The sequence below is a fragment of the Emys orbicularis genome, chromosome 4 (assembly GCF_028017835.1).
Source record: "Emys orbicularis isolate rEmyOrb1 chromosome 4, rEmyOrb1.hap1, whole genome shotgun sequence".
NCBI classification, from domain to species: domain Eukaryota; kingdom Metazoa; phylum Chordata; order Testudines; family Emydidae; genus Emys; species Emys orbicularis.
The window spans coordinates 18,835,403-18,896,689 of record NC_088686.1 but is presented as its reverse complement, the minus strand read 5'-3'; the positions used below and the strand labels follow the sequence as shown (position 1 = coordinate 18,896,689).

Here is a 61,287-nt window from a genome sequence, read left to right as displayed (position 1 = left end):
CACAGACAAGGTACTGCCTGGGCAGAGACAATGAGAGCTTCCCCAAAAAGCCCTGGAGAGGTGAGGTAGTTCATTTTCCATTGCTATTCAGGCCTTGGCCTCTGCCGAGAATGCCAACAAAGGGACCACTTATGATCAGGGGCGGCTCTAGGCACCAGCAAAGCAAGCAGGTGCTTGGGGCAGCCCATTTGCAGGGGCAGCAGCCGGCAGAGATCCAGCCTGGGAGCTGAGAACCAACAGGGGGCTTTGGTTAGCTCCCTGCCTATAGAGCCAGCCCTGGAGCAGGGAAAGAACTACATTTCCCAGCATTCTCTTGGCCACTATCAACAGGAAAGGGAGGGGGAGGGAGTATGGTACCTGAAACCTCATGCTGCAGCTTGCTGTGAATGGAGAGCTCACTGCTAGAGCCCGGTGGCACTGTGAATGGGGAACAAGTATACCCAAGGAGTAGAAGGCTTTGGTCCAGATATCCCCTTCAGAAGACATCCCCAGACTGGATTAGGGATACTGGTGTGACCTCACCTTGCAGCCCCCAAAGAAAGAATTGGGTGGACTAAATGGACAGTGCCCCTCTCTATCTGAAGCCTAGCAAGGGAGGTATGTGGATCCCACTAGAATTTAAAATGAAAAGTAAGGGAGGGGAGGCTCTACTGGACCTGGGCAGCTTTAGATACAGCACGTAGGAGGATTTCCATTCTGAGCCATGCAAGCAGAAATTGACTTTTCCTTTCCAGATTTAGCTAATATTCAGAATGGAAGGCAGATGCTAGATTCCCTGATTTGAACACCTCAAAATTCAGGAGTGCTCAAGCTCAATTTGAGCAGCTGTTACTTCATTTCTCCCAAATCAAATATACTGATCCACTGTAACTTGCTGTAGAAAAAGTAGGATAAAATTGAGCAAGAAATGCTTCCCAGTGGTTTTTAGGACTGGAATTGCCATTTTCAACAGCCATTGCCTTTTTTTTTTTTAAGTTTTATTTGTTTAAAAGGAAGACAGTGATATTGCATTGGCAAATTCCCCATAGAAACAAAGAGTGGAACAAAAGAATAATAAAGGCGCCTCAACTTTTCCTCATTTATGGAGGACAGCCTTATAATATGCATCCAGATATCCTCCAATCACACAAGCTGAAAATTGTTCCACTTTACTGCAGTTCTGTAACCATATGGGAACCAATCCTGTCTGTGTTCTGTGCACATCCAAAATTCCTGCTGAATGACCCGCCCTGGGAGCAAGTTACCAGTGACCCAGGGCTGGGGCGGAAGGAGGGTGCAGGTGGGGGGGGGAGGGAGAGCCCAGGGCTGGGGCGGCAGGGTGTGTGTGGGGGGGCACTGATGGGGGGAAAAGGGGGAGCCCAGAGCTGGGGCAGCATGGGGTGCGGGTGGGGGGAGGCCCAGAGCTGGGGCGGCAGGGGGTGCAGGTGGGGTGGAGGAGAACCCAGGGCTGAGGTGGGGGCAGCCAAAATTTTTTTTGCTTGGGTTGGCAAAAAACCTAGAGCCGGCCCTGCTTATGATGGTGGTTTTTGTGTAAACACTCTTCCACTTGCACAAGAATGAGACCCCTAACTCATTTCAGATAAGCTACCCAATAGCATTGTATGGTGCATTTTTCAGTCACTTCCAACCAGATGCTTAAAGGTGAAGCTCTGCCATAACCCATTACCTAACCCTCTGAGCCATCGAGTAACCTTGAAGGCACTCATTTTTCTGTACAACTTTATTTTAAAATACAAGTTGTGTTTAATAAATGTGAGGAAGCTTTAGTGTCATGTAAAAGTTTATGTAGATTCCTTAGAAAATAAGAGACAAACAGATAAACTACTTCAACCAGGTTCCACTCCAACTTTTGCTGCTGTTACTGCTGCAGTTATATATGAGCATATTTAGAACAGTCACCTTAACAATTATGGGGAAATCTTCACTATAGTGAAAAAATGCTTTTCTTTGTCTCTTGCTGGAATGGTCACTATTGAAATTGACATATACATCACCTCTAACTGCTGTTTCTTACTCTATTTTAAAATATTTCCAAGGCATTGTCTGTGTAATTGGAATACACCAATTTTAACATGTGGAAGGGAAGGGATGCAGTTTCTTCTGGATTTAACATTTGGGGGAGTGCAGAGTGGCTGTTGAAGATGCATCTGCTCTATTTTTTATGTAGTATATTTCATATTTGGGCTTGCATTCCTCCATTTTCTTTTATTTTTTGCTGAATCACGCACTCTTATTTTCTCTTTGTTTGTTTTAACCCTTGAAACTGCCTTTCATTTATCACCGGGTCATAAGTTTCTCACAAAGCAGACACCAGACTTCACTGGCTTCCCCGAGCTCTAACTCTCAAATGCTCTCACATTGTAGATGTGTTTTGTTTTCCCTAGCCAACCACTGCATTTGACCATGGGGCAGACTCAGGTCTGGTGCATGTAGGAGCAACTATGCTGAATTCTCTATTGGCCAGGTTTTCAAAAGTGCTCAGCACCAGCTTTCTGAATGGGAGCTTCCGGGCACTGTTTTTTTTTTTTTTACTGAACTTGCCTAAATAGGAGAAGTACTCCTCTGAAGAGCTGAGTCCATAGCAGGGGTGGGCAAACTACGGCCCGTGGGCTGGATCCGGCCTGCGAGCTGTTTTAAGCCGGCCTGCGAGCCGCACCATGCGGCTCGGCCCCACTCTGTTGCTCCAGCTAGGGCGCTGGGGCGGGGCCACAACAGACAGCACGGCCCCGCTCCGGCCAGGGCGCTGGGTTGGGGCCACACCAGCGGCTTGGCCCTGCTCCGGTGCTCCGGAAAGAGCCTTGTCAAACCTTCTCGAGGGACAATCTCTTGTGCCTCTTTATTGTTTAGACAGTATCTTTGTGTTCTCTACGTTTGTGCCCCTCTTCTGTACACCCCTTAATGAACTTTTATGCTGGCCATTCCCATTTTCAGTCTCCTTTAGACTGTCACATTAATCTAACTGCTTTCTCTCAAATCCTCCATTTTCCCAGTATTGACAGTAGACTTTTTGGAGAGACTCTCTGTGGGTTTTTCTTTTCTTTACGCTTCACAACTGTTCTTCTCCAATCCACTATATTCATTTTTGCTATGCAGCCAGTACTGCCTCATGCCGCATTTTCAAGGATTTCCCTCTCTCTGCTTTCTAACAGTCTCACATGTGTAGTGGTATCCAATTCCCATGGGGGCTGCTTAGAGCGTTTCATTTTGTGGGGCTAAGAGAGTGCATACAACACTGGGAGTATTTTTAATGTATTTATTGTTAACTTTAATGCTCTGTGAGCTTGAAATAAGCCTTGAGATCATTGTCTGCTTCTATTTGAATTGCTGTAAAGCAGGATGTCCTTTTTTCCCAGCATCACAGTGGTCATCATTATTGATTCTCTGGTCTGTCCATGCTACTCTGCCTTAGCTCTGTTCTAAGCTGTGCGCCCCTGCCTACGGCCATTCCATCAGCCAGGGACCACTAAAGAAAGCAGCTTGAATGGCCCCTTGGGGCTGTGTGAGCAGCCAGACACAACTTAGAGCAGCCCCAAGGGGGTCCAGCTTGGCCTGAAATAATATGGGTTGTCCAGTACCTGTGTGTGGAAACTGTTGAGAAATAATGGACTTTGTATTGGTGACTGCAGTTTGCGTGGAATTCTCCTTTGGGACAGTTGAGAGCTTGAATATGTTAATTTAGCAAGATATGATTTGGGACTCATGAAATAAACTCTAGTAACATTCCAGTTTTTTCTTCTGCTGCATTTGCTTAGCCCCAACTAAATTGAATAGGTGGGAACAAAAATATAATATAAAGAAACTGGGATAAAGAAGTGTGAGTGAATATGTGAAAATACAATATGCAGAATTACAATGGTGATTAGTCATTTGCCAGTACCAATGTCTCTTAAAAAAAGTTCTCCCCCCTCTAACTGAAGTTGCAGCTACATCAACCTTTCAAGCAATGTCCATGCTACTTTGTATTGTAGTTTTCATAATCAAAAAATTATCACAATAATAATGTTACTGCATTTATTATCAATACAGTGACTGTACTGTGAATTGAGAATACATTCAACATTCTAGTAATACATGTACAGTGATGGCTAACATATATGGTACTACCATTTTGGTCGTGTACTTAAGAGAAGCATTGATATAAACAAAAGGTAAATAACTATTTACATCTTATTTCTCTGGAAAACCTTTCCAGTGATTCCTCTCACATATGCCCCATTCTATGCATTAACTATTCTGATAAATATTTACATAATGAACTTTCTTACCCCAATTTTTTTTTATTCTTCTTCTCAGTTGCCATATTTTATTTCTGTATTTTGAATATGTGAATCAGCAGTATATATTTTTCAGGAGCTTTTGCTGAAGTTTTTATTTTTTTTAAGGCTAACTATTATCCACCCTACTAACTGGGGGGGGGGAAGGATTGTCATATCTACAGTATTATTTCTGTTTGTTCTACATTTTAAAATGATCATGGAATACAAATATTGCTCTAAGATAAAGAAAATATATTTTTCATAAGAAAGCAACATCAAGGCAGAAATATATTTAATAAAATAAAATCTAAACAGTTATGTATATTTCTAGTCCTCATAGCACTAGCTTTATACTCCTTTCTGCAAATAATCTATAACTAAACACAATTGGCATGTTTTAGAGAATTATATTTAATAAAATCTTTTCACTGTCTTTGCTCCATTCAACACTTTATTTTGCATGGTTAGGAGAATTTTATCAGACTTTGTTAAAAGTATGAATGCCTCCTTTTCATCAGTAGTTGTGTGTTTCTTCTTGGGTACATCTCATGAAACAAGTGTTTCATTAGGACCTACAGTATGTTCACGTGCTTGCAAATGCCAGTGTAGTGAAGAATGATCCATAGACTGTTTTCATAAATATCAGTTTTAAGTTCTGTTCCACTTTCATTTCTTCTGGAAAACTCTTTGGAAAGACAGCATTTTTCTGCATATGTTTTTCTCTTAGTTTGTTCTACCTTCAGATTTTCCATATACATTTAGATCAGAAAAAAAACTCATTTGGTGGTCTTTTCAAGAATACTTTGCTGACTAGCTCTTTCCCTCTCCAACAAAATTAATTCAGTTCTTGCTGATGATGTAACTATAGCACCAGAAACTTGGACATTAGATGAGGTCCCTGTAGTTTCATTTTCTTCACCCTTAATTGTTTCTTCTTTAGGTGATAAGCTTTCTTCTGCATCAAAAAATGTTTCAGGTCTCTCTGATGGACTTTCATCATCTGAAGTTTTCATTTCTTTTAGATTTGTTTCTTCTTCTTTGTCAACGTTCTTAGCCTTTTTTGATGAGGATGAGAAGCCTAATTTGGGAAATCTAAACCATCCAGTTTTTTCAGTTTGTTTAGAAGAGTCAGTATCTGACACAGAAGAGTCAACAGGTTGGGTTTCTTCTGGAATTGATTTTTGGACTTCAGGTTTGGAATCTGAGCCTGTGTCATCAACAGAGGAAGAAAACCCAATACTTGGAAGCCAAAATTTGAATCTGCCAGAAGATCTTTTACTGTCAGTTTTTTCTTTTTGATCCTTCATATCTTTTTCTTCATCTTCTGGTATTTTAGCTATTTCATCATCTTTAGAAAGAGGAGATACAGCTATTTCCTCTGGTTGCTTATCAGATTGAGTGTCTCCAAGTTTACTGGAAGGCTGTACTTCAACTGTAAATGTTTTCAATTTTGGCAAACTAACACTGGAAGATACGACATCATTAGATTCATCAGTTTCACTTTGTGGTTTGCCAGATAATTTAAACTCAGCAGTGCCAGTCTTTTGTATTGCTACCCCTAAATTTTCATCAGAAAGTTTAGGTTGGTGAACTTCACTCTCAGACACCTCATGTTTATATTCTGTATAAGACTGCAGTTTGACTGGCATGTCTAGTTTAACATGTGACTCAGGTATCTTCACTTTGAGAAGTGAAAATCCAAAACTAGCAGTTTTAATTTCTGATGAAGGAATCTCAGATTCTTTCACTATCTGAGAGGAATAAGTCTCATGCGTTTCGATATCAACATGTCCAGATTCAACTTCACCTTGTGTTTTTATTTCTTTACTCTCTGCAACTGGTCCCTGAATCTGTAGTGCTGCTTTTGAAACTGAAGAGTCTGGGACCTTAACGTATACCTGTGGGGTTTTAATGTCACGTTCAGCCAATGTTGGAATTTTGACTGATGGCGTTTGGATATTACCACCCGCAAACTCTGGTCTTTCTTTAGTGCTTACTTCCAGTTTTGGTGTTTCAATGTCAGTACCAGCACCTTTCAAGTCTGTTGCCACTTTTGATGTTGAAACGTCAGTTTCAACTGTGGGTGCATTGTAAGTGAACGCTGGTATTTTTAACTTGGGAATTTTAATATTTACCTCTACACTTTCACTTTGTTTGTCTGGCTTGTCCTTTGAAATACTGGTTGATGATTCCATAAGGTCTGAACTTGGACTTTGCAGGTCAATGGAGCCATCTGCTTTTTTAAACTGGATTTCTACTATGCCTAGTTCAGTTTTAGGCAGTGAAACATCAGCCTCTAACTTTGGGAGAAAGACATCAACTTCAGAACCCTTTGCTTTTGAATGTAACACTCCAAACTTTGGCATCTTAAATTTAGATGTTTTCATTTTGCTTGCTTCATCTCCAACTTCCACTTTCACTCTGACTCCTGCAGAAATATCCTTTTCAACACTTTCAGCTGGAAACTCTATTTCATGGTCTACAACACTTATTTCAGTATCCATTTTAATTCCCGGAGCACCTATCTTGGTCTCTTCAAGGTTGGTTTTAACATCAGCAACATCTCCTGTTCCCTTTGTGGCAGGCCATCCAAATGAGGGTACACTGAATTTTGGCATTTTTAATTTACTTTCTCTTCCTTGAACATCCTTTCCTGTAGATTTTATTACACTCCCTAGCTTTTCAGTTTTAACTCCTGCACCTGCATGTAGAATGTCCAGCTCTACTTTTGGGAGGGCATCTAACTTCTTCTGTGTTCCATCCAAAGCAATTTCAACAGATGGTGCTTTGGCTCCTATTTCTGGACTTTTCAGCTCAATGGAATGTTCTGCTGTTGGAATCTCTGCACACTCTGATTTGGCTTTTTGTTCTTGAAGAGTCAGATCAAATTTAGGGAGTGTAATGTCAGCTTTTGGTAAGCTGATGTCCACCCCAGTTTTTGAAGCACTAATTTCTGATGTAGAGAGTTCTGCCTTAGGTATCATGACTTTTGGAGTATGTGTTTTCAATTGTTGTCCTTCAGCACCGCATTTAACTACATCAGCATAAGTTTTGGTTTCAGGAATGCTTACTTTAATAACTGCTTTTTCTGGAGGTAGTGAAACTTCTGCTTCAAACTTTGATGAGGTAACATCAGAACTTTTATCTTTGTGGAGAGAAACTCCCACTTTTGGAATCTCTGCTTTAGCAGATTTGATTTTACCTTCCAAAACATCCTTTCCAGCAGCAGATTCAGTGTCCACATGTGGCAATGATGTTGCATATTCAGGAGCTTCTATTTCAGTTTGCATTTCAGCAGAAGGAGCACTTACTTGAGGCTTTTCCAGGCTCCCTTCACTATCAATGTCACCTCTTTTTTCCTTAGAAGATGACCGAGCAAATGTTGGCATTCTGAATTTTGGCATTTTAAACCAGCCCTGATGTTCTTCAGTCTGAATTTCTCCAGACTTCGTTTCATGTTTTCCTTGCATTTTCATATCCTCCACCTCAGGGCTTTGAATGGCCACCTCTGTGGTTGAAACAGAAACTGATGGGAGACTAACATCCATCTCTGGAGCTTTAATGTCAGTGATAGAAACTTGAGGCATTTTCATTTTCCCAGCTGAAACCTCTATTTCTGCATCAGAGACATCAGATTTAATTTCTAGTATTGGAGCTTCCACAGCAATGTCAGCAATATCTGTTGTCATTGAAAGCTGGGGAACTCCAGCTTCCATTTTGGGTAAGCTGATCTCACTTTCTGGTCTTTTTCCTTTTGGAAGTGAAATTTCAAACTTTGGCTTTTGGAATTTAGGCATTTTCATCTTCCCTTCAAGACCTTCAACTTTCACTTCCGCTCCATCCACCGTCAATGGTCCTTCAATTCCTGTTTCTGGACCCTTCAGCTCAATGGAAGCTTCTGCTGTGGGAAATTTAATACCCGGGGACAAGCTGACATCATCACCAGCAGACCCTAATTTGAGGTCAGCTTGTTGAAGACTCACATCATATGTAGGAAAGGTGGCATCAGCCTTAGGTAGGCTAATGTCCATGTCTGATTTGGGAACTTTGATTTCTGGTTTGGAAAATTCCAGAGTAGGAATCTGAACTTTTGGCATTTTTATGCTTATTTGTGCTCCCTCTTCTATGCTTTTGGTATGACTGCTTTCTATATCAGGTATCTGCACTAAGTCTTCTCCATCTCTTTCTGGTTTAGGAACAGTAACATCAGCTTCCACTTTTGGCAGATTCACCTGAGATTTAGGAACCTTAATTTTGGAGAATGAAATTCTAGGCATGATAAATTGAGGCTTTTTAATTTGGCTTTTTTGTTCTTCTTTTCCTGTAGATATTTCAATATCAAGAGCCATGCTTGGACCCTGTTCCTCATTTACAGTTTCTGCTAGTTTTGTGTCTGTTTTGCCTGATGATACAGTAATTTTAGGCTCTTCCAGAGGTGCTTCAAAATCAGCTTTAATGCTTTCTTCTTTTTTTGGTGACCAACTAAATGATGGCAATTTGAATTTTGGCAACTTGAAATGTCCTTCTTTCCCTTCCATATCTGTATCTCCAGGTTTTATTTCTCCCTCAAACATTGTTGCTTTAGATGCCATATTTGAATCTTGAATGCCAATCTCTGTCACTGGAACAGAAACGTTGGATTGGAGGTTAATGTCAACTTTGGGTGTCTTAATATCAGCTTCAGGTATTTTGGGCATTTTGATTTTCCAGCCTGAAGATTCTCTTTCTGCATTAGGGATGACAGATTCAACTTCTACTGTTGGTGCTTCCACAGCAATGTCAACAATATCTGTCATCGCTTTTAGCTGGGGAACATCAGCTTCCATTTTGGGTAAGCTGATCTCGCTCTCTGGCACTTTCCCTTTAGGACGTGAAATTCCAAACTTTGGCTTTTGGAATTTGGGCATTTTAATCTTCCCTTCAAGACCTTTAACTTTCATCTCTGCTCCATCCACAGCAATTCCAGCTGATATTCCTTCAACTCCTGTTTCTGGACTTTGCAACTCTATGGACCCTTCTGATGTTGGAATCTTAATAGCTGGGGCTGACAGGCTGACATCAGCACCAGCAGACCTCAATTTCAAGTCAGCTTGTTGAATAGTCACATCATATGTAGGAAGTGTGACATCAACCGTAGGTAAGCTAACATCCATATCCATTTTGGGAGCTTTGATTTCTGGTTTTGAAAATTCTGAAGTAGAGATCTTAACCTTTGGCATTTTTATGGCTATTCCTTCTCCATCTCCACTGCTTCCTTTCTCTGATCTCTGCACTGAAACATCTCCTTCATTTTCTGGTTTAGGACCACTAATATCACTTTCCAATTTTGGCAGAGAGACCTGTGCTTTGTGACCCTTCATTTTAGGAAGTGATATCTTTGGCATGCTGAACTGAGGCTTTTTAGTTTTGCCCTTCTCACCATCTTTTCCTATAGGCATATCACTTTCGAGATCCACACTTGGGCACTGAACCTCAGCTACAGTTAATGTTAGTTCAGCTTCTGTTTCTCCTAAAGAAGAGGCCAAAGTAGGCTCCTCAAGGGTTGCTTCAGTATCACATGTAACAACTGCTTCTTTCTTTGGTGACCAACTAAATGATGGCAGTTTGAATTTTGGCATTTTGAACTTGCTTTCTTTCCCTTCAATGTCTTTTTCTCCAGATTTTATTTCACTCTCAGTCTTTACCACTTTACTTTCTAAATCTGGGCCTCGAATGTCTACCTTTGTTGTTGGCATGGTAACATCAACTGATGGGAGGCTGATGTCCACCTTTGGTGCTCCGTCAGCTTTAGGTATTTGAGGCATTTTGAGTGATGGCAGTTGCATTTTTAAGCCTGACACGTCTGTTCCTGCATCAGAATCTTCAGATTTAATATATAAAGATGAAGTTTCAAAAGCAATCTCAGTAACTTCAGCTATCGCTTTTGGCTTGGGAATGTCAGCTTCCATTTGGGGTAAGCTGATCTCACTCTCTGGAATTTCTCCCTTAGGCAGTGAAATTCCAAACTTCATTTTTTGGAATTTAGGCATTTTAGTCTTCCCTTCGAAACCTTCAAGCTTCATTTCTCCTCTATCTATAGCAATGTCAGCTGATGGTATTTTAGCAACTATTTCTGGACTCTTCAGCTCAGTGGAACTTTCTGTCATTGCAACTTTAATATCTGTATCTGGAATGCTTACATCACTAACAGCAGACCCAGATATCACTTTGGGTTCTTGAATACTCATGTGATACTTAGTAAGAGTGACGTCATCTTTCAGTAAGTTTGCATCCTGGTAAACTTTAGGGGTACTGATATCAACTTTGGAAAAACCCAAATCAGGAATCCAAAATTTTGGTAAATTAACACTTTTGGCCCTTGAAACTCCTCCACACTCAGGAAGGTCCACGCTGCTCTCAGGGCCTGAAAACCTCAATGGTATTCCTTCAGCTATTACATTAGATTCAGTTATAGGGTGCAAAACATCAGCCTGCAAGTTGGGATCACTAATTTCAGATTTAGGAATCTTAGAAATTGACACCTTTGGAATTTTAAAATGAGGCATTTTAGATATCCCCTTAATGCTATCTTTTCCAGAACTACTTGGGATTTCAAGTCCAACACTTGGAGCCTGGATTGCAGGTCCTGACACTGTTATCTCTCCTTCAGCCCTAGCTGGCGGAATAGTCACCTGGGGCTCTTTCAGGCTTGTTTCAACATCTGCTACTCCATAACTGGTTCTTTTTGAGGTGGACCAGCCAAATGAAGGCATGCCAAATGTTGGCATTTTGAATTTACTTTCTTTTCCTTTAGCATCTTTATCTGTGGCTTTTATTTCACCTTCTATCTTTACTGCTTTAGCTGTTGCTTCTGGGCCCTTAATGTCCACCTCGGCCTTTGGTAGAGAAACGTCTACTGATGGAAGGGTGATGTCCACCTTTGGTGCTTGAATGTCTGCTTTAGGCATTTTGGGCATTTTGAGTGATGGCATTTGTATTTTCCAGCCGGAAGCTTCAGTCTCTACGTTGGGAACATCAGCTTCCACTGCTAGCGTCGGGGTTTCCACGCCGATTGTACCCACTTGGCCTTTGACTTTTGGCTTGGAAATGTCAGCTTCCATTTTGGGTAAGCTGATCTCGCCTTCTGGCACTTTGCCTTTTGGAAGTGAAACTCCAAACTTTGGCTTTTCAAATTTAGGCATTTGAATTTTCCCTTCCAAACCGGCAGCTTTCCCCTCTGGTCCCTCCACCGCAAGTTCAGCTGATGGCTCTTTCGCTTCAATCCCTGGACCCTTCAATTGAATGGAACCTTCTATTTTGGGAATCTTGACTCCAGGGGCTGAGATTTTGACATCTCCGGGAAGAGAGGCTGCCTTGAGGTCAGCTTCCTGAAGACTGACATCACACGTGGGAAGTGTGACATCGACTTTGGGTAAAGTAACATCCACGTCTACTTTGGGAGCTTTGATTTCTGGTTTAGAAAATCCCATAGAAGGCATCTGGACTTTTGGCATGTGTATTTTCATCCCTGTTGCCTCTGCTTTCCCTGTCTCAACTTCAATACTGCTTTCCATGTCGGGAACTTTCACTTCAAATCCCCCCTCTTTAATTCCGGCTTGTGATTTGGGAAGGGAAATATCTGCCTCCACCTTTGGCAGACTGACCTGTACCTGGGGAGCCTTGACTTTGGGAAGCTTCACACTCGGCAGCTTAGCATCAGGCATTTTAATTTTCCCCTTCTCACCATCTTTTCCTGCAGAAGTCCCGATTTCCAGTTCAACACTTGGAGCCTGGATTACAGGTCCTGACACTGTTATCTCTCCTTCAGCCCTAGGTGGCGGAATAGTCACCTGGGGCTCTTTGAGGCTTGCTTCAACATCTGCTACTCCACCACTGGTCTCTTTTGAGGTGGACCAGCCAAATGAAGGCATGCCAAATGTTGGCATTTTGAATTTACTTTCTTTTCCTTTACCATCTTTATCTGTGGCTTTTATTTCACCTTCTATCTTTACCGCTTTAGCTGTTGCTTCTGGGCCCTTAATGTCCACCTCGGCCTTTGGTAGAGAAACGTCTACTGATGGGAGGGTGATGTCCACCTTTGGTGCTTGAATGTCTGCTTTAGGCATTTTGGGCATTTTGAGTGATGGCATTTGTATTTTCCAGCCGGAAGCTTCAGTCTCTACGTCGGGAACATCAGCTTCCACTGCTAGCGTCGGGGTTTCCACGCCGATTGCACCCACTTGGCCTTTGACTTTTGGCTTGGGAATGTCAGCTTCCATTTTGGGTGAGCTGATCTTGCCTTCTGGCACTTTGCCTTTTGGAAGTGAAACTCCAAACTTTGGCTTTTCAAATTTAGGCATTTGAATTTTCCCTTCCAAACCGGCAGCTTTCCCCTCTGGTCCCTCCACCGCAAGTTCAGCTGATGGCTCTTTCGCTTCAATCCCTGGACCCTTCAATTGAATGGAACCTTCTATTTTGGGAATCTTGACTCCAGGGGCTGAGATTTTGACATCTCCGGGAACAGAGGCTGCCTTGAGGTCAGCTTCCTGAAGACTGACATCACACGTGGGAAGTGTGACATCGACTTTGGGTAAAGTAACATCCACGTCTACTTTGGGAGCTTTGATTTCTGGTTTAGAAAATCCCATAGAAGGCATCTGGACTTTTGGCATGTGTATTTTCATCCCTGTTGCCTCTGCTTTTCCTGTCTCAACTTCAATACTGCTTTCCATGTCAGGAACTTTCACTTCAAATCCCCCCTCTTTAATTCCGGCTTGTGATTTGGGAAGGGAAATATCTGCGTCCACCTTTGGCAGACTGACCTGTACCTGGGGAGCCTTGACTTTGGGAAGCTTCACACTCGGCAGCTTAGCATCAGGCATTTTAATTTTCCCCTTCTCACCATCTTTTCCTGCAGAAGTCCCGATTTCCAGTTCAACACTTGGAGCCTGGATTGCAGGTCCTGACACTGTTATCTCTCCTTCGGCCCTAGCTGACGGCATTGTCACCTGGGGCTCTTTGAGGCTTGCTTCAACATCTGCTACTCCACCACTGGTCTCTTTTGAGGTGGACCAGCCAAATGAAGGCATGCCAAATGTTGGCATTTTGAATTTACTTTCTTTTCCTTTAGCATCTTTATCTGTGGCTTTTATTTCACCTTCTATCTTTACCGCTAGGGCTGTTGCTTCTGGGCCCTTAATGTCCATCTCGGCCTTTGGTAGAGAAACATCTACTGATGGGAAGGTGATGTCCACCTTTGGTGCTTGAATGTCTGCTTTAGGCATTTTGGGCATTTTGAGTGATGGCATTTGTATTTTCCAGCCGGAAGCTTCAGTCTCTACGTCGGGAACATCAGCTTCCACTGCTAGCGTCGCGGTTTCCACGCTGATTGCACCCACTTGGCCTTTGACTTTTGTCTTGGGAATGTCAGCTTCCATTTTGGGTAAGCTGATCTCGCCTTCTGGCACTTTGCCTTTTGGAAGTGAAACTCCAAACTTTGGCTTTTCAAATTTAGGCATTTGAATTTTCCCTTCCAAACCGGCAGCTTTCCCCTCTGGTCCCTCCACCGCAAGTTCAGCTGACGGCTCTTTCGCTTCAATCCCTGGACCCTTCAATTGAATGGAACCTTCTATTTTGGGAATCTTGACTCCAGGGGCTGAGATTTTGACATCTCCGGGAAGAGAGGCTGCCTTGAGATCAGCTTCCTGAAGACTGACATCACACGTGGGAAGTGTGACATCGACTTTGGGTAAAGTAACATCCACGTCTACTTTGGGAGCTTTGATTTCTGGTTTAGAAAATCCCATAGAAGGCATCTGGACTTTCGGCATGTGTATTTTCATCCCTGTTGCCTCTGCTTTCCCTGTCTCAACTTCAATACTGCTTTCCATGTCAGGAACTTTCACTTCAAATCCCCCCTCTTTAATTCCAGCTTGTGATTTGGGAAGGGAAATATCTGCCTCCACCTTTGGCAGACTGACCTGTACCTGGGGACCCTTGACTTTGGGAAGCTTCACACTCGGCAGCTTAGCATCAGGCATTTTAATTTTCCCCTTCTCACCATCTTTTCCTGCAGAAGTCCCGATTTCCAGTTCAACACTTGGAGCCTGGATTACAGGTCCTGACACTGTTATCTCTCCTTCGGCCCTAGCTGACGACATTGTCACCCGGGGCTCTTTGAGGCTTGCTTCAACATCTGCTACTCCACCACTGGTCTCTTTTGAGGTGGACCAGCCAAATGAAGGCATGCCAAATGTTGGCATTTTGAATTTACTTTCTTTTCCTTTACCATCTTTATCTGTGGCTTTTATTTCACCTTCTATCTTTACCGCTTTAGCTGTTGCTTCTGGGCCCTTAATGTCCACCTCGGCCTTTGGTAGAGAAACGTCTACTGATGGGAGGGTGATGTCCACCTTTGGTGCTTGAATGTCTGCTTTAGGCATTTTGGGCATTTTGAGTGATGGCATTTGTATTTTCCAGCCGGAAGCTTCAGTCTCTACGTCGGGAACATCAGCTTCCACTGCTAGCGTCGGGGTTTCCACGCCGATTGCACCCACTTGGCCTTTGACTTTTGGCTTGGGAATGTCAGCTTCCATTTTGGGTGAGCTGATCTTGCCTTCTGGCACTTTGCCTTTTGGAAGTGAAACTCCAAACTTTGGCTTTTCAAATTTAGGCATTTGAATTTTCCCTTCCAAACCGGCAGCTTTCCCCTCTGGTCCCTCCACCGCAAGTTCAGCTGATGGCTCTTTCGCTTCAATCCCTGGACCCTTCAATTGAATGGAACCTTCTATTTTGGGAATCTTGACTCCAGGGGCTGAGATTTTGACATCTCCGGGAAGAGAGGCTGCCTTGAGGTCAGCTTCCTGAAGACTGACATCACACGTGGGAAGTGTGACATCGACTTTGGGTAAAGTAACATCCACGTCTACTTTGGGAGCTTTGATTTCTGGTTTAGAAAATCCCATAGAAGGCATCTGGACTTTTGGCATGTGTATTTTCATCCCTGTTGCCTCTGCTTTTCCTGTCTCAACTTCAATACTGCTTTCCATGTCAGGAACTTTCACTTCAAATCCCCCCTCTTTAATTCCGGCTTGTGATTTGGGAAGGGAAATATCTGCGTCCACCTTTGGCAGACTGACCTGTACCTGGGGAGCCTTGACTTTGGGAAGCTTCACACTCGGCAGCTTAGCATCAGGCATTTTAATTTTCCCCTTCTCACCATCTTTTCCTGCAGAAGTCCCGATTTCCAGTTCAACACTTGGAGCCTGGATTGCAGGTCCTGACACTGTTATCTCTCCTTCGGCCCTAGCTGACGGCATTGTCACCTGGGGCTCTTTGAGGCTTGCTTCAACATCTGCTACTCCACCACTGGTCTCTTTTGAGGTGGACCAGCCAAATGAAGGCATGCCAAATGTTGGCATTTTGAATTTACTTTCTTTTCCTTTAGCATCTTTATCTGTGGCTTTTATTTCACCTTCTATCTTTACCGCTAGGGCTGTTGCTTCTGGGCCCTTAATGTCCATCTCGGCCTTTGGTAGAGAAACATCTACTGATGGGAAGGTGATGTCCACCTTTGGTGCTTGAATGTCTGCTTTAGGCATTTTGGGCATTTTGAGTGATGGCATTTGTATTTTCCAGCCGGAAGCTTCAGTCTCTACGTCGGGAACATCAGCTTCCACTGCTAGCGTCGCGGTTTCCACGCTGATTGCACCCACTTGGCCTTTGACTTTTGTCTTGGGAATGTCAGCTTCCATTTTGGGTAAGCTGATCTCGCCTTCTGGCACTTTGCCTTTTGGAAGTGAAACTCCAAACTTTGGCTTTTCAAATTTAGGCATTTGAATTTTCCCTTCCAAACCGGCAGCTTTCCCCTCTGGTCCCTCCACCGCAAGTTCAGCTGACGGCTCTTTCGCTTCAATCCCTGGACCCTTCAATTGAATGGAACCTTCTATTTTGGGAATCTTGACTCCAGGGGCTGAGATTTTGACATCTCCGGGAAGAGAGGCTGCCTTGAGATCAGCTTCCTGAAGACTGACATCACACGTGGGAAGTGTGACATCGACTTTGGGTAAAGTAACATCCACGTCTACTTTGGGAGCTTTGATTTCTGGTTTAGAAAATCCCATAGAAGGCATCTGGACTTTCGGCATGTGTATTTTCATCCCTGTTGCCTCTGCTTTCCCTGTCTCAACTTCAATACTGCTTTCCATGTCAGGAACTTTCACTTCAAATCCCCCCTCTTTAATTCCAGCTTGTGATTTGGGAAGGGAAATATCTGCCTCCACCTTTGGCAGACTGACCTGTACCTGGGGACCCTTGACTTTGGGAAGCTTCACACTCGGCAGCTTAGCATCAGGCATTTTAATTTTCCCCTTCTCACCATCTTTTCCTGCAGAAGTCCCGATTTCCAGTTCAACACTTGGAGCCTGGATTACAGGTCCTGACACTGTTATCTCTCCTTCGGCCCTAGCTGACGACATTGTCACCCGGGGCTCTTTGAGGCTTGCTTCAACATCTGCTACTCCACCACTGGTCTCTTTTGAGGTGGACCAGCCAAATGAAGGCATGCCAAATGTTGGCATTTTGAATTTACTTTCTTTTCCTTTAGCATCTTTATCTGTGGCTTTTATTTCACCTTCTATCTTTACCGCTTTAGCTGTTGCTTCTGGGCCCTTAATGTCCATCTCGGCCTTTGGTAGAGAAACGTCTACTGATGGGAGGGTGATGTCCACCTTTGGTGCTTGAATGTCTGCTTTAGGCATTTTGGGCATTTTGAGTGATGGCATTTGTATTTTCCAGCCGGAAGCTTCAGTCTCTACGTCGGGAACATCAGCTTCCACTGCTAGCGTCGGGGTTTCCACGCCGATTGCACCCACTTGGCCTTTGACTTTTGGCTTGGGAATGTCAGCTTCCATTTTGAGTAAGCTGATCTCGCCTTCTGGCACTTTGCCTTTTGGAAGTGAAACTCCAAACTTTGGCTTTTCAAATTTAGGCATTTGAATTTTCCCTTCCAAACCGGCAGCTTTCCCCTCTGGTCCCTCCACCGCAAGTTCAGCTGATGGCTCTTTCGCTTCAATCCCTGGACCTTTCAATTGAATGGAACCTTCTATTTTGGGAATCTTGACTCCAGGGGCTGAGATTTTGACACCTCCGGGAAGAGAGGCTGCCTTGAGGTCAGCTTCCTGAAGACTGACATCACACGTCGGAAGTGTGACATCGACTTTGGGTAAAGTAACATCCACGTCTACTTTGGGAGCTTTGATTTCTGGTTTAGAAAATCCCATAGAAGGCATCTGGACTTTTGGCATGTGTATTTTCATCCCTGTTGCCCCTGCTTTCCCTGTCTCAACTTCAATACTGCTTTCCATGTCAGGAACTTTCACTTCAAATCCCCCCTCTTTAATTCCGGCTTGTGATTTGGGAAGGGAAATATCTGCCTCCACCTTTGGCAGACTGACCTGTACCTGGGGAGCCTTGACTTTGGGAAGCTTCACACTCGGCAGCTTAGCATCAGGCATTTTAATTTTCCCCTTCTCACCATCTTTTCCTGCAGAAGTCCCGATTTCCAGTTCAACACTTGGAGCCTGGATTACAGGTCCTGACACTGTTATCTCTCCTTCGGCCCTAGCTGACGGCATTGTCACCCGGGGCTCTTTGAGGCTTGCTTCAACATCTGCTACTCCACCACTGGTCTCTTTTGAGGTGGACCAGCCAAATGAAGGCATGCCAAATGTTGGTATTTTGAATTTACTTTCTTTTCCTTTAGCATCTTTATCTGTGGCTTTTATTTCACCTTCTATCTTTACCGCTTTAGCTGTTGCTTCTGGGCCCTTAATGTCCATCTCGGCCTTTGGTAGAGAAATGTCTACTGATGGGAGGGTGATGTCCACCTTTGGTGCTTGAATGTCTGCTTTAGGCATTTTGGGCATTTTGAGTGATGGCATTTGTATTTTCCAGCCGGAAGCTTCAGTCTCTACGTCGGGAACATCAGCTTCCACTGCTAGCGTCGGGGTTTCCACGCTGATTGCACCCACTTGGCCTTTGACTTTTGTCTTGGGAATGTCAGCTTCCATTTTGGGTAAGCTGATCTCGCCTTCTGGCACTTTGCCTTTTGGAAGTGAAACTCCAAACTTTGGCTTTTCAAATTTAGGCATTTGAATTTTCCCTTCCAAACCGGCAGCTTTCCCCTCTGGTCCCTCCACCGCAAGTTCAGCTGACGGCTCTTTCGCTTCAATCCCTGGACCCTTCAATTGAATGGAACCTTCTATTTTGGGAATCTTGACTCCAGGGGCTGAGATTTTGACATCTCCGGGAAGAGAGGCTGCCTTGAGATCAGCTTCCTGAAGACTGACATCACACGTGGGAAGTGTGACATCGACTTTGGGTAAAGTAACATCCACGTCTACTTTGGGAGCTTTGATTTCTGGTTTAGAAAATCCCATAGAAGGCATCTGGACTTTCGGCATGTGTATTTTCATCCCTGTTGCCTCTGCTTTCCCTGTCTCAACTTCAATACTGCTTTCCATGTCAGGAACTTTCACTTCAAATCCCCCCTCTTTAATTCCAGCTTGTGATTTGGGAAGGGAAATATCTGCCTCCACCTTTGGCAGACTGACCTGTACCTGGGGAGCCTTGACTTTGGAAAGCTTCACACTCGGCAGCTTAGCATCAGGCATTTTAATTTTCCCCTTCTCACCATCTTTTCCTGCAGAAGTCCCGATTTCCAGTTCAACACTTGGAGCCTGGATTACAGGTCCTGACACTGTTATCTCTCCTTCGGCCCTAGCTGACGGCATTGTCACCCGGGGCTCTTTGAGGCTTGCTTCAACATCTGCTACTCCACCACTGGTCTCTTTTGAGGTGGACCAGCCAAATGAAGGCATGCCAAATGTTGGCATTTTGAATTTACTTTCTTTTCCTTTAGCATCTTTATCTGTGGCTTTTATTTCACCTTCTATCTTTACCGCTTTAGCTGTTGCTTCTGGGCCCTTAATGTCCATCTCGGCCTTTGGTAGAGAAACGTCTACTGATGGGAGGGTGATGTCCACCTTTGGTGCTTGAATGTCTGCTTTAGGCATTTTGGGCATTTTGAGTGATGGCATTTGTATTTTCCAGCCGGAAGCTTCAGTCTCTACGTCGGGAACATCAGATTCCACTGCTAGCGTCGGGGTTTCCACGCCGATTGCACCCACTTGGCCTTTGACTTTTGGCTTGGGAATGTCAGCTTCCATTTTGGGTAAGCTGCTCTCGCCTTCTGGCACTTTGCCTTTTGGAAGTGAAACTCCAAACTTTGGCTTTTCAAATTTAGGCATTTGAATTTTCCCTTCCAAACCGGCAGCTTTCCCCTCTGGTCCCTCCACCGCAAGTTCAGCTGACGGCTCTTTCGCTTCAATCCCTGGACCCTTCAATTGAATGGAACCTTCTATTTTGGGAATCTTGACTCCAGGGGCTGAGATTTTGACATCTCCGGGAACAGAGGCTGCTTTCAGGTCAGCTTCTTGAAGACTGACATCACACCTGGGAAGTGTGACATCAACTTTGGGTAAAGTAACATCCACATCTACTTTGGGAGCTTTAGTTTTTGGTTTAGAAAATCCTATAGAAGGCATCTGGACTTTTGGCATGTGTATTTTCATCCCTGTTGCCTCTGCTTTCCCTGTCTCAACTTCAATACTGCTTTCCATGTCGGGAACTTTCACTTCAAATCCCCCCTCTTTAATTTCAGCTTGTGATTTGGGAAGGGAAATATCTGCGTCCACCTTTGGCAGACTGACCTGTACCTGGGGAGCCTTGACTTTGGGAAGCTTCACACTCGGCAGCTTAGCATCAGGCATTTTAATTTTCCCCTTCTCACCATCTTTTCCTGCAGAAGTCCCGATTTCCAGTTCAACACTTGGAGCCTGGATTACAGGTCCTGACACTGTTATCTCTCCTTCGGCCCTAGCTGACGGTATTGTCACCCGGGGCTCTTTGAGGCTTGCTTCAACATCTGCTACTCCACCATTGGTCTCTTTTGAGGTGGACCAGCCAAATGAAGGCATGCCAAATGTTGGCATTTTGAATTTACTTTCTTTTCCTTTAGCATCTTTATCTGTGGCTTTTATTTCACCTTCTATCTTTACCGCTTTAGCTGTTGCTTCTGGGCCCTTAATGTCCACCTCGGCCTTTGGTAGAGAAACGTCTACTGATGGAAGGGTGATGTCCACCTTTGGTGCTTGAATGTCTGCTTTAGGCATTTTGGGCATTTTGAGTGATGGCATTTGTATTTTCCAGCCGGAAGCTTCAGTCTCTACTTTGGGAACATCAGCTTCCACTGCTAGCGTCGGGGTTTCCACGCCGATTGCACCCACTTGGCCTTTGACTTTTGTCTTGGGAATGTCAACTTCCATTTTGGGTAAGCTGATCTCGCCTTCTGGCACTTTGCCTTTTGGAAGTGAAACTCCAAACTTTGGCTTTTCAAATTTAGGCATTTGAATTTTCCCTTCCAAACCGGCAGCTTTCCCCTCTGGTCCCTCCACCGCAAGTTCAGCTGATGGCTCTTTCGCTTCAATCCCTGGACCCTTCAATTGAATGGAACCTTCTATTTTGGGAATCTTGACTCCAGGGGCTGAGATTTTGACATCTCCGGGAACAGAGGCTGCTTTCAGGTCAGCTTCTTGAAGACTGACATCACACGTGGGAAGTGTGACATCGACTTTGGGTAAAGTAACATCCACGTCTACTTTGGGAGCTTTGATTTCTGGTTTAGAAAATCCCATAGAAGGCATCTGGACTTTTGGCATGTGTATTTTCATCCCTGTTGCCTCTGCTTTCCCTGTCTCAACTTCAATACTGCTTTCCATGTCGGGAACTTTCACTTCAAATCCCCCCTCTTTAATTTCAGCTTGTGATTTGGGAAGGGAAATATCTGCGTCCACCTTTGGCAGACTGACCTGTACCTGGGGAGCCTTGACTTTGGGAAGCTTCTCACTCGGCAGCTTAGCATCAGGCATTTTAATTTTCCCCTTCTCACCATCTTTTCCTGCAGAAGTCCCGATTTCCAGTTCAACACTTGGAGCCTGGATTACAGGTCCTGACACTGTTATCTCTCCTTCGGCCCTAGCTGACGGTATTGTCACCCGGGGCTCTTTGAGGCTTGCTTCAACATCTGCTACTCCACCACTGGTCTCTTTTGAGGTGGACCAGCCAAATGAAGGCATGCCAAATGTTGGCATTTTGAATTTACTTTCTTTTCCTCTAGCATCTTTATCTGTGGCTTTTATTTCACCTTCTATCTTTACCGCTTTAGCTGTTGCTTCTGGGCCCTTAATGTCCACCTCGGCCTTTGGTAGAGAAACGTCTACTGATGGAAGCGTGATGTCCACCTTTGGTGCTTGAATGTCTGCTTTAGGCATTTTGGGCATTTTGAGTGATGGCATTTGTATTTTCCAGCCGGAAGCTTCAGTCTCTACGTCGGGAACATCAGCTTCCACTGCTAGCGTCGGGGTTTCCACGCCGATTGCACCCACTTGGCCTTTGACTTTTGGCTTGGGAATGTCAACTTCCATTTTGGGTAAGCTGATCTCGCCTTGTGGCACTTTGCCTTTTGGAAGTGAAACTCCAAACTTTGGCTTTTCAAATTTAGGCATTTGAATTTTCCCTTCCAAACCGGCAGCTTTCCCCTCTGGTCCCTCCACCGCAAGTTCAGCTGATGGCTCTTTCGCTTCAATCCCTGGACCCTTCAATTGAATGGAACCTTCTATTTTGGGAATCTTGACTCCAGGGGCTGAGATTTTGACATCTCCGGGAACAGAGGCTGCCTTGAGGTCAGCTTCCTGAAGACTGACATCACACGTGGGAAGTGTGACATCGACTTTGGGTAAAGTAACATCCACGTCTACTTTGGGAGCTTTGATTTCTGGTTTAGAAAATCCCATAGAAGGCATCTGGACTTTTGGCATGTGTATTTTCATCCCTGTTGCCTCTGCTTTTCCTGTCTCAACTTCAATACTGCTTTCCATGTCAGGAACTTTCACTTCAAATCCCCCCTCTTTAATTCCAGCTTGTGATTTGGGAAGGGAAATATCTGCCTCCACCTTTGGCAGACTGACCTGTACCTGGGGAGCCTTGACTTTGGAAAGCTTCACACTCGGCAGCTTAGCATCAGGCATTTTAATTTTCCCCTTCTCACCATCTTTTCCTGCAGAAGTCCCGATTTCCAGTTCAACACTTGGAGCCTGGATTACAGGTCCTGACACTGTTATCTCTCCTTCGGCCCTAGCTGACGGCATTGTCACCCGGGGCTCTTTGAGGCTTGCTTCAACATCTGCTACTCCACCACTGGTCTCTTTTGAGGTGGACCAGCCAAATGAAGGCATGCCAAATGTTGGCATTTTGAATTTACTTTCTTTTCCTTTAGCATCTTTATCTGTGGCTTTTATTTCACCTTCTATCTTTACCGCTTTAGCTGTTGCTTCTGGGCCCTTAATGTCCATCTCGGCCTTTGGTAGAGAAACGTCTACTGATGGGAGGGTGATGTCCACCTTTGGTGCTTGAATGTCTGCTTTAGGCATTTTGGGCATTTTGAGTGATGGCATTTGTATTTTCCAGCCGGAAGCTTCAGTCTCTACGTCGGGAACATCAGATTCCACTGCTAGCGTCGGGGTTTCCACGCCGATTGCACCCACTTGGCCTTTGACTTTTGGCTTGGGAATGTCAGCTTCCATTTTGGGTAAGCTGCTCTCGCCTTCTGGCACTTTGCCTTTTGGAAGTGAAACTCCAAACTTTGGCTTTTCAAATTTAGGCATTTGAATTTTCCCTTCCAAACCGGCAGCTTTCCCCTCTGGTCCCTCCACCGCAAGTTCAGCTGACGGCTCTTTCGCTTCAATCCCTGGACCCTTCAATTGAATGGAACCTTCTATTTTGGGAATCTTGACTCCAGGGGCTGAGATTTTGACATCTCCGGGAACAGAGGCTGCTTTCAGGTCAGCTTCTTGAAGACTGACATCACAACTGGGAAGTGTGACATCAACTTTGGGTAAAGTAACATCCACATCTACTTTGGGAGCTTTAGTTTTTGGTTTAGAAAATCCTATAGAAGGCATCTGGACTTTTGGCATGTGTATTTTCATCCCTGTTGCCTCTGCTTTCCCTGTCTCAACTTCAATACTGCTTTCCATGTCGGGAACTTTCACTTCAAATCCCCCCTCTTTAATTTCAGCTTGTGATTTGGGAAGGGAAATATCTGCCTCCACCTTTGGCAGACTGACCTGTACCTGGGGAGCCTTGACTTTGGGAAGCTTCACACTCGGCAGCTTAGCATCAGGCATTTTAATTTTCCCCTTCTCACCATCTTTTCCTGCAGAAGTCCCGATTTCCAGTTCAACACTTGGAGCCTGGATTACAGGTCCTGACACTGTTATCTCTCCTTCGGCCCTAGCTGACGGTATTGACACCCGGGGCTCTTTGAGGCTTGCTTCAACATCTGCTACTCCACCATTGGTCTCTTTTGAGGTGGACCAGCCAAATGAAGGCATGCCAAATGTTGGCATTTTGAATTTACTTTCTTTTCCTTTAGCATCTTTATCTGTGGCTTTTATTTCACCTTCTATCTTTACCGCTTTAGCTGTTGCTTCTGGGCCCTTAATGTCCACCTCGGCCTTTGGTAGAGAAACGTCTACTGATGGAAGGGTGATGTCCACCTTTGGTGCTTGAATGTCTGCTTTAGGCATTTTGAGTGATGGCATTTGTATTTTCCAGCCGGAAGCTTCAGTCTCTACGTCGGGAACATCAGCTTCCACTGCTAGCGTCGGGGTTTCCACGCCGATTGCACCCACTTGGCCTTTGACTTTTGGCTTGGGAATGTCAACTTCCATTTTGGGTAAGCTGATCTCGCCTTCTGGCACTTTGCCTTTTGGAAGTGAAACTCCAAACTTTGGCTTTTCAAATTTAGGCATTTGAATTTTCCCTTCCAAACCGGCAGCTTTCCCCTCTGGTCCCTCCACCGCAAGTTCAGCTGATGGCTCTTTCGCTTCAATCCCTGGACCCTTCAATTGAATGGAACCTTCTATTTTGGGAATCTTGACTCCAGGGGCTGAGATTTTGACATCTCCGGGAACAGAGGCTGCTTTCAGGTCAGCTTCTTGAAGACTGACATCACACCTGGGAAGTGTGACATCGACTTTGGGTAAAGTAACATCCACATCTACTTTGGGAGCTTTAGTTTTTGGTTTAGAAAATCCTATAGAAGGCATCTGGACTTTTGGCATGTGTATTTTCATCCCTGTTGCCTCTGCTTTCCCTGTCTCAACTTCAATACTGCTTTCCATGTCGGGAACTTTCACTTCAAATCCCCCCTCTTTAATTTCAGCTTGTGATTTGGGAAGGGAAATATCTGCGTCCACCTTTGGCAGACTGACCTGTACCTGGGGAGCCTTGACTTTGGGAAGCTTCTCACTCGGCAGCTTAGCATCAGGCATTTTAATTTTCCCCTTCTCACCATCTTTTCCTGCAGAAGTCCCGATTTCCAGTTCAACATTTGGAGCCTGGATTACAGGTCCTGACACTGTTATCTCTCCTTCGGCCCTAGCTGACGGTATTGTCACCCGGGGCTCTTTGAGGCTTGCTTCAACATCTGCTACTCCACCACTGGTCTCTTTTGAGGTGGACCAGCCAAATGAAGGCATGCCAAATGTTGGCATTTTGAATTTACTTTCTTTTCCTTTAGCATCTTTATCTGTGGCTTTTATTTCACCTTCTATCTTTACCGCTTTAGCTGTTGCTTCTGGGCCCTTAATGTCCACCTCGGCCTTTGGTAGAGAAACGTCTACTGATGGAAGCGTGATGTCCACCTTTGGTGCTTGAATGTCTGCTTTAGGCATTTTGGGCATTTTGAGTGATGGCATTTGTATTTTCCAGCCGGAAGCTTCAGTTTCTACGTCGGGAACATCAGCTTCCACTGCTAGCGTCGGGGTTTCCACGCCGATTGCACCCACTTGGCCTTTGACTTTTGGCTTGGGAATGTCAACTTCCATTTTGGGTAAGCTGATCTCGCCTTCTGGCACTTTGCCTTTTGGAAGTGAAACTCCAAACTTTGGCTTTTCAAATTTAGGCATTTGAATTTTCCCTTCCAAGCCAGCAGCTTTCCCCTCTGGACCCTCCACTGCAAGTTCAGCTGACGGCTCTTTCGCTTCAATCCCTGGACCCTTCAACTGAATGGAACCTTCTATTTTGGGAATCTTGACTCCAGGGGCTGAGATTTTGACATCTCCGGGAACAGAGGCTGCTTTCAGGTCAGCTTCTTGAAGACTGACATCACACCTGGGAAGTGTGACATCAACTTTGGGTAAAGTAACATCCACATCTACTTTGGGAGCTTTAGTTTTTGGTTTAGAAAATCCTATAGAAGGCATCTGGACTTTTGGCATGTGTATTTTCATCCCTGTTGCCTCTGCTTTCCCTGTCTCAACTTCAATACTGCTTTCCATGTCGGGAACTTTCACTTCAAATCCCCCCTCTTTAATTTCAGCTTGTGATTTGGGAAGGGAAATATCTGCGTCCACCTTTGGCAGACTGACCTGTACCTGGGGAGCCTTGACTTTGGGAAGCTTCACACTCGGCAGCTTAGCATCAGGCATTTTAATTTTCCCCTTCTCACCATCTTTTCCTGCAGAAGTCCCGATTTCCAGTTCAACACTTGGAGCCTGGATTACAGGTCCTGACACTGTTATCTCTCCTTCGGCCCTAGCTGACGGTATTGTCACCCGGGGCTCTTTGAGGCTTGCTTCAACATCTGCTACTCCACCACTGGTCTCTTTTGAGGTGGACCAGCCAAATGAAGGCATGCCAAATGTTGGCATTTTGAATTTACTTTCTTTTCCTTTAGCATCTTTATCTGTGGCTTTTATTTCACCTTCTATCTTTACCGCTTTAGCTGTTGCTTCTGGGCCCTTAATGTCCACCTCGGCCTTTGGTAGAGAAACGTCTACTGATGGAAGCGTGATGTCCACCTTTGGTGCTTGAATGTCTGCTTTAGGCATTTTGGGCATTTTGAGTGATGGCATTTGTATTTTCCAGCCGGAAGCTTCAGTCTCTACGTCGGGAACATCAGCTTCCACTGCTAGCGTCGGGGTTTCCACGCCGATTGCACCCACTTGGCCTTTGACTTTTGGCTTGGGAATGTCAACTTCCATTTTGGGTAAGCTGATCTCGCCTTGTGGCACTTTGCCTTTTGGAAGTGAAACTCCAAACTTTGGCTTTTCAAATTTAGGCATTTGAATTTTCCCTTCCAAGCCAGCAGCTTTCCCCTCTGGACCCTCCACTGCAAGTTCAGCTGACGGCTCTTTCGCTTCAATCCCTGGACCCTTCAACTGAATGGAACCTTCTATTTTGGGAATCTTGACTCCAGGGGCTGAGATTTTGACATCTCCGGGAACAGAGGCTGCTTTCAGGTCAGCTTCTTGAAGACTGACATCACACCTGGGAAGTGTGACATCAACTTTGGGTAAAGTAACATCCACATCTACTTTGGGAGCTTTAGTTTTTGGTTTAGAAAATCCTATAGAAGGCATCTTGACTTTTGGCATGTGTATTTTCATCCCTGTTGCCTCTGCTTTCCCTGTCTCAACTTCAATACTGCTTTCCATGTCGGGAACTTTCACTTCAAATCCCCCCTCTTTAATTTCGGCTTGTGATTTGGGAAGGGAAATATCTGCGTCCACCTTTGGCAGACTGACCTGTACCTGGGGAGCCTTGACTTTGGGAAGCTTCACACTCGGCAGCTTAGCATCAGGCATTTTAATTTTCCCCTTCTCACCATCTTTTCCTGCAGAAGTCCCGATTTCCAGTTCAACACTTGGAGCCTGGATTGCAGGTCCTGACACTGTTATCTCTCCTTCAGCCCTAGGTGGCGGAATAGTCACCTGGGGCTCTTTGAGGCTTGTTTCAACATCTGCTACTCCACCACTGGTCTCTTTTGTGGTGGACCAGCCAAATGAAGGCATACTGAATTTTGGCATTTTGAATTTACTTTCTTTTGCTTTAGCATCTTTATCTGTGGGTTTTATTTCACCTTCTATCTTTACCACTTTAGCTGTTGCTTCTGGGCCCTTAATCTCCACCTCGGCCTTTGGTAGAGAAACGTCTACTGATGGGAGGGTGATGTCCACCTTTGGTGCTGGAATGTCTGCTTTATGCATTTTGGGCATTTTGAGTGATGGCATTTGTATTTTCCAGCCAGAAGCTTCAGTCCCTACGTCGGGAACATGAGCTTCCACTGCTAACGTCGTGGGTTCCACGCCGTTTACACCCACTTGGCCTTTGACTTTTGGCTTGGGAATGTCAGTCTCCATTTTGGGTAAGCTGATCTCGCCTTCTGGCACATTGCCTTTAGGAAGTGAAACTCCAAACTTTGGCTTTTCAAATTTAGGCATTTGAATTTTCCCTTCCAAACCGTCAGCTTTCCCCTCTGGTCCCTCCACCGCAATTTCAACTGATGGCTCTTTCGCGTCTATCCCTGGACCCTTCAGCTGTATGGAACCTTCTATTTTAGGAATTTTTACTCCAGGGGCTGAGATTTTGACATCTCCGGGAACAGAGTCTGCTTTCAGGTCAGCTTCCTGAAGACTGACATCACACGTGGGAAGTGTGACATCGACTTTGGGTAAAGTAACATCCACGTCTACTTTGGGAGCTTTGAATTCTGGTTTAGAAAATCCCATAGAAGGCATCTTGACTTTTGGCATGTGTATTTTCATCCCTGTTGCCTCTGCTTTCTCTGTCTCAACTTCAATACTGCTTTCCATGTCGGGAACTTTCACTTCAAATCCCCCCTCTTTAATTTCGGCTTGTGATTTGGGAAGGGAAATATCTGCCTCCACCTTTGGCAAACTGACCTGTACCTGGGGACCCTTGACTTTGGGAAGCTTCACACTCGGCAGCTTAACATCAGGCATTTTAATTTTCCCCTTCTCACCATCTTTTCCTGCAGAAGTCCCGATTTCCAGTTCAACACTTGGAGCCTGGATTGCAGGTCCTGACACTGTTATCTCTCCTTCTGCCCTAGCTGATGGCATTGTCACCTGGGGCTCTTTGAGGCTTACTTCAACATCTGCTACTCCACCACTGGTCTCTTTTGTGGTGGACCAGCCAAATGAAGGCATACTGAATTTTGGCATTTTGAACTTACTTTCTTTTCCTTTGGCATCTTTATCTGTGGCTTTTATTTCACCTTCTATCTTTACCGCTTTAGCTGTTGCTTCTGGGCCCTTAATGTCCATCTCGGCCTTTGGTAGAGAAACGTCTACTGATGGGAGGGTGATGTCCACCTTTGGTGCTTGAATGTCTGCTTTAGGCATTTTGGGCATTTTGAGTGATGGCATTTGTATTTTCCAGCCGGAAGCTTCAGTCTCTACGTTGGGAACATCAGCTTCCACTGCTAGCGTCGGGGTTTCCACGCCGATTGCACCCACTTGGCCTTTGACTTTTGGCTTGGGAATGTCAACTTCCATTTTGGGTGAGCTGATCTCGCCTTCTGGCACTTTGCCTTTTGGAAGTGAAACTCCAAACTTTGGCTTTTCAAATTTAGGCATTTGAATTTTCCCTTCCAAACCGGCAGCTTTCCCCTCTGTTCCCTCCACCGCAAGTTCAGCTGATGGCTCTTTCGCTTCAATCCCTGGACCCTTCAATTGAATGGAACCTTCTATTTTGGGAATCTTGACTCCAGGGGCTGAGATTTTGACATCTCCGGGAACAGAGGCTGCCTTGAGGTCAGCTTCCTGAAGACTGACATCACACGTGGGAAGTGTGACATCGACTTTGGGTAAAGTAACATCCACGTCTACTTTGGGAGCTTTGATTTCTGGTTTAGAAAATCCCATAGAAGGCATCTGGACTTTTGGCATGTGTATTTTCATCCCTGTTGCCTCTGCTTTCCCTGTCTCAACTTCAATACTGCTTTCCATGTCAGGAACTTTCACTTCAAATCCCCCCTCTTTAATTCCGGCTTGTGATTTGGGAAGGGAAATATCTGCCTCCACCTTTGGCAGACTGACCTGTACCTGGGGAGCCTTGACTTTGGGAAGCTTCACACTCGGCAGCTTAGCATCAGGCATTTTAATTTTCCCCTTCTCACCATCTTTTCCTGCAGAAGTCCCGATTTCCAGTTCAACACTTGGAGCCTGGATTGCAGGTCCTGACACTGTTATCTCTCCTTCAGCCCTAGGTGGCGGAATAGTCACCTGGGGCTCTTTGAGGCTTGTTTCAACATCTGCTACTCCACCACTGGTCTCTTTTGTGGTGGACCAGCCAAATGAAGGCATACTGAATTTTGGCATTTTGAATTTACTTTCTTTTGCTTTAGCATCTTTATCTGTGGGTTTTATTTCACCTTCTATCTTTACCACTTTAGCTGTTGCTTCTGGGCCCTTAATCTCCACCTCGGCCTTTGGTAGAGAAACGTCTACTGATGGGAGGGTGATGTCCACCTTTGGTGCTGGAATGTCTGCTTTATGCATTTTGGGCATTTTGAGTGATGGCATTTGTATTTTCCAGCCAGAAGCTTCAGTCCCTACGTCGGGAACATGAGCTTCCACTGCTAACGTCGTGGGTTCCACGCCGTTTACACCCACTTGGCCTTTGACTTTTGGCTTGGGAATGTCAGTCTCCATTTTGGGTAAGCTGATCTCGCCTTCTGGCACATTGCCTTTAGGAAGTGAAACTCCAAACTTTGGCTTTTCAAATTTAGGCATTTGAATTTTCCCTTCCAAACCGTCAGCTTTCCCCTCTGGTCCCTCCACCGCAATTTCAACTGATGGCTCTTTCGCGTCTATCCCTGGACCCTTCAGCTGTATGGAACCTTCTATTTTAGGAATTTTTACTCCAGGGGCTGAGATTTTGACATCTCCGGGAACAGAGTCTGCTTTCAGGTCAGCTTCCTGAAGACTGACATCACACGTGGGAAGTGTGACATCGACTTTGGGTAAAGTAACATCCACGTCTACTTTGGGAGCTTTGAATTCTGGTTTAGAAAATCCCATAGAAGGCATCTTGACTTTTGGCATGTGTATTTTCATCCCTGTTGCCTCTGCTTTCTCTGTCTCAACTTCAATACTGCTTTCCATGTCGGGAACTTTCACTTCAAATCCCCCCTCTTTAATTTCGGCTTGTGATTTGGGAAGGGAAATATCTGCCTCCACCTTTGGCAAACTGACCTGTACCTGGGGACCCTTGACTTTGGGAAGCTTCACACTCGGCAGCTTAACATCAGGCATTTTAATTTTCCCCTTCTCACCATCTTTTCCTGCAGAAGTCCCGATTTCCAGTTCAACACTTGGAGCCTGGATTGCAGGTCCTGACACTGTTATCTCTCCTTCTGCCCTAGCTGATGGCATTGTCACCTGGGGCTCTTTGAGGCTTACTTCAACATCTGCTACTCCACCACTGGTCTCTTTTGTGGTGGACCAGCCAAATGAAGGCATACTGAATTTTGGCATTTTGAACTTACTTTCTTTTCCTTTGGCATCTTTATCTGTGGCTTTTATTTCACCTTCTATCTTTACCGCTTTAGCTGTTGCTTCTGGGCCCTTAATGTCCATCTCGGCCTTTGGTAGAGAAACGTCTACTGATGGGAGGGTGATGTCCACCTTTGGTGCTTGAATGTCTGCTTTAGGCATTTTGGGCATTTTGAGTGATGGCATTTGTATTTTCCAGCCGGAAGCTTCAGTCTCTACGTTGGGAACATCAGCTTCCACTGCTAGCGTCGGGGTTTCCACGCCGATTGCACCCACTTGGCCTTTGACTTTTGGCTTGGGAATGTCAACTTCCATTTTGGGTGAGCTGATCTCGCCTTCTGGCACTTTGCCTTTTGGAAGTGAAACTCCAAACTTTGGCTTTTCAAATTTAGGCATTTGAATTTTCCCTTCCAAACCGGCAGCTTTCCCCTCTGTTCCCTCCACCGCAAGTTCAGCTGATGGCTCTTTCGCTTCAATCCCTGGACCCTTCAATTGAATGGAACCTTCTATTTTGGGAATCTTGACTCCAGGGGCTGAGATTTTGACATCTCCGGGAACAGAGGCTGCCTTGAGGTCAGCTTCCTGAAGACTGACATCACACGTGGGAAGTGTGACATCGACTTTGGGTAAAGTAACATCCACGTCTACTTTGGGAGCTTTGATTTCTGGTTTAGAAAATCCCATAGAAGGCATCTGGACTTTTGGCATGTGTATTTTCATCCCTGTTGCCTCTGCTTTCCCTGTCTCAACTTCAATACTGCTTTCCATGTCAGGAACTTTCACTTCAAATCCCCCCTCTTTAATTCCGGCTTGTGATTTGGGAAGGGAAATATCTGCCTCCACCTTTGGCAGACTGACCTGTACCTGGGGAGCCTTGACTTTGGGAAGCTTCACACTCGGCAGCTTAGCATCAGGCATTTTAATTTTCCCCTTCTCACCATCTTTTCCTGCAGAAGTCCCGATTTCCAGTTCAACACTTGGAGCCTGGATTGCAGGTCCTGACACTGTTATCTCTCCTTCTGCCCTAGCTGACGGCATTGTCACCTGGGGCTCTTTTAGGCTTGCTTCAACATCTGCTACTCCACCACTGGTCTCTTTTGAGGTGGACCAGCCAAATGAAGGCATACTGAATTTTGGCATTTTGAACTTACTTTCTTTTCCTTTGGCATCTTTATCTGTGGCTTTTATTTCACCTTCTATCTTTACCACTTTAGCGGTTGCTTCTGGGCCCTTAATGTCCACCTCGGCCTTCCGTAGAGAAACGTCTACTGATGGGAGGGTGATGTCCACCTTTGGTGCTTGAATGTCTGCTTTAGGCAGTTTGGGCATTTTGAGTGATGGCATTTGCATTGTCCAGCCTGAGTCTTCTGTCACAGGATCAATTTGAACTGGTGCTTTTGGGACCTCCATATCAATTTCAAGTCCTTCTATTTTTACTGTTTTCTTGTGTATGTCAGTTTCCACTTTGTGTAATGTGATTTCACTTTCTGGCTGCTTTCCCTTATTGGTGTAAATTCCAAAGTTTTCTTGTAGATCTGATATTTGCATCTGATCCTGCTCATATTCTTTATTTATCTCTTTTTCTTGTTTTGTTTTTCCAGTTTCTTTTGTTGTTTTTATTTCTAGACCCTTTATTTGAACCGAAGTGTGTTCTAGGTGATTCGTCATTTCTTTATTTGTTATCCCTTCTCCAGGATGTTGCAGAGAAATTTTGGTGGGTTTTTGTTCTGATGAACTTTTTTGTTTCTTTTTTCTGGTCCTTGGTAAAGCTTGTGGTATTTGTTTGCTTTGTGTGTCTTTGGGACCAGGTGTTTGTATTTCTGAAGTAGGTTTTGATATTTGTGTTGTTATTGGTGGTATTTGTGATGTTGTAGTAGTAGGTTTAGATATTGCTAACTGGTTTTTTTGTTTTTTAATGTTAATTTCAACTTCAGGGTACTTCTTTGTATAAATTGGTAAACCATTTTCCATGTCTTTTAAGTCTTTTTTGACATTGTCTTGTATGTCACCTGCTTTTGTTTCATATGCAGATGTGCTATATTGTACAGTTAGTATTTCTGGAGTTTCCATGCTGATATCTTCTTTTTGTATTTTATCCTTTTTTGTTGGTGTCAAGGTTTTTATTTCTAATCTCTGCTTCTCTTCTGTTTCTGCTTTTGTTCTATGCATTTTGAATCCAATATTAGGGAACTTCAGTTTCTTTTGGCTTCCTTTTTTCTCTTTAGCACAGAATTCTTCTTGTTGTAACTGTGACTCAGTGTCAGTGCTTGTTGGGGAAATATCTTGTATAGCATGCTCATATGCGTCTGATGTACTATGAGATCTTCTGTGCCCCAAAATCTTTTTATTTTTCATTGACTGGAATTTGGGCCATGACAATCTCTCTTTTCTGGGTCGTTTTGTTCTTCCCACCCTTTGTTTTACAATTTCCTTTTCCTTGTCTTCTTCTGAAATAATCTTTTCTGAAATTTCCAGTGATGTTGCAGGAATTTTTTCAGTAAGCTCTTTTTCCTGAAGAAGAGGTTGTTTTTTGTAAATATTAATATAAAATGTGTATAATATTCATCTTGTTTTGTTTAAAATCAACTACTTTTTGGACATATAAACACACTAAAAATTGAGGGTGCACTACAATCAAAAGTTACATGAAATGAAATTATTATACTAAGTTAATAGATGTATATAGCTACCGAAGTCTAGATTCTATATAAAACATGCTGGCTTGTAGTCAACAGCAACTCCTAAATATATTTTATTCAGAGATTATTCAATTTGCAGTGTGAGAAAGAAGATGCATTTTAATCAGATGGAGACCCATGATTAGATTCTGTTGCGACAGATGTCAGTGACTAAACCAATATTGACTAGAGGTGCTCAAAAGAACAGCCATTTTTCATTGACATTTTGTATGATGAAAAATTCCAACCATGGCTAATACTGACTTCATTTGGAGCAGGCTCAGATCCCTAGGATACCTAATTGAACTCTAAAACATTGTGATTAAAAATATGTTTGTCCTTACTGTTTGATGATTTTATATTTTCTCTATCACTAGTTTATAGTCGAAGAACCAAATCCCCTTTTCACTCTGGACCTGTTCCTTTTCCCATTCAATGTAATGGAAGCTGGGTCAGGCTCTGTCTCCTCCCTTCAAGAAAACTAAACTTCCATCATATTCAATGCAAGTTTAGCTTGATTAAGGACTTAAGTGAAATACTCCCTTGTACACAGGGCTTAATTTGGACTAAAGAGGTGCATAGTTTTTGTGCTGGCTTTCTGCATAGGAGTGGATTTCACCCTGAGTGAGAACTGCAGGTTTTGTCCGAAAGTATCATAAAGGTAGTAAAGTGAAGCATGTGTGTGTTTGCAGGACAAGGGCCTGTATTTCCCCATCTCCAATGTTACTATATAATGTACATTTGTAGTATTTTCCTATTCTTTCTAACATGATACAGAAATAATTTTACCTGACTTATTTTTTCCTTCTTGTGTTGTGCTGTAGAATGTATTTTTTCTAGCTCTTCTTTCCCAGCAAGTTTTCTTTTGAGACTGAATTGTACTTTGTATGGCTCAGAATATTGTAGAATCTTGAGTGCATCTTCATATTTGATATTATCAAAAAATATTGTGGCACTTAATAGCTGATCACCTGCAAACGGTACCAGACATTTTATTTTAAGATATCAGTTTGCTATATCATGCGGTTTTTCAAATCACATTGCTCTTGATGATCATATAAACATGAAGGGTCATAAACATATGATGATTATATAAAGCATATCATGATTTGTTTTAATATGTATGCTTTGGAGTTTTATTTGTTTAAATAGTATTATTTATTGTATTATTGTGTATTCATGCACATAATAGTTCATAAAAGGCTTACTGCATATTGGGCCACATTCTTCATAGATGTAAGTTACTTTTTTCTTCGAAATTTAATGAATTAATTGTATTATATTTCTTTTTTTTTTAATTACTGACTAGTTCTAGTGAAAAGTAGTGTATTCCATGATTTATAGGAAATCCATATTTCATTATTATTTCAGGTACTGATCCTGCAAACTGCTCATGGGAGTAAAGTTAAACATGTGCATTGGTGTTTGCAGGACGGGGACCTATTTTTGCTAGTATCTGAAAATATGGCCAGGTCTACACTACCGCGGTAGTTCGACGGCTGGCAATCGAACTTCCGGGTTCGATTTATCGCGTCTGGTCTGGACGCGATAAATCGATCCCGGAAGCGCTCGCCGTCGACTGCGGTACTCCAGCTCGGCGAGAGGAGTACCGCGGAGTCGACGGGGAGCCTGCCTGCCGCGTGTGGACCGCGTCTGAACCGCGGTAAGTTCGAACTAAGGTATGTCGACTTCAGCTACGTTATTCACGTAGCTGAAGTTGCGTACCTTAGTTCGAATTTGGGGGTTAGTGTAGACCAGGCCTATGAGTGTGTGTGTGTGTACTTATAAACAAACTTTGTGATTTTATTTTTTTTTCAAATTTCTAGATAATAGTGTTTTTAAAAAATCCAGAATATCAGACTGTACCTTCTCTCAAACTGAATATTTTCGAAGCAGGGGATCCCTTGAGCACCTGTTTTACAAATATTCCTTCATTTCCTCCACCAGTCACACTAAAACCGCTAGCACCAGATTCCACTTCTGTTTTCAGGGTCACCTCCATAGACTCCTAGATGCCCAGAAAGATGTCATGTTAAAATTCATTGTTAATTCATACCGACCACTTGAGACTATACTGAAATCTTCCTCTCACACTCAAAATGAGCATCTTCAGAAATACTTACCATATCTCCCTCAAGAAAGATTGCTTAAAAATGGGAACTTATATGTACAATATGGGCAAAGTGCTGAACACCTTGACTCCATTCCAATGGGACTGTGCAAATATTTAAAGTTAAGCACATGCTTAAGTGTTGTATTGGATAGGGGCCAGATTGCTCAGCTCAAGTACTGCTGGGGGAGCAGAAAGACAGAGCCTCAGGGAGGAAGGGCTGGGTCCGCTCTTTAAAGTTCATTTCATTCGCCCCAGTCCCAAGCTGCACAGACGCCGACTTTCCAATGTGCCGGGGGTAGGGTGACCAGACAGCAAATGTGAAAAATCGGGACGGGGGTGGGGGGTAATAGGAGCCTATATAAGAAAAAGACCCAAAAATCGGGACTGTCCCTATAAAATCGGGACATCTGGTCACCCTAGCCGGGGGGTGCTGGATCCCTGGCTCTGCCAGGGCTCCGCCTCCTGCCCCCACTCATCCCTTCCCCCAAGGTCCCACCTCTGCCCCGCCTCTTTCTGCCCTCGTTCCACCCCCACCCCGCTTCTTCCTGCCCCGTTCCACCCCCTCTCCCAAGCGTGCCATGCCCTCGCTCCTTCCCCCCCCCAAGAACCTCCTGCATGCTGTGAAACAGCTGATCGTGGCACGTGAGAGCGTGGAGAGAGAGGGGGAGGTGCTGATCAGCAGGGCCTGCCAACGGGCAGGAGGCGCTGGGTGGGTGGGGAGAGCTGATGGGGCTCCCGGTGGATGCTCAGAACCCACCATTTTTTCCCCATGGGTGCTCCAGCCCCAGAGCACCCACGGAGTCGGTGCCTATGCCAAGCTGGGCCCAGCCCCTGAGGGTCTGTCTTCCTGTTCTCCCACCACCACCCCTTGACAGGAGTTTGGCCTTCTCCACAGGTCTTTGCTGTTGGTGTTTTTACAGAGGTGTGGCATGCAAGATCATATTCTCTCTCTATTCCACCCCATTAAGGCGGGAGTTTTACATTATAACAAAGTTCTTTCCATTGGGAAGGGGAAAATATCAGTGGTGCATACATTCCCATGATGCAGTAATTTCTTGTGATTTACACAGTATACACTATACAAAAGTATACAATAGAAATCTTATTTATTAAGCAGATTGCCAAAACTCATCTGAATCCATTGTTCTTTCTCCTCTATTTACTCTTGCCATATTTGCACTGTCTAATGAAATTTGCTTTCTGTGTAACCATTTAAACTCACCTGTGAATGACTCATTTTTTGTTTGTCTGTAGAATATTTTTCGTTCTCTGTATCTTCTTGTAGCTGGAAAAGCAATTGTAATTATTTAGTGTTCGGCTAAGATAGTATTGTAAAGTTCACACAGAGATTATATGGCCTCTGCCTTGCTCAAAACAGGGCTCTTAGCCTATATTTTGGTGAGAGCTAAAGTTCATAATTCACACTGAAGTCTATTACTGTTTTAAAAACCAGTAGCGGATGTCTCCATTAGCGACTATAATGTTAATTTTCAGCTCAGTGTGTGTGGATTTAACCACATGATAAGAGCTGTGCAGATTGTTTGCTGGCACTTAAAAAAATAGTTTCAGTTTTTTTGAATTTTTGGTGACTTAAAAAGCCTAAAAAAAAAAAAAATCATTTCAGCTCAGTCAAAGCAGATAATACTTCATTTTGTTTTTGAGCATTTTTAACATTTTTAAATATTGTAAATAAAATTAAAAGCCATTTCAAAATGAGAAATCATTTTACAGAATTTTTTTTACAACCAAAACGTTTAGATGAAACCGACAAGAATTCCCAAATATTTTGATTTCATATTTTTTCGACGGAACAAACTGTATGTCAGTCACGCTGTGGATTCATCATGCTTGTTTAAACATGCATGTCTGAGGTACAAAAAAATTGGATATCTGAACCATTTTGTTTGGGACAGCTATCTCAAAAAAGGGACAATCCTGGGAAACCCTGGACAGGGCGCAACCCTACTGGTTGTGTGTATAACCCCAAATGAGCAAGAAGGATTTCATGAGAGCCTGTGGGGTCAATCAGCTCCGCCTCACTACACCAGTAGCAGCTGTCAAACTTAGAGGGAGGAGCTAAAAGCTCAGTGGGGTACTGACCAGGAAGGAGGGCAGATATCTGGCTCTGATTCAGGGGCAGAAGACTGGCTGCATCCAGGTATCTGTGTTGGCCTGCTGGCAGATAGAGCCTCCCTGAAGGAAGGAAGGCCAGCCTGCAACTGGGAGTACAAGGCAGTTGTGAAGGCAAGATGGAGGAAGTGAGTTTCCCAGGATTCTGCATGCTGGTGGAGGGACAGGAAAACTCCCACAGGGTCAGGGACTGCCCTGCTAGGGGAGTAGAGAAACTCTCCTGCAGCAAAGCCACATGAGTGGCAGAAAGTGCTAAAGCTCTGCAGTGAGCTTGTGAAAGGGGTCTAGAGAGAGAGAGAGGCTGATAGACAATGAGCCTTGGACAAAGCTGTGGGAAAGGCTCAAGACAGGTGGAAGAAGGAAGTGGTCCAAGGAGGCAGCAGGGGGTCTGTGTAGACACACCTTGGCTGCTTATTAAAGGGTCCCTGGGCTGGAACCCAGAGGTGAGGGAAGGTCGAGGAAGGTGTGTGAAAATCCCCCTGACCCCAGGGTTCAGGCTAATGAGTCTGGAGTTGGGCTGAAAACCCAACATGACGTTGGTGAACTGTTGTTTGTTGGACTCTTGGGTTACCCCAAAGAGGGTCGGACTATCTATGCTCCAGCCAGAGGGCTGAGTCACAGGAAGAGATGGAGCACCTAAGCAGCCATTTGTCAGAGGCAAGAGAGGGAGGATCCTGTAGCATCCCGCATGGCCACGAGGGGTTGCTTCAGTGGTGAGTCACACTCTTACGCATCACACTAGTTAAATTTTTACCCTTTAATTAACCAAGAACTACAGATAATTCCAAAGACTCGATCTTAGACTTTTTTTTATAGGTTATATTTTCCAGAAAGTTGTTTCCTGATACTCTCCACCCCACCTCCAATCAGGAAAGAATTAGGAAAAAATCCTTGAATGCTTTACAGTTTCATATAGAAAACCAAATATTTTCTTAATATATTACTGATCATGCTTTTTCTTCACAATGAAATGTCAGCTGAATCCTGAAACTCTCCTGCCCATAAATACAAGTAATTATGCACTGTTTGGTAAACTAAAACGGCTATGAAAGGATTGAGAAGGTGAGGGTGTGGATTTCAAAGTACTTTTTATACATGTCCAAATTCTCGTCCTACAGAAGTCAATGGGATTTTTGCTAATAAGCCCCAAAAGATGAGAATTTGGCCAAAAATGAATTGAGTGTAACATGAAAACCTTATGTATGTCTTGCCTTTTTGTTAAAATATTCTTCTTCTATGGAATACTCATAAACTGGAGAGGATCCTTGTGGCCTTGGCCGTATGTTTTCTATTGTCACTTCATTGACCTGCAGGAAAGAAATGAGGGGAAATAATGGTCATCATTTAGCAACAGTAATCCCTATTGGTCGGGAGGCAATGAATATAATATAAAATTCCTCTCTGTGCAAGCCTGATACCAGTCACAGTGGCTGCAGAATGGCCATTCGTTATTTCCTTTTGGGGCAAACATAATTCCCATTTAAGAATTTGATATAAACAACAGAGGATATAGTCCTTGGAAACAGAAATGATGCTTTCACAATGTCTTTCTTAACTAAGGATACATTTGAAATACAGACAGATTAGACAGAAATAATGATCACAAGAGGTTATGACGACTTTCCCCCCTTGCTTTAGGGCTACATTATGCCCCCAGTAACCTCAGATGTGCAGTGGAGCCTCATAGCAGTTGGAATTCCTAGGAGGAATTCTGGATGACTCAGCAAAATTCCTTCTGGGGTGTCTCAGGAAGCTTATGCCAGTGGACAAATTAGGCCATCCTTGAAACAAAAATTCAACCACTGTGAAAACAAGAATTTGCTATACCATGGAATATAACTTTTACTGGCACGTTACAAATCTCTGAGGGGGAAAGCCCCCCCTTGAATGCAAAGAGCCCCACTCTAATGCATGTGACGTTGCCCCAAATTCTGTCCTTTAAAATTCTGTATATCTGAACATCAGTTTATCAGAAGGCCGATCAAGCTGCCAGGATATCTCCTTAACAGAAGTAATAATAGACACATCTTTGTGAAAAAAAGTGTAACTAAAATATTAATTAGCAAGCTTTCAGAAGTAAACAGTAACATTACTCACAGAATCGTCTTCTTCTGCATCAGCATCAACCTCAGGCTCCCCTGGTCTCAGCTGTATGCCAGAACCTGGAAACAACATATGAGCCATCAATCCTAGGTACTACTCCATCAACTCAGTGCAGAAGGCAGTGAGTTTTACAAATACAAAGTTTACAGCGCAGTACGGTTATGGAAAGTCACAGGATGGCCTGATATCCTTCAAATCCAATCTTTATGGCAGGGTTTCTCAAATTTCATCCTGCTAGTCTTCCCAAAGGTACAAAAAATAGTCACACCTCCACTGATGCAAACTTTGTAAAGAGAAAAGAAGAAAGAAGTCCCGAACCTGGAAAAATACATTACAGACTGGCAGGAATCTTTTAAATTAATAGGAGGGATTGTGGCCTAATGGCTCGAGACAGGCACTAAGCATCTGAGTTCTATTCCAAGCTCTTTAATTGACTTGCACACTCAAAGAGACCGGAAAGCATACAGCAGTCAGGTGGCCTGAAATAATAGTTCCTGAAATGTGGGCATTGCCTCATGTCATGGGTGTTAATGCTGAAGCTTAATGATGGCATTTTAAATATCAACATTAACTATTTTACATCAATCATTTTAGCTGAAGCATCTAGCTAATGTGCTTATCCATAATTGTTTGGTGCATTGAAGCATATTGGGACTGGGAGATGGGGGTTGGGGTTGGTTGCTGGAGTAGGAAACTTGGAGTTCCACTTTCCAAAATGTTCAAGTCACCTCTGCCCTTGCCCTCTCAGGGTGAGTGAAAGAGGAAGTCCAGAACTTCCTTACTGCCAACAGATTAAACTGCCTCGTGGATATGAAATCTGAAACTGCTGCCTCCAGCTTCTCAAGGGTTAAAACTCTCTTTCCACCAAAGCCACCGCCATTCTAATGCAGTTATGCACTGGCAATAGAAAAATCTGCAGTGAATGGAAAATTTGGGGGCAGGATAAAATCAGGTGAATTAGCACATGGAATATTATGCTGGTTGCAAGATTTATTTTTCAAATATGATTCAATAAAAGCATCAGAGTTTGAATTTACTTGAAGCTGCCAGAAAATTTCCAATGGGCTGCAAATTCAGCACTGGGATAGATCAGAACCAGGGGGCCTTGCTGTGGAATGTAGGTCTATCTTTGTGCAGAGTGCTTAGGGCCATGATAACCAAAAAGACTCAGCTGTTATTGGTCAGTATCAGATAGCCATGCAGGGATAGCTGAACTTATTTAGACAAAATAAAAAGCAAACTAAACCTTTGTCTAGTGGAACCAAATTTCCTAAAGTTTGAAGGCCTTCCATCCCTTATCCAAGGACACCAGATGGTCAGAAGTGACCAGGGATTTTGAATCCCTCAATTTTGGGTGCCTAAACTGAAACATCTCTAAAAAGCTTAATTTTCAAAGGCTGAGTTGTCGTCACTTCCTGAGAGCCAGACCCTCTTTAGGTGCCTTGGGTTGGACACCCAAAAATTGAGATACCCAAAATCACTAGTCACTTTTGAAAATGTAGGCCTAATCGATGATAGTGTGATAGAATTGCACATTCTCTAATGTGCATATTGTTCCACTAATACTCCCTCATGAGCAAATATTCCTTTTCTTCTTGTCCTTTCTAGTCACTCCTCTTACCTCCCCCCCCAATCAAACTTCCTGCTCTATTTTCTTTTTACTTTGTGTTTTTTATGCCACATTTAGGGCCCATCTTGCAATTGTCAGTCATGTGAGTAGTTCTCACTCACAGATGATCCTATTAATGTCAAAGAAATTTATGAGCAGTTCAGACAATGGCAAAGAGACCCACAAGCAGAATGGTCCAACTTACTGACAACTCTGATTGAAGAATCTCCAGGTCAGATCTCCCAGGTACAGTCTGATGAATGATAACAGGGATGTGTGAACAGACCAGCCCTACTTGTGTATATTTAACCCTCTATAATGCTAATCTTTTTCTACGATTTTTCCAAGTCACTTTTTCTACAGTGACTTTTTTGTTGTTATTGCTAGCTCATCTTCATAGGGCTCTGCACTCTGTTCTTTAGTTTTTCCTAATCTGTTTTTTCTTTGCATGTGAAATTATTTAGATAATATTATTGGTATTAAATAATAATACTCAGAAACAGCAAAACAATCTGATTGAGGATTAAAAGCTTCACTTAAATGAAGAGAACAGAGTTCTTCAAATATAAATGTCCAAAACAATTCTGGGCTAAAGTTTTCAAAGAAGGCGGGTATGCAGGTTGGGCTCCTAAGAGCCTACGTCATTTATATGGGCCTGATTTTTCAAAGGTGCTGAGCCAATATAAATCTCACTAAAGTTAATGAGCATTGCAAAGGTTCGGCGGCTTTGAAAATCAATACAGTTCTGTTTAGAAGCCTAAATGTGTGTTTAGGAGCCTAAATTTGGGCACTGAAGTTTGAAAATTTTGGCCTGGGAGGGATGGAGAGGGGGGAGCTTTTACCCACATGTAATTCAATGAGAATTTGTGTGTGTCATGGCTGTAGGCCTGAGCCCAGAGCGTTTAGTTTGGTTGGTTTTTCTAAAGCTGCAGCTGCAGATGCCTAGTTTTATGGCTGTTACCATAAGCCCAAGTCTTTACTATTTTCTTGGACATTTTGTATTATTGTATTTTCACTGGAAAACAAAAACAAAAATGCACCCACAAGCACAGGTGGCCAGCAAAGTGACTTAACAAAATATCATTTCAGTCTGTTAGCTCACTTGCTCCTCAGACATGTCAAATGCAGCACTTGAAGTCTTGCCATTGCTAGGTTAATTTTAGTGTTGAGTGTGGGCAGATGGCAATAATGTTGTCATTTGCTACTGGAAGACAGAAAGGAAAAAGTTCTCTGTACAGTTTGTAGGGCTGACTCACCCTGCTTTCCCTCCTGTTTTACCCTGGTATGACATCAGTGATTGCAGTGAAATTACCCCTTTATCGAACAGGAGCAATGCAGCAGGGAATCAAGCCCACCGTTTTCAAAACCAGAATGGCCCTATAAACTGTACCTGATTGGCTTGTTTAGCTGGGCAGAAAGCCAGACCTTTTTATGTCCTATGCGGTGACTGCATGCATTTACATTAGAAGTTCTGACTAAGGTACAATGAAACTATACACAACATGTTAAACCACATGCTTTAAACAAAGGAAACCTATAACTACTGTATGTCTTTATCACCTGCTGGTCTAGCCTAATCCCTAAGATTGGGATGTTCAAAAGGCCCAAGGGAGTTAGGCACCTCATTCCTACTGAGTTTCAGTGACAGTTGGGCACTTATCTCCCAACCTTGACTGCTATTTTTAATTCTGATTTTAACTGTCTGTGACTGAATTCTCAGTTCATCTCGTCTCCAGGGCAAGCACGGGCAGGTAGGTGGATTGTAGCAGTGACGGAGCAAAGGGAGTTTCCTGTATTTTGCCAGGGATGGGTCAACAGGGTGGGGGAACCTGATACCCACACGTATTTTTCAAATACCTGACCAACCTACAGATGGTAGATATCACTCATCATTCTGACTCATTCAGGGGTATTGTACATCTGACAGGCAAACCCCTCACCTATCTCTGAACATAGAGGTGTTTAGAGATTAGGGTGACCAGACGTCCCGATAAAATCGGGACTGTCCGGATATTTTGGGGTGTGTCCCTGCTCCGCCGGCAGGGACTGACTCGGGGTTGTTGTTTGTTTTTTTCCTCCACCGGCGGGCACCCCCTCCCCCCCCACCATGTGTCCCAATATTTGCTTTCCCTCATCTGGTCACCCTATTAGAGATTCACCAAAAGATACACCAAAATGCATCCATGTATTTTAAGGAGCAAATCCATCCCCAAGAGTAAAAAGACCTCTTTCTTCAGTTTTGGTTAGTAAGGGAGGGAGTACCCCGTGCTAAAATTATTTACTTTTACTTCATGAAAAAATTAGGAAACCCAACCCCATCTCACCCATATAGAAATGACTCGGGTGATGGAGAGAGGAGGTCTCCTGCACAAATATCCTACCTCTCAAGAAACTTTGCACGTCCTGCCACTGAGTGAATATGAATCTGTCCTTGCTGCCCTCTGCCTGCTCATAGGTCAGTTGCCCTCCAGATCAGTTAGCCTTGTATTCAGCCTCCTTATGCAGCCATGTGGGGCTAATACGCCCTTTTCTGCCATAGTAAAACTAGCCCCAAGATTTGGCCCAAATTTTTCTTATTTCACAAGACACTAAAAGCAAACTTATAAAAATGAGAACTACTTAAGCAAAGACAGAATTATATTTTTTCTGTATATAAATAACTGTGCCAAGAAACTGTGATTCATGTGTATGTCATTTTCATGCTCTAAATAGCAGTTCTGCCAACATTTCATAGGTTTTAATTCTTTTCATAAATCCTTAACAATCAATGCTTTGTCCAAAATGTTTTCATAAACAAAATGGAATTCATGTCTGTAACCACTTCCAGTAGCCACTGGACTGATTTCAGAACAGAGGAATTTTTTTGAAAGTAGGGAGTAGGAGTTATATCGAACAGAACAAGTTCATATCATATGACTCAAAATCACATTAGCTTTTTAAAATAAGTTTTTCTGATAATTTCTCTCTAGCGTGGCCAACTCAATTTGCCTGTTTTGGAAAAAAATGCAAAAATTTAAAACCAGGTAACTATTTCAATGTTCAAATCTACAGCTGTAACAATTTCTAAAAAAGCAACATTTAAGTGTCAAAATAAAGTGTGACAGTATCAGCTAATCTAACAGTCATGCTTGAATTTGTCATTTACATTTAATTAAAATCTAGATTTAATTTGGAGACTGGGAAATTAATTTACAATAATATGTATATATTTAAGAAAATAAGAGAAAATAAGAAAATTCATATAAAATGTCATTAAAAGTATATTTTAAAAACTTGAATGAATTGTGTGTGTACCAGTCAGTATCCGCTCTGTTTTGCTTGCATATTGTAACTCTTCTCCCCACCCTGTTCTATTGTCTGGTCTTTTTAGGGCCTGATCCTGAAACACTTTATGTATGTGAGTAATTTTGCTCATTTAAGTAGTTCCATTTATGTCTACTCACAGGGTTAAAGTTACACATGTGTATAAATGTTTTTACAGTCAGCCTCTTAGGCTTTGTCTTCACTGACAAAAAGGTGTTTTTACCACAAGATAACGAATGTGTGATCGTTATCTCACTGTAAATGGAGACAAGGCATCTGTAGTTTTTATGATGAGGTAGGTAGGTGACGTCAACACTATACTCCCTGTGTGTGGCTGACTTCACCTAGTTTAACAATGCCTTGTCACCACTATGTTTTTACAGCATTATAACTAATGCATGGTAATTATCCCTGTGGCTACTCATGGTAAAAACCCGCACTAACATGAGTTAAAACTTCAATTCTCTTGTCTTCACTAGGATTTTAATATGGGTTGATTAACACGGGTTAGTTTAACAAGGGGTAAAAATTCACCTTTTTCCTAGTGTAGCCTTAGCCTGAATCATGCTAACACTCAAGCCTTGTCTTCACCAGGAAAAAAAGTGTGTTTTTACCATGTGTTCCCTAGCATGTGGCAACTAACACAAGTAAAGACAAGGCTGTTGTAGTTTTAATGCATATTAGCAGATAAATGCGACACTCCCCTCTCGTGTTTACCTCAACCTGTTAACATGTGTGAAAACTACAAACTGCTTTGTCTTCACTGTGATTTTTTTACATGTTAGGTAACACATGGTAAGAAAACTCCTTTTTTCGTGATGTGGATGCAGTCTTACGCATGGGATTAACTTTGAGTTCAGTTGAAGTACTCATGTGCATTGTGTTTGCAGGATGCAGTCATAAATTGCAATCTCTTTAGGGAAAGGACTGTGTTTTCCTATACTGCATGTTGTACAGGGCCTAACACATTTTGAGCATATAATAACACAATAATGAAAATAATAATATAGGGTTACCATTCGTCCGGATTCCCCCGGACATGTCCGGCTTTTAGAGTTAAAAATAGCGTCCGGGGGGAATTTGTAAATGTCCGGACTTCCCCCCCCATGCAGAGCGCGCACTGCTGACAGGGCAGCCGGACGGATGGTGCCACTTACATGGGGCTCCGACAGCCAGAGAGAGCCCCTCCTCCACTTCCCCCTCCTCTCCCCTGCAGCTGAGAGCACTCCCTCCCTCCCTGCATTCGCAGATCACCAGCCGGCCGTTCGCACCGGCAGTCTGGAGCTCCTCCCCCTGCTCCTCCTCCCCGGCACGCTGGTCTGAGCGGCAGAGTAAGGGGGCCAGGGGGTCGGAGAAGGGGCAGGGAGGTTCTGGAAGGAGCAGTCAAGAGACAGGGGGTGGGGGGGTCGGGCGTTCGGGGGGGGCTTTCTGGGGGTCGGGGTGTGGATAAGGTTTTGGGCAGTCAGGGTACAGGTAGGGGGTAGGATCCTGGGGGGGGGCAATTAGGGTGGGGGGTCTCAGGAGGGGGCAGTTAGGGGACAAGGAACAGGGAGGCTTAATGGCTTGGCTCTCTTAATGGCTCTCCATGCGTCTCTGGACCCTCTCAGCTGTCGGGCTTGGACGGAAACATTGCCTGAGGGTAGTGAGAGAATGGGTTATCGGTGAGGTGGGGGTGGGCGTGAGCCCGGTCAATAGGGGCAACCCCTACCAAGATCTGAGCCTTTTCTCACACGCCCGTTAGAGCTCGACATTATGCTGTTTGGGACCCCTCTTTGAGGAAAGCCTCTGGATTGCAAGTCCAACCGCTACCTCCTCGTGGTGAGAGTCGGTAACTGGCTTGGATAGCCAGGCGGATTGCGGAGGACGAACCCACATCCCACATTTAGTGGGGTGTGGGACGGGGTTGGGCAGCCCCATATGGTGCCACATGGATGCCCCCCTGGTAAGGGTAGCCTCCCCCAGGTACGGGTTGACTCCCCCTGGTAAGGGTTAGATTCCCCCTGGTAAGGGTAGTCTCCCACAGGCACGGGTTAGTTTCCCCCTGGAAAGGGTAAGTTTCCCCCAGGTACGGGTTAGTTTCCCCCTGGAAAGGGTTAGTTTCCCCCTGAGAAGGGTAAATCTTTTAGCTATGGAAAAAAGTAATTTATATTTTTATACCGGATTGGCGCTGGACCGGGTTAATAACGCCCCGCTGTTGGTTTTGATGCCCCGGCTGACAGTGTTAAATATATTAGGGGTGTGATTAGGGTCGCTGGACCAATGGATAAAATGGTGTGGACTATAATGAAGTCTCATGAGCATGAGAGTGAGAATCAAGTCCTCCCAGTGGAGCATGGAGAGGAGGTAGAGGAGACTGTTTGTGATGATCATGGTGAGGAGATTTTATCTATCTTACCGATGGTTTTTACAAGGGACACTTTTAATGATTTAACTATGGAAAGTTTTAATCCAGATTTTAAGTATTTAAGTACATTTGATGATCCATATGTTAGCGAATCGGGATATCTTAATGCTCATTTAGTTAATGGGTCTAGTTTATTAAATAGTTTTAGACCAAGTACTGATTTTAATAGGGATCGTAATAAGGATCTTAACAGTACTGGTAGTAATATAAATATATTAGAAAGTAGTTCGTGGAAGGATGGGGTTTTTTATTTAGAGTATCCCGTTGATAGTTTTAATTGTCCAATATGTCCCCAGATATTACCAACATTTGGTAAATGGGCCAAACACATTAATGTGGTTCATAAAAGTAAAGCCATATGAGTTGTATGTAGTAAATGTGGAAAATCTTCTCAATATCATAATATAGCTTGCCACTATCCCAAGTGCATACCCAAGAAGGCGGATACCCCAATGAAGAGCCATACGTGCTCGGTCTGTGGGCTTGGTTTTCATACTAGATCTGGATTGAGCCAACACTGTAGACATAGACACCCTGCTGTGAGGAATGAGCAAAGAAAAGAAGATATGGCTGCTAAAAGTAAGATCAAAGAGGGATCGACTAGATCTCGTATATGGACCAAAGATGAGGTTGCGCAGCTTATACAGTTGGAAAGGAAATATATTGGGAAAAGGAATATAAATAAATGTATTGAGAGCGAGATGAGGACCAAAACGAATAAACAAATATCAGATAAAAGACGAGAATTAGCAAAGAAGAAGTTAGTGGTAACAGGAGATAGGGAGGAAGTGACTGAGGTAGAGGACATTAGAGTAAATATATTAGAAATTCCGCCCCCAAGAGAGAGGATTTTCCCACTAAAAGGACATCCAGAAGTGGATTTAGTGGAGAAAATATGTAAACGGGGAAAACAAAGTAGGGAGGGAAGAGAAATAATAAATAGTTTAGGGGAAATTGAAGGATTATTAAAGGAGGATTTAACAAAAGCTCTCGGATGGGCAATGTTGGAAAAATTATGTTATTCATTAGTAGAGGGAAAGGACCCTAGAAATGAAAGTCAAATAGAGTTGAGGAATAAAGGAAAAGGGAAGATGAGAAAGGAGGGGAGAAGGAAGCAATTTAATGCAATTAGGAGATATGCTACAAAGAAAGCTAAGTATAAATTCTATCAACAATTATTTGATAAGGATAGAAGAAGATTGACTCGCATTATAATGGGAGAGCCAGATAAGGCTAAATGTGCTATCCCTATGAAAGAAATTGAGGAATACTATGTGAATATTTTGGGAACAATTGGACATGGTAATATGATAGGGTGGCCATCATCCACAGAGAATGCGGATAATGATATATTAATGAGTCCGATCTCTGTGGATGAGATTAGAATAGCTTTAAGAGAAATAAGAAAAGATAGTGCTCCTGGCCCAGATAAAGTAAAAGTGAGCAATTTGTGGGATATTTTTAATTTAGACTCCTTAATACTTACAAAAAATTTTAATATATGGTTTCTAAATAGACAGGTACCAGATGAATTTAAGAAAAATAGAACGATTTTAATACCAAAGACACAAGATGAGAAGGAAATGAAGAAGTTAACATCTTGGAGACCATTGACAATTGGGTCAGTTTGGATTAGAATCTATACCAAAATATTAGCAAAAAGACTGGTGGAAACAGTTAAGATATGTAGTAGACAAAAAGGGTTTATATCCGCCCCTGGGTGTGAGGAAAATATTGCTATATTAGATAATTTGATTAAAGGGGCTAAACGAAATGGGAATGAAATTGCAATAGTGTTCGTAGATCTGGCTAAAGCTTTTGATTCTGTGGGACACGGACATATAATAGCCGGGTTGAGAAGATTTGGTATAGATGAACATTTTATAGATATTATTAGGGACCTTTATGATAATTGCACAACTAGGGTATGGGTGGGTGATGAAGTTACTGAGTCTATTTTAATTAGGAGGGGGGTCAAGCAGGGTGACCCGTTGTCCCCAATTTTGTTTAATATTGCTATGGATCCCCTTTTAACTAGATTAGAAGTAGAAGGAAGTGGTTTTTATGTTAAGGGCAATGGTGTCACGTCATTGGCTTTTGCCGATGATGTGGCAATTTTAAGCAGCTCATATAAAGGAATGATTAAAAATTTGGGTATCTTAGAGGAGTTTTGTAAAAATACTAATCTCTCTGTTAATGTGAAGAAAACGAAAGGCTTTCATATTTTAACTAAGCATAAAACCTATGTAGTTAATCCTAAGGACAATTGGCAGATAGGGTCAGAGGAGATTGAATATGTTCAACCAGGGGATTTTGAAAAATATTTAGGAGCTAGAATAGATCCCTGGATAGGTGTAGGGGGACCGGTACTTAAAGAAAAATTGAAAGATTGGAGTGAGAATTTAATTAAGGCCCCATTAAAACCGGCCCCAAAATATTAATTTTACAGACATATATTTTACCGAAGCTATTTTATAATCTTCTTTTAATAGAACCCCCTTTTAATCTTTTAAACGATCTTGATGTGTTAGTTAGAAAAATAGTTAAAGAGATTTTACATTTACCTCAGTGTACCACAGATGGGATATTTTATTCTAGAGGTAGGGATGGTGGTTTAGCTCTCACTAAGTTTAGTGTGCAAATCCCAAATATGTTAATTCGTAAATGGAGGAGACATATTGTCTCGAGAGATGATTGGATGGACCTATCTTATCTATATGCAGGAGAAAATCTTGTGGATAAAATATTGTCATTTAGTGCAGTAACATCTCATCCCAAGAAATGGAGGGAAGAGGAATTTTTAAGATGGTCGGAACTGAGATGTCAGGGAATAGGGATAAAATATTTTAAAAATGATTTAATTAGTAATTCGATTTTTAGAAACTTTAGTAAAGTTAAATCGTCAGCGTATATCGCAGCATTGCAGCTTAGGGCAAATATTTATCCTACTAGGGAGACATTAGCAAGAGGAAGAGGAGGTGTGAATGCTCTTTGTAGATGGTGCGGTAAAGTGCGGGAGACTGTTCCCCATATCTCAGGACAATGTTATAAGACTAAGAATGCTAGGATAAAAAGGCATAATAGAGTAGTGTCTGCAGTTGTAGATAAGGTTGGTAAATTAGGGTGGAAGGCAATGATAGAGCCCCATTTGAGAAATAGTAAGGGTGAGTTAAGAAAGCCGGATATTATATTTATAAAAGGAGATACAGCAGTGGTGGTTGATGTTACAGTGCGATGGGAGGATAATGCCGGAAGTTTGGAACAAGCCCACAGTGAGAAGGTGGCTTATTATCTTGAGTTAGAGGAAGAAATTAAAAACTTAAGGGGAGGTAAAAATATTCACTTCTTTGGTTTTGTGCTTGGGGCGCGTGGCAAGTGGAGTGAAGGTAATAATGATTTGTTACAATTATTGGGAATGGACAGAAGTAAAAATTTTAAGGAGAGTATATGTAGACTTGTTTTATATTCCACTATTGGTATGATGGCTATATTCAGTGACAGGTAAAGATCCCGGAGTTTCCATTCCGTGTATCTTGCCAAAACTAAATTTTAGCTATTTTGGTTTCCATGCTCTAAATTTTCAAATTTTTAATATTGTTTTGAACATTAATTTATTTAGTGTTATTAATATCTGTCCTTCAATAGAATGGTTTTAATTATATAATAAATACTTATTAATGGATGAAATTCCAATTTAAATTATTAGTTTATTATTTTTTTTTAATTACTGGATGTGGATGCGGACTGGCCGCGTATAATAACCAGGAAAGGGCAGGTAGTCACGCCTGTACATAAATAGGGGGTGGGGTTCTGGAGGGCAGTTAGGAGCAGGGGTCCCAGGAGGGGTAGTCAGGGGACAAGGAGCGGGGGGGCTGTCAGGGGGCAGGGGTGGGGAGAGGGATCGGAGCAGTCAGGGGACAGGGAGCAGAGGGGTTTAGATGGGTCGGGAGTTCTGGGGGGGCTGTCAGGGGGTGGGGAGTGGTTGGATGGGGCATGGGAGTCCCGGGGGTCTGTCTGGGGGTGGGGGTGTGGATAAGGGTTGGGGCAGTCAGGGGGCAGGTAGGGGGTAGGGTCCTAGGGGGCCAGTTAGGATGGGGGGAGGGTCTCAGGAAGGGGCAGTCAGGGAACAAGGAGCAGGGAGGCTTAGGTAGGGGGTGGAGTCCTGGGGCGCAGTTAGGGGCAGGGGTCCCAGGAGGGGACAAGGAGCAGGGGGAGGTTTGGGGGTCCTGAGGGGGGTGGGAAGTGGGAGGGAGTGGAAGGGGCAGGGGCGGGGCTAGGGCAGGACTGGGGCGGGGCTCCTCCCGTCCTCTTTTTTGCTTGCTGAAATATGGTAACCCTAAATAATAGTTAGCAAATTTTTGAGCCTGGGCTGGATTTTCAGAGCAATTTTGCAAATCATGTACAATATAAATAAATGTCAAGTGATGTCACTGGGTCTACTCACATGCTTAAATGTATGCATGCAGTGTTGTGGTAGCCATGTTGGTTCCAGGATATTAGAGAGAAAAGGTGGGGGAGGTAATAGCTTTTATTGGATCAACTTCTGTTACCTCCCCCACCTTTTCTCTCCTGTTTAAATATAAGTATTTGTGTAAGCCTTTGCAGGATTGGAGCCATAATAGGTATTTATCCTCAGCTGGTGTAAATCAGCGCACATAAATAAATTCACAGTATAAGGAGGATGTGATGGGGTGTCCATTCCACACAGGACTGGAAGGGGTTAAGGTGGCCAGCTAGGCCCAATTAACTTTCCAGGTTGCCCCGGGAGGAAGAGCCAGGGAGCAGGAATTGATTAATCAGATGCAAGGCTCCACTGAACAGGAACAGGAGGGGCCTGTATAGAGGTAGCTGGCAACAGAAAGGGGCTGCAGGGAAGGAGTCTGCAGGCACTCCCTGGGAGAAGGGAGGTGTGTCTGGGGCTAAAGGCAAGTAGCCTAGGTTACTCCCTGGGTGAGGAGAGTTTGGACTGGCAAACCCAGAGAAGGGGGAACGCCAGAGAGGTAGGCAGGGCTTAGGAGAAAGAGCAGCAAGGTATGAGGTAGGTCAAACCTTGGCTGCTGATGAGAGAGCCCCTGAGGCAGGCCCCTGAGTAGAGGGTGGGCCCAGGTCCCCTTACCAGCAGCTGATGAAGTGGCACCAACAGGGCAGTGAGCAGGAAGACTGCCTGAGCCCATTTGCCAAGAAGGCCTCTGATGCCCCAGAAGTGGGGAACACATGGTGACCCAGCTGAAGAGCTGAACCATGAAGAGGAGGCTGCAGTTCCTGGAGAGAGAGAGGTCTGCAGGGCGAGAAGATGGTGGGAGAGACACCACCAGGGCGCAATGCCTGCCCGGAGCTAATCCCCAGGATGGCCACCAGGAGGCGCCACTAGCGGTGAGTGGACCCTGTGACAGAGGACCTGCGTAATTAGCATCTTGGAAGGTTTTAAACAAACCCTTATACCAATAAGCCATTCCAAGATGTGCATTAGTAATACACCGGTGGAAGCACCTCACATGCATTTAGCTCCATGCCTTTAGTCACCCCAGATGTGTGCCTATTAACTCACACACTTGAGTGGCTGATTGCTGTCAGAGAACAACTCTGTAATTCTATGAATTTTTATTTGAAAACCCTTTTTCAAAATACAATATTGTGGCAATCAGTGCAATGTAGTCCTCCGCTCTGAGGAGTAGTGTCTATTAAAAGCACAAGCAAGAACATTTAAGAAATGTTTCTAACACCTTTTCTCCATTATTTTTAGTATATGAGCTATTTGTTATTTTTTCTCAGCCTGTTTTCTCTTTCTTTAAAGTGTCCGTCCTATGTGAACTCTTCCTTTTTCCTTCTAGCCCTCAGAAGCCCAGCTGCGCTTGCAGCTGCGGTTTGTGGCCCAACGGCCACTTTCAATTCACTTTCTCTGACGAATGCTAAATTTAGGATATGAAACAATTCCTAGGTTAGCCCCTGATTCAGGAAAACACTTGAGCCCATGCTGAACTTTAAGCATGTGCTTGAGTTTCATTATTGTCAATGGGATTTAAACACATGCATAAGAGCCGTTCTTGGATAGGCAGGTTGTCCTGAATCTGGGCTTTTTGTTTGTACAATAGCAAGAGGGTTAACAGTCGCTGAAAGGGCCACACCTGGTGGCATTGCATTTGGTGGTGGTGGTGATAAGAGCAGTTCAAACTTGCTCCTTTTCCTCTTTCAGCCCTTCACCAGTCCCTTAACTGCATCTTTTCACCCATTCCTCCAGCATTCCCATCCACTGCCCTTATTACCTTTATTCCCCATTAACCTTCCCCATTAACTTAATGGGCTTAGGGATTGTTTATGTTTCAATGGTGAGATCCTCGCAGAATGCCCTTTGGGGAGCTGGTGAATAGCTGAGACATCCTCCAAAAGGTTCATGTGGCCAATCACAACAGAGCTTTGGACTGTCAGTCAACCACCAGCCTCTACTAAACTAGTGAATTCTTGGGTTTGGTCTCCCTAAAGTTCTCATAATTGGAAGTTTCCTAAATTGGAACTTTTAATTTAATTAAAAAGCATCACAAACAAACAAAACCAATGTTAAAACAACAGTGAAACAGACCAACCCCATCATCTCTCCTACTTACCATTTTCTGAGCAAAAGCATGAATCTGCAGTATTTAAACTACTCTCTGCTCTTTGGCTTCCTTTTCTGCACTTTCCAAAATCTACTGTAATAAAGATTCATGAATCAATAAGCAGAACCACTTTCTTTTTCCTAAGTGCATCATGTGGCTGGACTAGTCAGAATTTGCCAGTCCATCTGCTAAATGTGCTGTGCAAATGGTATGTACAGCATAAAAATAGTTATTGCACTCATTGTAATCAGCTGCCTAAAATATTCCAATATTCCTCCTGATTTTCCCCAGAGCCTCCGCCGCCTTTTTTTTTTTTTTTTTTTTGCTCAAGTTACAAATGGAAATGATGACCCATTGCTACACTAACGAGTAAAAAAGCCAACATTTTCATAAGCTTCAAGATCTATTGTTATAAAAGGAACCCCCTGTAGATTCGCTTAATGAAACTGCAGTCTTGAAGGGCCATGACATGACTGATTAGTGCATCTGATTCAACTGATGCTAAAACATCTTAGCTACGATTCAGCTGAGAGGTTTTTTTTTTAAAGGACAATGTTGTTTGAACACAGGAACACGAACAATAAAATCTATAACCACAAGGTGACTCAGCGCCTGCCTGTTAGTTTTTCCTCTTCCCCGTGGGATATTTTGCTTGAAAGAGAAACCGAGAAAACTTCCTGCTTACCATGGGCGTCGTTCCCATTTTCATTAGCGGTGCTAGTGGCATGAGTCTATGACATTCCAGTATGAACTTCCCTAAAGTTCTAGGCTGTTTGGATACACATTTGGGTTGGGGGGTGTCTTGGTTGGTCAGTTCCTCCTCCTGAGGCAGTCAGCAATCTCAGCTGTTAGGGAAACATCTTTCTAGATTCACTTGCTGAAGGTAAAATGTATTTGTGGGGGGGGAAAGCAATAAATGGCTTTTCCTGATAAAACTACAATGAGCTGTAAGGCCCGTATGCTTGCCTGGCTTTCATGTGGTACATATATGCCTGAAACTGAATGCCCACAGGTTAATCGAATGCTGTAATATGCATCTCTAGGAAAGGTCTGCCAAGAACTGAGAGACTCATTTTCAGTAGAGATTTCCTAGAACATGCCATGTACTCTATGACTGGAGAATAGTATTTTTTTAAAAAGGGGGGGGGGAAGAAAAGTGATTATTAATGACCTTGAGACGAAAAGTGGAGACCGGAAGCGGGGCCGTGAGCAGGGGTCATGGCCGGGGGCTGGGCTGGAGCAGAGCAGGGGGCAGAACAGGGCTAGATGGTGCTCCCTTCCCACCCTCCGTGGAGGCTGGCTCGGGCCCAGCCGCGCCCCCTGGGCATTCCTCTGTGTCCCAGTTTGGGGACCACTGGATTGGACTGAACTCTGGAGGATCTTTTATTATTATTTATTTATTTATTTATTACAAATTCACCTAGGACAACCAGTCAGGACCCCTTTGTGCTAGGTGCTTTTAACAGAACAAAAAGACAGTTCCTATCCCAAAGAACATAAGGCTTATAAAACATTTTCTTTGGGCTTAACCAACTACCAGTGAAAGATGAGGGATAGAAACATGGAAGTCAAAGCAGGATGGATATTCACACTATTCTAAGTACAGGATCTAACGAACCACGGGTGGAAAGGGAGGTGGAAGATTTTATTAATGATTGTGTTTTAATTGATATGCCCTCGTCACAGATAAAATCCCCAGAAAAGGCATATTGCTCACGAAAAGAACCATCATTTGCAATGGGAACCAGGAATTTAACAAGCTCGCTCAGGAACGAGCTGTTTCCTGGCACAGTGGCACATCTATATGGTACTTTGGAAGATAAACTTAACGGACTTAGAAGACATTTCGGAGCATGAGAATTAATGTTCTCAGGCTGGGTTATACACAGGCTTTCTCAGAGTCATATTTTAAACAAGGACAGTGTGCTAGTGGGGTTTTTTCCAACCCCTTTTTTTCTTTATTGTCAAAATGAAGTTTCCCAGGTCCTGGGTTAATGTGTTTCATCAAACTATCTCTAGAACATCCATTCCTTATCACTCGGCTGAGGAATACTGCAGCATGTTTACACTTTCTCTCCTGATCTCTCTAGAAAAATGCAGTTTGGTGGGGCTCACAAAAACTCTCGTGTTTGCCAGGATGAAACCTCTGTTATTAATAGAACATTTTCAGGCTAACACCCAAAACTAAAATTGTTTTCCAGAGGTAATGTAGCCTTTGGCAACAAGTCCTTCAGCAAAAGTTTATTAAGGGAATATCCCCACATTTGTAGGACCCTCAGCAGGATATAACCAACAAGTGAGGAGCAGGGCCGCCCAGAGGGGGAGGCAAGTGGGGCAATTTGCCCCAGGCCCTGGGCCCCGCAGGGGCCCCCACGAGAATATAGTATTCTCTAATATTGCAACTTTTTTTTATGGAAGGGGCCCCCAAAATTGCTTTGCCCCAGGCCCCCTGAATCCTCTGGTTGGCCCTGGTGAGGAGTGATATCCCAAGAGACATAAAGACCACCCAGTAATAGTAAGTCTTTGAATATATCCCTTCTGGTTCTTCCCCTTCTCCATTGGTTTGAATACAGCTGGGAGTGGCAGGATGGAGAAGTATACTCTTATGGCAAAGGCCCTGGCCTGAGATTCAAGAAATCTTATCCTGGGTCAATCTACCCAATGTTTTTGTGTTTTTAATGGCCATGTCTCATTAATGCTAGGGCTTGTTCTGATTTCTGCTTTGTCCTGAAGGGGTAGGAATAATTTCCCTGGATAAATGGGCATCCTGTGCTCTAGTGTTTTTTTGGTTTGGATATACAGGAATTTTCTATGACATTACTCAGTCTTTTTATGTGATAGGATTAGGGTGACCAGATGTCCCGATTTTATAGGGACAGTCCCAATATTTGAGGCTTTTTCTTATATAGGCACCTCTTACCCCCCACAGGCTGTCCCGATTTTTCACACTTGCTATCTGGTCACCCTAGATAGGATGGGATGTTGATATGTGTCTTCCTTTCTGTATGAATTCTCTTGGTGTTTTATAGTAAGCCATAGTTATAGTGATAACCATAAGGATGTCAGGATGATCTTCTAACGAGTCAAGTTACCATCAGTTATGGTAACTTCTTTTTAAAATTATGATGCTCCCATTCTCACGCCTTCACTGCCAGCATGAAAGCACTTTTATATTTGTTTCAAGTTTCAAATCGTATGTCACATCTTATGACTGGTCCAAAATTCATTGCCAAAATTTGGAAGGCCAGAAATGGGTTACAGCCTTGCCTCCCAAACAAGGCGTATGGTGAAAATGTTCAGAATCAGTCTCACCATAGGTGATACTCAAGAGCCAACTCTTGTGAGGGCAAACCTGGGAGACGGCTCATTTCTTGCAGGAAATCAAGCCCGTATCAACTAGAACAATATAAAATTAACATGTCACACATTAAATGGATTAAATATTGGCTAACTGATGGGTCTCAAAATGTAACTGTAAATGGAGAATTGTCATTGAGCAAGTCTGTTTCCAGTAGCACTACTCCTCTAGAAAGGCAGGCAATGAGTATCTAATGTGAAATAAGATCCCTCATGCTTAAGCATGTTATCTATACTGCATTGTTTTGCATCTCCAACCCACTGAGCCAAAGAACCAAGCTTTTTCTACAGTAGATTTCCTGTTTCAGTGTCAAAGCTCAGCCTGGTTCCAATTTAAATATTGATCAAATAAAAAATGAATGTATTGCTTGAGGCAGTGGCGGATTAATAATTTTGCCGCCCCTAGGCCGGGAAATAATTGCCGCCCTGGCCCCGCCCCGACTCCACCCTTTTCCTGCCCCCATTCCAACCCCCTCCCCAAAGTCTCCGCCCCCTCCCTTCCCCTATTGGATGCCTTCCCCAAATCCCTCCCCCCGGCCCCGCCTCTTCCCCCAGCGCGTGGCGTTCCTCCTCTTCCCCCCTCCCTCCCTGCTCCGCGAAACAGCTGTTTCGTGGCGCAAGCGCTGGGAGGGAAGAGAAACAGGACGCCGCAGCGCGCTTGCAGAGGAGGCGGAGGTGAGCTGGAGCAGGGGGGCGGGGCGCGGAGGGGAGCTTCCGCCCCGAAAATTTGCCACCCTAGGCCTAGGCCTTGTCGGCCTAGGCAATAATACGGCGCTGACTTGAGGCGTACTAGACTGGCAGCCCTGGAGGCTTTAGTTCTCTGTCTAACCAGAGAACAGGTACAGCATGAGCATGGCTGTAAGCTTCCACTGTCCTAATGTGATTCAGCACTGACCTGGAGAGGCAACAAGCAGGGCCAGCTCCAGGGTTTTGGCCGCCCCAAGCAGCCAAACAAACAAACAAACAAAAAGCCACGATCGCGATCTGCGGCGGCAATTCGGCGGGAGGTCCTTCGCTCCGAGCAGGAGTGAGGGGCCGTCCGCCGAATTGCCGCCAAACAGCTGGACGTGCCGCCCCTCTCCGAAGTGGCCGCCCCAAGCACCTGCTTGGTAAGCTGGTGCCTGGAGCCGGCCCTGGCGACAAGGTAATGCAACTCATTCTTGTCCTCTCTATGGCCATAAAACCAAACCAAACAAACTCCCCTCTCACACACACACACCCCGGCCAGTTAATACCAGTTCTAATGGTGTTTGCTGTGGCGTGGACATTTGTCCAGTAGGAATAATACTGACAGCATCAATTCATATTGCATATAAAACCAAATGTAGCAAATATGGACTTTACATCACTGCCACCCATAACTCTGGATTTGAACATATTAGTCAGGTGATGTTACTTTGCACACCATTGTGGTATCCAGGAACATTCCCTTTCAAAACAGGAATGCAATCAAAACATTGTAGCTTTTGTACAAGCATTTATAAAGACTCATAAATATCTGCCTGTCATAACTATAAAGGGAAGGGTGACAGCTCTCCTGTGTACAGTGCTATGGAATCCCTCCTAGCCAGAGACTCCAAATCCTTTTACCTGTAAAGGGTTAAGAAGCTCGGGTAACCTGGCTGACACCTGACCCCAAGGACCAATAAGGGGACAAGATACTTTCAAATCTTGGGGGGGGAAAGGCTTTTGTGTGTGTCCTTTGTTTAAGGGGTTGTTCGCTCTTGGGACTGAGAGGGACCAGACATCAATCCAGGTTCTCCCCATCTTTCTAAACAAGTCTCTCTTATTTCAAAATTGTAAGTAAAAGCCAGGCAAGGCGTCTTAGATTTACTTTGTTTTCTCAACTTGTAAATGTACCTTTTACCAGAGTGTTTATTTTTGTTTGCTGTACTTTGAACCTAAGACAGAAGAGGGGGGTCCTCTGAGCTCTTTAAGTTTGATTACCCTGTAAAGTTATTTTCCATACTGATTTTACAGAGATGATTTTTACCTTTTTCTTTAATTAAAAGCCTTCTTTTTAAGAACCTGATTGATTTCTCCTTGTTTTAAGATCCAAAAGGGGTTTGGATCTGTATTCACCAGGAGTTGGTGAAAGGAAGGAGGGGGGAAGGGTCAATTTCTCCTTATTTAAGATCCAAGGAGTTTGGATCTGTATTCACCAGGAAATTGGTGAAGGTCTCTCAAGGCTACCCAGGAAAGGGAATTAGCTTTGGGATGGTGGCAGCGGACCAGAACTAAGCTGGTAGTTAAGCTTAGAAGTCTTCATGCAGGCCCCTACATTTGTACCCTAAAGTTCAAAGTAGGGATACAGCCTTGACACTGCCCTTGGAAACTTCTTCGCTATTTGAGGAAAGCAACTTGTTTTGATGTTAATCATTACAAAAGAAAAGACTTGTAACTTAAATTACTCACTTTAAGAGCAATAATGAAAGTCTGAGTGTGGGGGCGAATGCAACAGAAATTTTCTATGGGAAAATATTTTATATCACAGACAACATTATTAGTTTCCTAAATTTAGTTAGATAAAAATATTTTCTGCCAAGACACTGTGGCTGTAGCAACATAATATTTAGCACAGAACACTTTGCTTTATTTGTATGCACTTCAATGGGGAGGAAACTCTTTTAAATTCAGAAAGTTTCCGGAAACTGTAAACTCTGGGTTCACAAAAGGGAATCCAGATTTACAGATAAATCTAGATACAGCCAGATTCATCCCTGGTGCTATTCCACTGACTTAAACAAAATTGACGTTTGGTTGGGTTGACCTGAAGGGGGGCAGATTTGCAAGTACTCAGAACTGCCAATTGACGCCAGATCTTCAAAAAACCTCAGCTAGTAGAACCAGATTGTCAAAAAAGCAGAGCACTCAAAACACTGAGCTCTTCTGAAAAATCTGGACCAGTTATTTTGGTTCCTAAATGGGAGCCGATCTCTTTTGAAAATCTGGCCTAGTTCCACGGGGGTAAATCTGGCCCAGTATGTTTTAACCATGCGAGGATGCAGTTTGAAAAACTACTCTTTATGTATTTGTTAAATAATCCTAATCTGTTTTCTGAGCTTGCAGTTACATTGTTGGACATTAGATCATTATCTATCTTGTGATTAGAAAGTACATTTAAGATCATAAGATCATGGCTGTTACAGAGGGACAGACAGTGCTGGAGCTTGAAGATCACAAATTTAATTGATTAGTTTATTGTAGTTTTTGCAAAGTCCATGTGAACCATTGTGCGGGTATTGTAAATGATTTAATGTTCTTCACCCTGCACCTCTCCCTCCTCGCTCCCTGGAAGCACCATCAATCCAGCACGGCTGGGGCACCCAAAGATAACAAACCAATGTTCACACACAACGGAGAAAAATACGATTTAGTTAAGGAATCAGATTTCAGTTGTATGTTTCACAAGAGTTATTATAAACAATAGTGAACATATTTTTTATAGCTTTAAAAATTATCTCCTTGATAATGTCTTGGGTTTCCTTTTAAGTCTCATATAGTAGAGAACATAATTCCACTGTACTTTCTAGCTCCAGCAGGCGGTGAATGAACTGAGAGGGGTGGAGTTGTTTCAAAAATCTAAAAAACATCATGTCTTGCCTGGCATTACTAATCCTAACACTGATGCATAATAGTTCCAGACGTACAAAGCAGTTCTATTGAGTAGAAAATAATGGCATCTTTATCTAAATGCATAGCTGTCTTTTTATCATGTAGCTTGGCATGGAGGACCATTCACATGTAAAGGTTAAACATATTTTGTGAATTAAAATAAATGCTGAGTGCATTCTTCCTGGAGCTACATAGTTAACATTTTCTTCACTAAAAAAAGTAGTGCCGTGTTCAGAGGTAATATATACAAAAGCTGTGATGATTTGGGGAATCTACATACAATTTATGAATTCTGGTTGATTTTACATTACTGAATGACACCCTCTGCTATCAGGGCTGTAGCATGTCTCTCCCAGACCAGGGACAATGGAGAGTCGTTAACCTGAATGGCTCCCATTCAGATGGAAGCACCTTAGGGCTTGGCTACACTGGCGCTTTACAGCGCTGCAACTTTCTCCCTCAGGGATGTGAAAAAACACCCCCCTGAGCACAGCAAGTTACAGCGCTGTAAAGCACCAGTGTAAACAGTGCCCCAGCGCTGGGAGCCGCGATCCCAGCGCTGTAAGCTAATCCCCTCCTGGAGGTGGAGTACCTGCAGCGCTGGGAGAGCTCTCTCTCAGCGCTGGCGCACGACCACAGCCGCGCTCCCGCGGCAGCGCTTTGA

At 43.6% G+C, this 61,287-nt stretch overlaps 1 protein-coding gene across 1 annotated transcript; it reads right to left on the bottom strand.

The window, feature by feature from the left end:
- Positions 1-5,032: 5,032 nt before the first annotated feature.
- On the bottom strand, positions 5,033-36,746 carry LOC135878361 (neuroblast differentiation-associated protein AHNAK-like). Its single transcript, XM_065404002.1, has 6 exons — positions 36,732-36,746; positions 35,263-35,404; positions 34,186-34,367; positions 30,064-33,229; positions 16,718-26,589; positions 5,033-13,243 (listed from the first exon to the last, which is right to left on the bottom strand). Exons 1-6 carry the CDS (start codon positions 36,744-36,746, stop codon positions 5,033-5,035), a joined length of 21,588 nt encoding a protein of 7,195 aa, XP_065260074.1.
- Positions 36,747-61,287: the final 24,541 nt, after the last annotated feature.

Excerpts from the sequence above, each read along its gene's own strand:
- LOC135878361 (XM_065404002.1), bottom strand. Across the intron at positions 34,368-35,262 it reads AATATTCAGTTTGAGAGAAG|GTGATCAGCTATTAAGTGCC; the intron begins GTACAGTCTGAT and ends TACCGTTTGCAG. Across the intron at positions 26,590-30,063 it reads AAAAATTCCTAAAATAGAAG|GTTCCATTCAGTTGAAGGGT; the intron begins GTTCCATACAGC and ends CCAAAATAGAAG.